Source organism: Benincasa hispida, chromosome 8 (genome assembly GCF_009727055.1).
Source record: "Benincasa hispida cultivar B227 chromosome 8, ASM972705v1, whole genome shotgun sequence".
NCBI lineage: Eukaryota > Viridiplantae > Streptophyta > Magnoliopsida > Cucurbitales > Cucurbitaceae > Benincasa > Benincasa hispida.
Genome location: NC_052356.1, coordinates 34,396,926 through 34,464,458, shown reverse-complemented (window position 1 = coordinate 34,464,458; position 67,533 = coordinate 34,396,926). Strand labels below are relative to the sequence as shown.

The following is a 67,533-nucleotide window of genomic DNA, read 5'->3' as shown; positions in this document are numbered from 1 at the left end:
TAATGAAGAAGTGTGCCGCATATTTCGACAAAGCTTTCAAGTTGGGCCCACGCCAGATTCTTACCATTGCCAGACCCCCAAATTGGCCCTGCATTTGGGATTATTGGTAGCATACCGGCTTTATTTTGAACCTTGCCATCTCCTCGAGTTAAGCCCCGAAAATCGCATGCGAAAAATCATACAGGTGGGCGCCGCATAATTTCCTCGGGGATGTTCGAATAGCCGCCAGGAAAACAGGATCCTGTGTTGGCCTAAATAGCCTCTTGATTACTGGGAACCGCATTGTCGTTATTATCTGCCATACTCGCTGCTTTCTTTCGCCTTATCTGATTCTGACGTGCTCGCGCGTGAAAGGTACGCTCGATCTCAGAGTCAACTTCGAATTCTGGTTCAGCACCAGTACTCATAAACCGTCAAGCTGCTCTCCACGTTGAACAGCCAGTACAACGAGATTTGTCCTGCAAATTCCACAAACACACTCAAACAATAAACCGTTAACCACTGCCCGGCAATGACGCCATAAACTTGTAAACGCAAAATGTAATCTTATGCGTCATAAACTTGTTGTGACATAGATTTCATGCGATGATAATATGTTATATTACTTCTAGATATACGTTATTGATAAATGTTCTTGTAGTATGTTGTGCGTTGTCACAAGTTTTCTTGCGTTGAAACCAAGTATAATTTCACCGCAAGTTTCTCGGTGTGATCCGAGGTTGAACATAGGGACTGTTTTAGGTCATTGCATTATGCTTATGATATATGCGACAAGGGGTTTTTCAATTTATAAAAGAATTTATGTACAAGTAATTAAACATGCGATAAAGTAAAGTAAAGTAGTAAAAATGCAATAATAACATAAATTGCGTTAAAGTAAATTACGATAAAGTAAATATAAGCTAAGATGATACAAGATACAAAATTCATGATACAAGATACTGAGGTCAAGGCTGACTGTGAAGATTATGCAAAGATCGTGTAATGCAGTGACAAGTCTTATGTACGAAGAAGAAACAGAAAAGATAACTAATATAAACAACGCAAGTTCTTTAATTGCGTTAAAGATATAAGTACTGTTCCGCTTTTCCCTTGGCGTACACCTCTAGGTGATCGGCCACGTTTCCACATCTCTGTGGTGAAATAGGAATGAACGTAATGAACGCAAGGTTGCTTCCATCTCTAGAAGTACTACTTGCTTTAGTTAACGCATTCTTCTAACCTTCTCTCGACAGATCGTAATGACATCTTTACTTTTGCTCTCACAGGTGAAGATGTCGTCTAGCATGCCTTAGCTAAATGCATTTATCTCTTTTGCACAGATTAAGTTACTCGTTTAATCCATATTAATTACCAAGGTATTAAGAAAACTTCATGGAGAAATCGATTAATAGAGGAACGAAAATAGACAGAAAAGTGGTAATGAAAGTGATCGAAACATTCAATAAAACTATTAAACGTCTGATACATGATTTGTGAATGAAGAGATTAAGAAGATGAAATACACTTGATGAAATAGAGTTAAAAACAAATACAAATAAGCGCCAACGTCTTAGTACCAATCTGGATGGAGATTTGCTTGTCGGCGTAGATGAAGTGAATAGAAGGATGAGCCTCCCTCTCAGGCTTGCTCAACCAATAGCAAGGAACTAAGCACAAAGCTTCACGGCGGGGATCTGGCAGATTTGCACTGAGACTCACCTCTCGGCCTTGTCTCTTCTCTTCCTAGATTTCTTCCGATCAGTACTCAGCTCAGCCTTTCTCTCAATAATCTAGCAGTAATTAGCCCTCATATCAATTATACCCATATCAAGTATCTCTTCTCTGAATTCTATAAGGGTATTTATAGGTGAAAAAGCTTCGACTTTTGGCTTGTGGACCCCACTTCTTGTTATGGAAATTCCTAAGATGGAGGAATAAATATTCCTTCTGTTATGCAATCAGACCGTCAAATCTGCACAACGGTTAGTTGTACACGTGTCACAATCCTCCACGTTTGCATTACTCAGCTGCATCTTTCGATCAATTGCTCGCATGCGGTGTGTTTTTATTACCGCGTGCGATTGAAATTTAGCTCTGGATCGACTGTTGTATTGTGTCGTCATTGCGTTAATCGTCGCCTCGTTGTTGATTGACGGACGCAATGTAACAGAGATGCATTGTTCAGTTTCTCGTTGAGCCTTGATCGCAAGCGGTGATTTGGTTTCCTGCAAAACAGAGTAAAAATATCTTCTTCTACCATCTTGACATGTTAATGGGTGTAATTTCGATAATTCATAATTATTATATTTCTGAGCTCATTTTCATACAATCGACGCATATTCCTTCACTTTTGGCCACAATATCTGAATAAGGCAGCATAAATAACTTGTATTTCTACAAGTTATCAGCTACCAACTTTGATTTGACCTCCACCGCCCATACGTCAATTGTATTTAATGCCTTGTCTCCACTTATCGCATTGAACTTATGTGATTCCATTTTGGGCCTCAATTGAACTAATGCGATTCCATTTTAGGCGTCAAGTTTTTCCATGTGCTCCGGCAGCAGCAGTTTCTTCATCGCTTTAAGTATATTTCTACGTTCAAAAAGCTCAAATTTTATAATTTGCAAGGATATGAATTTTTGTATGCTAGTGATTGTGTAATGTAATTAATTGCATGATTTTCTTGTTAAGCTAAAACATTTCCGATGATTTTTTTTAATTCTTATAGATAAGAGAAGTGAAATAACTTGTATTTCTATGAGTTATCAAGTTGCTTGGAAAATAAAGATTTGTTCTTAGGATGACGTACTTCATCTTCTTCATTTATTTTCATATCTTGATTTTTCCCTGCTTCTAGATTTACCTCCCCTGTTTTAACAACCTTTGGGGGTATACTAGTTTAAGGTGACTTGCTGGAACAAGGTTCTGTTTGATGTTGTTGATCAGGTTCGTTTTGTTTTCTTGGAGGGGATTGTGGATTTCTTGGGTTCTTCGAGAAACCCGAGAATCTTAACCAAGCACCACATTGGAAGGAGTATTTTTCATTGATATTCAGATTGTCCCCTGTACAGTTTTGGCAATGGGACCAATACAGCCACACATATAGCAAAACTCAAGTAGTCTTTCAAATTTTATTGGTAGCCATTTTTCCCTTCAGTTGAGTTACACTCATGTTGGCATTGTTCCTAATTTTTCTCAGGTAAATTTTGGAGATTTTTCAAATACAAGCTTAAAAGTTCACACTCGTAATTTAACCCATTACAAACCTAATTGAGTAGTAAATTGCTACATGCTAAAATATAGATGTACTAAATTTTTATCCATTTGAAAGTATGGAAACTTTATTATTTACAAACTAAATTTAATGATTGATTATCATTACCTCAACTGAATTTTGTAACCTCAAAAGTGTATTTTTAAAACCTTATTGTAAAATTATTTAATGGTTTCCAAGTGAATAACCAAAAGTGAGCATTTTTGTCTAAACTTGTTCAAAATTTTGAATGTAAAGACTAACTTGATTTGAAATTCCAAATCTCAAGAATTTAACTCAACTCTATTAATTACATATATGTGTTAAATTCAAGTCTTCTTAATTGATTCAAATAATTTATTCTTGTCTTGTATATTTATAATCATGTTTAGTGAACCAACATGAATATACATCAACCGTAATTGACAAATTTACTCCTTTACGTTCAAACTCTGATACCTCCTAAAAAAGTCCTAAATAATGTAGTAGAATGTTTGGGACTTAGTAATTACAATGAATATGTAAACATCTTGTTCACATTCTATGAATTTTCTTGGAGCAAATGTAAAAAAAAAAAAAANAGCCTTTCTCTCAATAATCTAGCAGTAATTAGCCCTCATATCAATTATACCCATATCAAGTATCTCTTCTCTGAATTCTATAAGGGTATTTATAGGTGAAAAAGCTTCGACTTTTGGCTTGTGGACCCCACTTCTTGTTATGGAAATTCCTAAGATGGAGGAATAAATATTCCTTCTGTTATGCAATCAGACCGTCAAATCTGCACAACGGTTAGTTGTACACGTGTCACAATCCTCCACGTTTGCATTACTCAGCTGCATCTTTCGATCAATTGCTCGCATGCGGTGTGTTTTTATTACCGCGTGCGATTGAAATTTAGCTCTGGATCGACTGTTGTATTGTGTCGTCATTGCGTTAATCGTCGCCTCGTTGTTGATTGACGGACGCAATGTAACAGAGATGCATTGTTCAGTTTCTCGTTGAGCCTTGATCGCAAGCGGTGATTTGGTTTCCTGCAAAACAGAGTAAAAATATCTTCTTCTACCATCTTGACATGTTAATGGGTGTAATTTCGATAATTCATAATTATTATATTTCTGAGCTCATTTTCATACAATCGACGCATATTCCTTCACTTTTGGCCACAATATCTGAATAAGGCAGCATAAATAACTTGTATTTCTACAAGTTATCAGCTACCAACTTTGATTTGACCTCCACCGCCCATACGTCAATTGTATTTAATGCCTTGTCTCCACTTATCGCATTGAACTTATGTGATTCCATTTTGGGCCTCAATTGAACTAATGCGATTCCATTTTAGGCGTCAAGTTTTTCCATGTGCTCCGGCAGCAGCAGTTTCTTCATCGCTTTAAGTATATTTCTACGTTCAAAAAGCTCAAATTTTATAATTTGCAAGGATATGAATTTTTGTATGCTAGTGATTGTGTAATGTAATTAATTGCATGATTTTCTTGTTAAGCTAAAACATTTCCGATGATTTTTTTTAATTCTTATAGATAAGAGAAGTGAAATAACTTGTATTTCTATGAGTTATCAAGTTGCTTGGAAAATAAAGATTTGTTCTTAGGATGACGTACTTCATCTTCTTCATTTATTTTCATATCTTGATTTTTCCCTGCTTCTAGATTTACCTCCCCTGTTTTAACAACCTTTGGGGGTATACTAGTTTAAGGTGACTTGCTGGAACAAGGTTCTGTTTGATGTTGTTGATCAGGTTCGTTTTGTTTTCTTGGAGGGGATTGTGGATTTCTTGGGTTCTTCGAGAAACCCGAGAATCTTAACCAAGCACCACATTGGAAGGAGTATTTTTCATTGATATTCAGATTGTCCCCTGTACAGTTTTGGCAATGGGACCAATACAGCCACACATATAGCAAAACTCAAGTAGTCTTTCAAATTTTATTGGTAGCCATTTTTCCCTTCAGTTGAGTTACACTCATGTTGGCATTGTTCCTAATTTTTCTCAGGTAAATTTTGGAGATTTTTCAAATACAAGCTTAAAAGTTCACACTCGTAATTTAACCCATTACAAACCTAATTGAGTAGTAAATTGCTACATGCTAAAATATAGATGTACTAAATTTTTATCCATTTGAAAGTATGGAAACTTTATTATTTACAAACTAAATTTAATGATTGATTATCATTACCTCAACTGAATTTTGTAACCTCAAAAGTGTATTTTTAAAACCTTATTGTAAAATTATTTAATGGTTTCCAAGTGAATAACCAAAAGTGAGCATTTTTGTCTAAACTTGTTCAAAATTTTGAATGTAAAGACTAACTTGATTTGAAATTCCAAATCTCAAGAATTTAACTCAACTCTATTAATTACATATATGTGTTAAATTCAAGTCTTCTTAATTGATTCAAATAATTTATTCTTGTCTTGTATATTTATAATCATGTTTAGTGAACCAACATGAATATACATCAACCGTAATTGACAAATTTACTCCTTTACGTTCAAACTCTGATACCTCCTAAAAAAGTCCTAAATAATGTAGTAGAATGTTTGGGACTTAGTAATTACAATGAATATGTAAACATCTTGTTCACATTCTATGAATTTTCTTGGAGCAAATGTAAAAAAAAAAAAAAATGTTAATAAATTAAAGCACACAAGATTCTTAATTAGAACATTACTGTTTTTTTTTTCTTTTTTTGACAATTCTTTGAACATTAATCAAACTCTTAAAAGAACACATTAGAGAATAAATGAGATGTACCCAAATTAACCTAACCTTGTGTTTTACTTAATTAATGAGGTGCGTAATAAAAAGAATAGAAATATGAATCATTTAAATGTATTTGTCATTGTTCTTAATTTGTGGGTCTCACACTACAAATTTAGGAATGAGATTCTTGAGTTTAATAATAGAAAATCAATTTATAATAATTTTTGGAAATTTATAGCCTCCATGATTCTCAAATAACCACCACATATATATGTGTAATAAAAAAATATATATTCTAAAATAATTTTAGCAACAAAACTTTAAAAATTTGATTATAATTCAATGACTTTTCATTTCTATTGACGTTTTACATTCATTGTTCTTTATTCTCATTCCAATGAAGTCAACATTTCTAATATAAATAGATTTTTTTTTTAAAAAAAAAAATGACATTTATCTTCTCTCACACACACATATATTAGAAAAATTATTTCAAATGGTAAAATTATTGAAAATATTTACAAGATATTCTAAAATTTTAGAACTATCAATGATAGACAGTGCCTATCAATGTCTATCATTGATAATTCTTATTTTTGTTCATTTTCTATATTTAAAAACAATCTTATATACTATGATACTTTACTTTTTTGAAAAACTACATTTTTGGTCTTTAAATTTTAGATTTAGTTTTTTCATTTGATCCTTAAATTTCAAATCTTATACATATAATTTTTAAGAAAATTTTACAATTTTATTTGGAGATTGAATTTTAATTCAATTTAGATCCTATTTCATGATTTACACTTGTATCCATGAATTTTTAAATTAAATACTCACTTTTAAAAAAAAAAATTACTATGAACTAAAATTGTAAATTTAATTTTAATAGTGATGAAAAATAATGAAACATAATCAATTATGTATGATTGTTTTAATTCTTTAAATTATTTAAATTAATTAACAGACGTGTGAGTATCTAGTGAAGATACATTCCCTCGCCTGAACCTTTATTTTAACGGACATTTAACAATTAAATTCATCTTTACTATCAATGAGTTAAATTAAGACTCCTCAACTTTAAGACATAATGACTCATCGTATGATGTTGACATTGACGTCGAGGAGAGGAATTAACTCTCTATACAGTTAAGCAACCTATTATATGTTCAACTTTACGTCTAAATATTAAAAGCATCGAAACATGTTTTAGAATGAATCAAAAGAGGACTCTACAACTTAATTGTAGATTCGATTTACTTATAACTTTGACGAGATCTCAACATCACAAGAAGTTCTAGTTATTAATCAATCAAATAAATAATCACGAAAAAAAAAAGCTCTAATATAAATATTTTGCAGTTTATCCAAGTAAAGTTCATAGACTGAGGAACATAAATTGGTACATGAACACCATGTTTTAGTTATGGTTTTGTCTCTGTTATCATATCAACTACTGCAAAAAAATAATAATAATAAAAACAATAAATAAATAAATAAAGGAATTAATATTATTAAGAAACAAAACGACAAAGACAATAAAATTTAAAAAGAGGAAACAAAATGGTGCTCATCACGACAACAGAGAAATATATATTTTAGAAAAAAAAATTACATTTGATACTATATAAAAGATCTCGACAATGAAAATATATATTTTTAAATTTTTTATTATAATCACTTTGTGTTTTTAAAATTAAGCTTATGGATATTACTTTCAATTTCAAATTAATTTTTTTATTATCTATTTTTTACCAATAATTTTAAAAATAAAATCAAATTTTGAGAACAAAATTTTTTTTTTTTTTTTTTTAAGGTGATAAGAAAAATAGATTTAATTTTTAAAATGAAAAAAAAAACGGGGTCTAATAAATGAAATATGATATTAAATTTTTATTTATACCTAATACGTTCAACCAGTTGATTTTGTAAGTCAAAGCATTCAGATTAAGGAAATTCGAAAGGTTTTTCTTAAAAAATAATAACAAACAAAGTAAATTTGAAGAATAAATGAGTAATCATAATTTTGCTTCCTTACATGTCAAATCCCAGTTTAATGTAATGCATAATTTTACTATTTTTAAAAGGAAAAGACAAATCAAAATTTAAATGGAATGTGTACAAATTTTCATTATTAGTAATCAAACCCATTAAATTAAACCTTGAAATAAGACAAGAGTTGCCATTTTTAACTCTCTCAATTTTGTTATTTTTCTCCACAAATCTTAACAAATAATAATATAATAATAATTAAATAAATAAATAAGAAGAATAAAAAATTAAATTCGACCAATGACAAATTTAAAGATTGAATAACTCTTCAAAAACTCAAAAATCTCGCCCAAAAAACTAGTTTTAATCCTTTGTTCCTTTAAATTCTCATTAATTTCTTATAAAATATTAAAAAAATACATCTTTCTGGTTGAATGTTAAAAAAATACATATTTTCCTTTTTTATTTTTGTTAATATTTTGTGAGAATCTTCGTTGTAAGAAACATATATATTTTTATAAACAATAAATATACAATAAGTGTCTACAAAAAGCAATAATAATGATATAAATTAATGTTGTGAATTAAGAAAAGAATAAAAAATAAATAAATAAATTCTGTGAGTGGGCTCCCATGTCAAGCGAAATAAAATATTTAAAAAAAATGGAAACTCAAATCTACGTCCACCGACTACAAATTTCAAAGAAAACCGCGTCGCGATATTTTTTACAAGTTAAATATCGCGAGATTTCAGTAAATCTCGTGATATCAAAGATTTCGCGTACTTATTTCACCACCTACCGAGGGTCACAGACAGTGAGCCCCAGGCGAGATCTCTCTTAAGCCTGATTTTCTATGAGACACGTGGAAGAATCTCAGTGGTAGAAGATAGACTAATCAGTCACAGTGGGGTCACCGTATCTGGGTCCGAGTTGGGTCGGTTTTATCTACACGTGAACCCGAGTCCGACCCGAATTCCGCAGATTTTAATTTAATTTAGAAAAAAAATACCGCTTTCATTTGATGTCTAAATTTCAATCTACATTTTATTCTTAATTTTTAAGTTTGATTTTCAATTTAATCCTTTAAATTTTGAGTTTGATTTCAATTTATTTCATAATATGTTATAATTATATGATTGAGATTTGAGTTTTATTTCAATTTGATCTATAAATTTTGATATTTATTAACCTCGATTTTTTTACTAAATACTTATTTCCGGTTCTTAATATTAATACTAGAAATTTTGGGATCAATTTGAAACAAAACTTAAATCTCATTATAGCAAATTGAAACAAATTTAACATATCGAAGAGAAATTCTCAGAAATAATCCTTAAATTATACTATTTCTTAGAACTAAGATTCTTTTAAAAAATTAGTTGAAAACGTCAGTCAAAGATCAATCACCAAGATTGGAATAAAAATTAACTTATATTTTTTCAAATTTTATATCAAATAGATTATGATTATATAGTGATTTTTAAATTTTAAAAAATATCAAATTTTGGAAAAAAAAAAAATCTTAATGTTAACTTTCTAAAAGGGTACTAGTATGGTAAAATTTGGAGGCTAATTTTGACAAATTTAGCAAATAGAAATTAGACCCAAAAATTCCTTTTAAAATAATATAATTATAATTTCTCCGATTCCTATATATTCTCAACAGCGTCATCGGTATTCGCGGCGAGGTTCCGGGCGAATGGTGATGCAAAAACGATCTTCTTCCGCCGAAAACTTCTGTTTGTAGAATCATCATCGTTTTCACAATTTTGAATGAATTGAGAATTTCAAGAATCTTTCAACGATATTGTTGTTGAAGTTCTTCGTTTCTTCGAGACGACTGATTTCAAGGGGACGCCGACGGGGATTTCGGTAATGTGCGTTGTAGAAAGAAAGAAAGAAAGTATTTTAGTGTTTGTTGATGCTGTTTTGAATTTGTTTCTATATATCGGTTTTTCTTCTCTGAGGTCCGGGATTCTTGTTTTAGTTTCTATCTTGTTTTGATCTGGTTTCTCAACCGTAATCTCCCCCCCTTACGAATCTTCAAGATTCGTAATAACTTATTCCCATATATATATACACACATAATTCCGTTTTGGCTGCATGTGTTCGTTTGTGCATTTCTGATTCGGCATTCATCGAATACAGAACAGATCGATTTCCGAGGGTTCTTTCTTGATTTCCTGAAATAATAATACATCAGAGGAGGTTTCTTCTTTGATTCTCACCTGAAAGAACGGGTGAGAAGAATAGAAATGTGCAAGATAGAGGGAAATCGGAGGAAGGTCAATGAACCAACGGTGATGGAATTGAAAACACTAGGAGAAAGCAAGGTTGATAAACTGAAGAGTTCGATGGTCTCGTCAGGGTCGAGAGTGCGGCCGTGGTTAATCCGTTTAACAACGACTGTTTTGCTCTGGACTTGCATTGTTCAATTGATTTCTTTAATGGAGTTTTGGGGGCCTGGGGTCTTGAAAGGATGGCCCTCTTGTTTTTCCCATCAATCTGTGGCTGCTGCTGTTTCTGGAGTTCAGGAAAATCCTCTTTCAGTTCCACCCAAGATTGTATTTCCTCCTAAACGTGAGTTTTGTTTGTTCTTTCCCTTAGTTTTGGTTTCAATTTTCGTTTGTGAAAGATTTGATTGAATTGGAAATCACTGAAAACGATCTTGACATCAGTTTTAATCCTCTTGTTTTTTTTGGTTGGGAATCAAGATTGATTTGTTACTTGGCATTTCTCTTTTTAATATTAATTTAGTTGGAGCAATCGTGTGGAATTGTTTCATTTCATTATTAGATTAGAGATACACAGAAGGGTTATTGTCGATTTTTATATAATTATTTACCTTTTTTAGTCTTTACTTATTTCCATGGGATGTTGAACTGTGATTCTTATATCTGAAATTTTAATTTCTCCCTCAGGATATTACAAGAACAATGGCTACTTGATGGTGTCCTGCAATGGAGGGCTTAACCAAATGAGAGCAGCGGTGAGTGATTTCAATAGTTCAGTGTGCATAATACTGTCTCTCTCAAAATCTGAAAAAAAGACTGAATTTTTAATTATGCTATACTTTAATAACTCTACCCATCCACTCCCCCTTTTCCTTTTCTGTATGTTGTGTAGATATGTGACATGGTTGCAATTGCAAAATATTTGAATGTAACTCTTATAGTACCTGAACTTGATAAGACCTCATTCTGGAATGATCCCAGGTGCGTGATTTTTCTTTCCAATTTCCTTCATCTTGGGTGAGAGAAAATTTCATATGATTAGTTAAAATGAACTTATATTGATGTTTCAGTGAATTTCAAGATATATTTGATGTGGAACATTTCATTGGATCATTGAGAGATCAAGTACGCATCATAAGAGAGTTGCCTGACGGGCTTAAGAAGAGAATGGAACAGCGAAAGGCTTACACAATGCCACCTATTAGTTGGTCTGACATTTCATACTATCATAATCAGGTTAGTTTTCTTTATGTTCTTCAGATGTTGATGCAATGGAATATAACATTTAGATACTCTTGTATCCTGACATATCAATGTTATTTCCAAACAGGTATTCTAAATAACTATTAGGACCTCCCTCTGGATTTTATGTAGTTTTGTTTATCTTTGTTACATAATTCTGAAAACTCTCTCCCCCTCTCTCCAATTCTAGATTCTTCCGCTGATTCAGAAGCATAAAGTTTTACATCTGAACAGAACTGATGCCCGACTTGCCAACAATGAGCAACCAATGGAGATACAGAAGCTGAGATGTCGAGTAAACTATAGTGCTCTGAGATTCACCTCAGCGATAGAGGAGTTGGGGAAAAGGGTTGTCAAGCTGCTTAGGAAAAATGGCCCTTTCCTAGTACTTCATCTTAGGTATGAGATGGATATGCTGGCTTTTTCTGGCTGTACTCAAGGTTGTAACAGTGAAGAAATAGAAGATTTGACAAGAATGAGGTGATGCTTATTTATTTATATTTCAATCATTTGGCATTAAGATTTTTGGAAAATTCTCTTCACACTTCATATATGCAGATATGCATATCCATGGTGGAAAGAGAAAGTAATAGACTCTGAACAGAAAAGGAAGGATGGATTGTGCCCCTTGACCCCAGAAGAAACTGCACTTACACTGAGGGCGCTGGACATTGATCCTAATTTTCAGATTTATATTGCAGCTGGTGAAATCTATGGAGGAAAAAGGAGGATGGAGAGTCTTGCAAAGGCTTATCCAAAACTGGTTTGTAGATTAGTTAATGCAACAGGTTCTGTATCCCCATTAACATTATGTCCTCCTGCCCTTACAAGCTGTCTTTGGTTTTGGTTACGTAGGTCAAGAAGGAGACATTGCTGAAACCTTCTGATCTCAGGTTCTTTCAGAATCACTCATCCCAGATGGCTGCTTTAGATTACCTTGTCTCGTTGGAAAGTGATATATTTGTTCCTACATATGATGGGAATATGGCTAAAGTTGTTGAAGGTCATCGCAGGTACCTAGTGATTTACATTCATTTGCTTATCTACTGCATATGGTTAAGTCATTTGCTTATCGAGCTGTTGTTTGATTGCTGATTCTCACTTTCCAAATGATGTTAACTGGTATGTAATTACTTATGTAGATACCTTGGATTTAAGAAGACCATATTGTTGGACAGAAGGATACTTTTCAATTTGATAGATCAATACAATAGTGAAAAGCTAAGCTGGGAGGAGTTCTCCTTGGCTGTAAAAGAAGCCCATGCAGACCGGATGGGGAAACCAACTAAACGAACTGTGATCCACGGAAAACCTAAAGAAGAGGATTATTTCTATGCGAACCCTGAAGAATGTTTGCCACCGTCGGAGGACGAAAAATGGGCTATTTCTTCTCCAATGCTAAAGAGAATAATTTGAGTTTTGAATGTTGAGACTGTGACACATTTCAGTACATGGAGAGGTTGAACTAATGGGATCGATCAAGAATTTCAAGGTCAACAGATTTGCATATAGAAAAGCCAGAGTATATAAAGAAGCCAATTGGAGGGACGCTTATTTTCTTTGGAACATGGTTGTATATACACAGCTGAGAGCAGCAGCACCATCAAACTGAGTAGGAGATGCACAGTTAATACACAGATGGATTTGGTATGAATTGTAGAATGGAATTTCTCCACAGTTCATTGCCTCACTCCCATTCATAGCCTCAGTCTTCATATTTTAGGAGGGGAGGAGCTTAGGGAGTGAAAGATTGTTTATTTTACTCCTTCTCCCAATAAAAGCAACAGTGTTAAGTTCATATTTTATGTATTTAGCAAAGTTCGTCTCACTTTCTTCCTTCTGATATGTTCTTTTTGCCTGTAAGACATAGCAGGCAATCATAATGGCAAATTTATTCATTGATTTTTATATCTATTCGCAATTGATGATCATTATTTTGTTCTAAGATCCCTTCTTCTTCTTCTTCTTCTTCTACTTCTTCTTGGTTAGGAACTTGTCCTGATTGCCATCTGTGTTCTGATCAAATCATGTGAAATTATTCATTGCAGCAATATCATATCTAAGCTTAACAAGAAAGCTAATGAATGGAATAATAGAATTAGATTAAAGGGTTTGCAGATTTGTTTGAGATTTTTGCAGCTTTGTGGATGGAACATAATAAGGGAGTGGAATAAGAGTGCACATGGACTTCAAAGCTGGCAAACTCTGTTAACATGGGAAACATAGGTTGAATTCTAATTGTCTCAAATATTATCATCAAGAGTAGAGGGGAAGTGGATGCTCATCATTTTTTTTAAGATATGCTTTTGGATTACGACTAAATAAATTAAATAACAAAGATGGGAGTATACCGTAGTTTGATGCTTCTTTAAGTTATAGCGGCGGAGAATTAATCTTTGCTAGAAGAAAGAAAATGTTTATAGAGAGCAACGTTGAGATCCATAAAATGAGGAAAAATAGAGTCGTGCCAGGAAAGTATACAAATTTTTAATAAATAACTTAAAATATAATTAATCCATGCTAATTGATTCAATATAATTATTAAAGTTGCGTAATGATTTCATTTAGCTTTGTAATTATCACACATTTCCGAATTTAGAATTTCTGGCGAAATTTTCTAATCTTCTTCGAGCTTATTGAAAATATGTTACACGATCACAAGGTTTCTAGAGTACTGTTAGCTAAATTATAAAAATACTACTCAACTTACCCTTTATTTCCTTGTACTTTTAAAAGTTGTAATGCCTAATGTTACCCAATCTTTCCTAGTGATGTTTCATAAATCTTTCAAAAAAGAATCTTTTAAATTTGGTGTAGTTGCAAGTCCAAAATTTTTGGAGATATAGCAATGCAAAAGAATTTGTAAATATTATTATATACTTAATTATTAGTCATAAAAGTGCTATCAATTATCCTTTAAAATTTTGACCTAGAATGGTGCGGTGCTCCAACTAGAATGATAGAACGATTCAAATTCTAGTGGGAGGTCAATGATAGTATTTCAACTTTTGGTTTTAACCAAAATTATAAAAGTAATGTAGCTAGTGTTTAGTTGAAGAGCAAACTATACATGTTTTGTTATTTTGATTCATTCCCAGAAATAAGCGCAGAGTTTATGACAAGAGTGGGCAATGAGACACACTTTACAAAAAGCCTTTACATCTAAAACTGCCTCTAAATATTAAGGAAAGCTTAACTTCTAAAGCATAGCTACATCTTCACCATATTAAAATGGGGAATGCCCAAAAAAATTAAATTAAAACTAGAAATTGAACTATCCTAATGTACAATCAATCTGGGTCAGATGCATTTCCCCAATAATTGGAAGGCCATAAACTAACCCCTCAGGGAAGAAATGGAACGTAAAAATGAAATGATAACAAATTGAATTGACAGGAGAAGAATACTTGTTATGTCATCTTTCTTTCATGTCTTTTGCTTCTTTCTGAATGCCTGCTCCATGTCCTCTCCAGCTACAACTCTCGAACCAACAATCCCTCTCTCACTTGGGCAAGCTGAATCATCCTATGAAATAACAAAGAAAACAATAAAAATTGGGGGAAATATTGGTACAACGAGGAAAAGGACATGCCAAAGTGAACATAGCTCAACTGGCGTATAGATGTGTAACACCCCAGACACAAGATTTGGTTCAGGGTTTGGAATTCGGATTCTTAGTACTTAATGGCCCCGACATTCCCCTCCATCCCTTGCAAACTAACAACATCATTCAAGACAAGCAAGGATGACATTACTAGGTCGTAAGGATGCAAAAGAATGTTGAGACTATTAGGTACCGAATCCAGATTCTGAATCTTAGGTACGTGGCGTTACAAGATGTAGTGACCAAAAGGTCTGTGATTTAAATCCCCATACCTCTATTGTACTAAAAAAAAATAAAATAAATAAACTAGAAAAATTGACATTTATTATGTAGTAGTATTAGCAGTTCTTGTTTACCACAATAGCAGGCCTCGGAACGGTTTCTCTGTAATTTGTCCTCTTTCCAAGTTCTATTTGCACAGCGACGCTGGCCTGTGACATATCAACTCCAGAACTCTGTAGCGCTTGTGTGAGAATTTTTAACAACCTGCTCATCAACAAACCAAATCTCAAATTGTTTACTATTTGCCTCTTCCAACAATTAACTTTGCTCCAATAAGAGCTACTTACTAATACTACAATGTCAATCTTGAAAAACGCTAAATTTATTGTTTGACTGAATGAAAACTGAAGATCGTTAATATTATAATTTACCATATCATACTCACCCTTGAGAATATGCTCCTGAGATGCTAATTCTGCCACCTTCAATGCTCTGCTCAGGTTCTTTCAGCTTGTTATCAACAGAAGCAATATTGGTAGTACATGATCTCGTCTCGCATGATAGTGGTTGCATTTCACATGGTTTATTGTCTGCTTTATATGCTACTTGAGAACGGAGTTTAGTTTTTGCACCTTCACTTATGACAGGCATGAAATGGTGTGGGTCCAAGATTGAATAAGATGTTCCTTTGTTGGTTGTTCCAGGATGTTGATCCGCTTCCCGGAAGGTGGTGGAAGTACTAACTTCAGATTCTAGTGGGTTGTGCGAACACCTAGGAAACGCAGGGGAGTGACATATATTTTTCTCGTCAGACCCAGCAAATATAAACACAGGGCCGCTCTTTGCTATTTGAGAACGATCGATGTAACATTGTGCTAGATCGCAATTGTTTCTCTGCACGACAGAGGATCAGAGGGTTTCCTGATTAGGTAGCTAATACAATTAACTTTAGTGGAACAAGAACAAAAGATCAAAATTTTTATAAGAGGAATATATGGAGAGAGAAAGTTTGTAATGAATATTTACACAGGGGATCAATTTCGCTGGTTCATGATACCATCCTTGCGGTGGTGAGCTTTCAAACTTGCCAACCTTTTCTTGTAAAAATTGAATGTACTCGATAACCTGGAAACATGTTCAGAAATCAATCTACTGCACATTATAAGCAAAAGAGAAGTGAAGTATCATCTAGTGACATGCAAATTTACCTCTAACAAGAATGATGCCTTGTCTCTCTTCTGATCACTACGGGGAATAAGTTCTCTCAGCTTCTGAAACCTGCATGCAACTTTTCAACTTCAAACTTCTAGAGTGATTGTTAAATGAATTGCTTTCTATAAGGAAAGATATACACGCTTTGAAGAAGGTACTGTCTGCCACTGAATTAACATATATTTATGGAATCTTGCCTATCATTAATTTTGCTCCTTCGACGCTGTTCTGTTGCAGAATGTTTGGACCTCGGCGTGTTAGCCTTCTGATCAGAGCATTTTCCACCGACATTTATCTTCAAGTCACCTGTAAATCCGAGGTTTTTAGAAAGATGAATACTTGAGAAGAGTTTTCTGGGGAAAATTCTTCAAAGTTATTAAAAAATGGGTAAAATTCAATTTTCCCCGCTAAACTTGTCACATTATATCAATTTTATCTATAAACTTATTTAGTTTAATATGATTCCATTTTCACTAACTTTAAAACAGACAGTAGTGTAAAAAACTCCATAAAGTCACTATTTTCAATAGTATCAAAATTTATTATAAAAAAAATTGAATTTGATAAGTCCACAAATTAACTACTGTGGTAACTTTGCCCAAGCTCACAAATTTCATTTTTCTTTAAAATCTTATCAATTTTATACCATATGTATTTTATACTTCATTAAAAGCATATCAAAATACATTTTTTCCAATGATTTTTCATACGAAAACTTAGAATAGAAATTGCAGTGCGATTGGATGAATTAATAGTTCAGGGTAAAAATGGATTGTTTTCCAAAAAAGAAACAAAAAAGCTCCAACGTTTCTGATCAACTTTCCTTAAATTTGGCCTATTGCTTCGCTATTTATAATAGTAGTCAAAAGAAATCTGCGGGTAATGGGTATAACGAACAGAAATCATGAAGGAAATGGACCTTTATAGGCAGTGGATGGCGATGATTCTTTCTTAATAACAAATGCTTTGCCATCGTCTAGTTCCTCTTCCATGGAGGAAACATTGGCTGTGGACTTTAATATCTCACTGAAGCTCCGGTTCTGCTGACCTGAAGGCCTGTACGTAAATTTTAAGGAAGTCCAGTCTCAATATTTATATACGGAAACCAAAACAATAATGTAAAAGTTTTGAAAAGTTAGAAACGAGAGAAGTGGCTGACTGAGAGGGGGAGAGAGAGCTGAAGTTGCTGCGATGGATGCTTGATGATGATTGTATTGGCTGCTCTGTTGAAACGGCCCATTGCTCAATCTTTGCCGGTGGTTCTGCTAGAAAGAACAGAAGATCCGTTCAGTGGGAAATTAACATAATCGAAAAGCTCAAATGATAAGGGAAAAATATGAACTAATACCAAAACTCTGTATTAGAATTCTTATGCATGCAAGCAAAACAAGCAAAAAAGTTGACAAGAGAAAGCACACAGATGCACGCGCAGATGGGTTCTTACTGACTGTTTTAACACCAAGAAAGAACCAATGTTAAGAAGTCAATAGGGACCCCAGCAACATTAGAAACTAGAAAGTCCACGAGGACTCTGTTGACTTATTTTTTAGTCAAATATTATTCCTCTGTGAACATGGCCTATGGTACGGTAGCAAATGTCGTGTGTGATCCAGCTGTATATTAGAACTGAGATTGTAACGATAAAAACTTTACCCCTTAAGCCAGGTTTGTCACCCAAATTCTCCTTCCTTGTCTTTCCCTTAACTGCAGATTCTTCCCACAATGTGAAACCATTTCCAGACAAAGAGCTACAACGGGAGTTGTCATCACTTTTGTCAGTATTGCTCGCCTGAGGGACTGGAAATACCGATCCTTCTGCCTTTGGAACCCTCTGGTTGAAATAAGAAATGTGGCTAATACTGTAAGTCCCAATTCCACCTGGTAATAGACGCTCGGCAGGAGAATTATGTGCTAGAGTTTCCAAGGCTGGCGCTGCTCGTTCTGCAGTGGACACATTGATTGTTTTCTCTTCCTTAGCACATGTCTTCCCAATCCGTTCCAACGGCCGGAGAAAATCATGCGTTTTAAGAAACCCTCCTGTTCTCATAGAAATAGAAAATATATTGTAATAAGCTAATCCAAATTCAGCCTCAAAATGGGATTAAAAAACTTCGAGACTAAATTCCCTGTTCATGTTTAACTATTCTCTTTTTTCCATTGGAGAGAGGTAACCCACTAATATGACAATCATTGCTTATAAAGAATTGGAAAAACAACTGTCCCAAAAAACAAGAACAAGCTGAATGCATAAATTTCAAAGTCCCCACATTAAAAGAGCACTTCATAATGACGATTCCGTAATCGATACGCATGGTAGGGGAGCAGTAAGTATCAACAGTATAAAGATATATCCACATGGCAAAGCTAGAGAGATTCGCTTTATTTATTATGGAATTTATTCAGAAGCATATGCACATCTCAAAAGGAAAAAGAAGGAAAAGAATTGCAATTTTTAAGGGGTACCGCAAGGGAGGCTGAATTTGCATCCCTTATCCTGAAATGTGCGATAGGTCAAGTCATTTGTCGACACATGAGCTGAAAAGCGGGTCCCCATCGATAAGAGCGCGCACCAATCTGGTGGCGCTAATTTGCTACCTGCCGACCCTTTCCTTTTCCTTTTTGGAATTCAGTGACCCTATTCTATCGCCTATTCTGTTCTAATTTAATTCAAGCCCTACTTTTACTTTACTTCCTGTTCCCAGATCAATGATTTAATTCAAGGTCACGTGCACGAACAACCATAATTTTTATTTCGTTTTCAAACAAAAACAATTTAATAAATAAATAAATACCTAAAACAGAAGACGTGGCTTTACTTTAGAATAGAAATTCTAAAGAACATAAAAGTCCCATTGATTTTGGATCTAAACTGTATATTACATCATTAATAATAGGAAGAAACATAGTTTATGGAAATCAAAATTTGAGTTGGATTTGCTAACTTTAATCTGCGAGGTTTACCTTGAAAGGACTGGGATGGATCTTGTTGATGAGCAGTTGAATGACTATAGAGTGACAGAAAGTCATGCGTTGGTTTCCGTCCTGTACACAAGAGCTTTCAGATTAAGATTAACATTAACATTGACATTAACATTCAATTTCTGTAAACTTAAGTTCAGAAATATTAAATTGGACAGAAATTGAAATTAATCGAAAAATAACCTTCAGTTCCTAGTGGACGGGGAGGTTGAGGAAGCTCCATCGCTAATTATAATCAATGCGAATTCCTCGAGTTCAAAAGCGTTCCCAAAAAAGTTCAATTCTCAGTGATTTACTCTAGAATTAAGTATGGAGATCGAAAAATTCTCCAGCAATGAATCGCTCAGAACCTGAATTCCTGCAAAAGCTTACGGATCGGGGAATTTACGCCTTGGTATGAAGATCTGAAAGGCTCATTCAGTTAACGTTTTCAGTAATCGGAGTGGAAGATTGTGATTGTTCCTTCAGAAAAAACATCTTTCTCATTCTGAAGAAAGCAATTGTTGAATTCTAGCTACAAGAACAGTAGAAGAACAAGATGAATTGTACAGTAGAACAAATTCAAGAAACAAAACCATACAGAGACAATAAGAAATGAAGAATTTGATGAATAAGCAGAGAGTAGAGAGCAGTACCAGCATGAATCGGATGAGAAAGTGATCGTTTCTTGTGAATTTAGAAGAATTTTGGGTGGAAACAGAGAAATTATGGGAACTGAAAAGCAGAAATGAAAATTTGAAAAATAAAATAGAAATGGAGAGAAAGAGTTGGGAAAATGGAGAAGAAGAAGAATCTGCTTCGAATTGCCGCTTACAAACAAAACATTGTGTTTTTTCTTTCTTTTCTTTGGGGTTCCAACTTCTCTTTTTTCAAAAACTGAAAATCCCAAAAATTAAATAATAATTGTAATTGAAAAAACAAGCGTTAGTGGTGGATTCAGCATCTTTATTTATACTCTCTCTTTTTCTCTTATTTATTTTTTTTCTAATTAAAGAAGAAAAATTTTAGCACAGAGAAATAATATAAAATTATTTATAGAAATAATAAAAGAATGATAGATACTGATAGACTTCAATCATATACTTCTACTAATTTCTATTATTGATAGACACTGATAGACTTTTATCCGCTTCTATAAAAGAATATTAAATTTTTGCTTATTCTGTGTTAATAGTTTCCTTTATGTTTCTATTCTTTGAAAGTTTTCTTTAAAAAAAACTTTCAAGTTTTTTTTATTTTATTTCTAACCTTTCAAGTTTTATGTGTAGTTTTCATTAGGTCTTAAATTTAAATATTTATACTTTTACCAACGGATTTTTGTTAAGGCTTATCTTAATTTCTGACATTAAGTTTTAGTTAATAAATTTACAATAATTAAGATGGTAACTTTTAAAATTAATTTTAGTAGTAAAAGAAAATGCCATGACTGAAAACTATATATTTAGTAAAAAGTTAAAGTTGAAAATATGAAATTTGACATCTGGAAATAAATGGAAACCAACTTAAAATTGTAATATTTTAAAATTTAAAGGGTAAATAAAAAAAAAAAACTAAAGGAATGATGAGGTAACATTTTTAAAATCTTGAAATTAAATAAAAACTAAATAAAAAAATTGTGGACCAAAAAGTTATTTTTTCCTGCTTTTTGGTTCTTTGGTTTTCGTCGTTTTCCGTTCGGTGAGACTACGCCGTTTAATTAACGGCGTCGCTGTCCACGAGCTTTAATTTAAATTCATTTATATATATATATAATGCCTCGGGGCGTCAATCCCGATTTATTTTTCAAATATTTTCGGCAATCCCAACTTGTCGAAATTCTTATTTGAAATTTGTTACAATAATAATAATGTTTTGTGGAGTCCAATTTTTTTATTGCCTCCAAGCTGTAAGCCACAATATTATAACTTTGAAACTAATTTTGAATTTTAGGTAAGTTTGTATTTTTTTTTTCGCGTGGACACAATTTACAATTTAAGAAGTATTTGATCTATCAACTTTACCAAATCGATATTAAATAATTCAATTTCATCCATTTTAATAATGTACAATATTAGAGTTTGTATATTAATCAAGAACTTCATATTTCCTTCTTTCTCTCCCTCCCTTCGTTTAATGTTTCTAATGATTTCATTTGTCAGTCACTGTCGACTACTAGTTCTAATGATAATCCTTGTTAGTGACATGTTTCAACGTCCAACTCCATGTAATTACCACAATCCATCAACCAATTTCGACAATCATTTTTGACAATTAACCATCTCTATCAATCATCTTCAACGCCTGACTCTAAGAACCTATAACCCAACTGATCATATTAACTCCAAATTTTGTAATTCGACTCAAAGCAAAACACCAAATAATCCGTGAAAGACATTTTAAACATTTTTTAAAAAAAATCAAAATCTATAAGACAATAGCATTTTTACTTTTAAATATTATCACACACAAATATCCAAGTTTGGAAATTAAACCTATTCAAATGAGTTGAAAATCATAGTTGTTCTTTGTTCTTTAGAATCTTTTCATATAAATATTGCTAACAATGTTTTATTTATCCTATTTATATGTCAATATAAGAATAGGTCAATTCACATAAGTACATATCTTCGATTTAGTAATAAAAAAATTTAAATTAAAAAAGTAACAATAATAAGTTACTATTTGTTATATTTGTCCTCCTATTATAAATACCATAGAAAATAGATGCCCATGCTTAGTGTTTATTGACCATGTGACGTCCCCATTTTTTCAAAGTGTTGTCTATATATTTTGTAAATACTCATTATTAGTGTCCATGTAATCTTTAAATTACCTATAAATAGTGAAATTTGGTGGGTTTTGAATGGCACACATTGGGCAAATTCCAAAAAGTTTGGAAAAAGTAGAGAAATCCATAATTTGTTATTTTATTTACTTTTATTGTTTATTTTATTTTATATATTATATATACTATGTTTAATTTATTTATTTCATATATTTATATTTTATTTATTTATTTTAATATTATATTTTATTGACATCTATGTTCCCGTTGTGCTCCTCGAATTCACAACCGTTATCAGCAACTTTTGTCGTTTTTTTCACTAAAGATAGGTTCTAAAGTTATGTCGGTTTTTCCGTCTTCATTATAATGAATTTAATGTTATTTTGCATATTTAACATCTATTAAATTTCTAACATAAACGCAATATATTATAATAGTGTTGCCATGAAAAATCTTACAAAATTAGAATTTGTCGCCCTTGATATTAATGGCAATAATTATTTTTCATGGGTGTTTGATGCTCAAATCCACCTGGATGCTATGAATCTTGAAGAGACTATTAAAGAAGAAAATACAACATCCAATCAGAACAAAGCAAAAGCTGTGGTTTTCCTTCGTCATCATCTCCACGAGGGATTGAAAATTGAGTATCTTACAATAAAAAATCCTCATATCTTGTGGAAAAACTTGAAAGAGATGTATGGTCATAAAAAAAACAATTATTCTTCCTAAAGCTCGTTATGAGTGGATGCACTTGAGGCTACAAGATTTCAAATCAATAAGTGATTACAACTCCGCATTATTTAAAATCAGTTCGAAATTATTATTATGCGGAGAGAAAATTACTAATGTTAATATGTTAGAGAAGACATTTTCTACATTTCATGTCTCGAATATGCTCCTGTAGTATCAATATCGAGAGAAAGGTGTTAAACAGTATTTTGAATTAATTTCATGTCTTCTCATTGTCGAACAAAATAATGAGTTATTGATGAAAATTCATGAATCTCGACCAATCAGAACGACATCATTCCCTGAAATGAATGCTGTAAATTTTAAATTATCGTGGTCGAGGTCGTAACTGTGATAGAGGAAGAAATAATTATTATTTTTGTGGTGGTTGTTCTAATCATTCAAATTTCAAAAGATTGACACAAAATGATGATCACAAAGGAAAAACCCCATAAAATAAGAGTCCAAAAAGTGTTGAAAATAAATGCTTTCAATGCGGAATGACTGGACATTGGTCATGTACCTGTCGTACGTCAATACATTTAGTTGATCTCTATCAAGCCTCCTTGAAGGAAAAATAGAAAAATGTGGAATCAAATTTTGCATACTAGTGATATATTTGACCCATCTCATATGAAAATTTTGGATAATGACATATTTGACCCATCCCATATGACTCATCCCAAAGTCAATACAATATCAGGTCTTCTAAACTTAATTGAAGGGTTTGGAAAAGCAGATATTATTTTGTCTAGAGGAACAAAATTTACAATTGACAATGCATTGTTCTCTAGTCAATCAAAAAGAAATCTACTTAGTTTTAAAGATATACGTTGCAATGGTTATCTTTTTGAGACTGATAGTAAGAATAATGTACAATATCTATATATCATATTTGTAGGATCTAAAGGCAACATTAGAGGGGTGAATAGGATTGACTACCAATTTTTAAAAAATAATTTTATCTTTAAACAATGCTCAATAAAGTTAACCCACTAATTTGATTAAAGAAAATTTATGCAAGACAAAACTTAAATCATGCAAGCTATGATAACTTCAAATTTAAAGACAATTTAATCAATGATAAATTTAAATAACACACTAGAAATTAAATATGTAATTAGGAAAGATTAAAAAAATAATCTAAGACAAGAAACAAAAAATTGAAAACAAGAAATAAAAGAGAGAAAGGAAGAGAAAACACCGGGAATTATAAGTGGTTCAGCAAATTGCCTACTCCACTTTCCAAGACTCCTTCTTGGGTATTTCACTAAGTGATCCTCTTGCGGGTGAGGACCAAACTGACACACAACCCTCTTTTCTAAAGAGAAACCCAAGATCTTTTTTACTGGTTCAGGATCAACCCAATTTCTTTTTCTCACAACCCAAGGTGTACCCACACCTTAATACAATTCCCAAAAATTAAAAGAAAACCTCACAATATTACCTCTTGAAGGCTAAATAAATAAGTTGAGCACTAAAAAAAACTCACAAAAATAACTCTAAGCCAATTTAGGAGCAAGGAGGACAAGAATTTGAGAGTATAGAGAATTGAGAGCTTAAGACTTGATAGCTTTTGGTGTGTGTATGAAGAGTAAAATCAAGTCGAATTTATAGGCGAGGGGGATAAATTTTGGCCATTGGATATGATTGCAAATGAAGGGTGGAGATTGAATAAAAATAGAAAAGGAAAGGATTTGTAATTAAGAGAGGAATTTTGTAAGATTAGAATTATTGAGATTTGGAGAATAAAAAGGATTTGAAGGATGACAATTTAGGAAGGAAATCAAATTTGAAAAGACTGAAATTTAGTGAGAATTTGGAGAAATTTGGATCAGGAAATTAAAGGAAAATAAGAATGAAAATAAAAAAAAAATAGCCGGATGAAATGAGCACCACGTGCATAGGGGAGAGGATTTAGCATCACGCGCCGCATTCTGTGAAGAAACCGCAGGCACGTGCGGTGCACGCGCGTGTCCGCATGTGAAGCTGGGTGACCGCCACTTGTCATTATCTCATTCGTCCACGGTGGTCACGTCACTGCCACATCAGCAAAAAGTGACCGGTTGGAGCGCCACGTCATCTGCCACGTTAGATTTCCTCTCCAATTTTCTTTTGCTTATAACTTTCTCGCTTAAACTCCGATTTGAGCAATTCAAATTGCGTTGGAATCGTCTTTCCGAGCTCTACAAGATAGTGACTCTGAAACACTGAAAATATTAGTACAAAAAATCTAAGTCTATTATCATTAAAATACTTAGTTTGATTGAAGCCCTAAAGCTAACAATATCTACTATCTCAAATGAAAAACGTATACTAGAAGAGTTGTCTGCTTTATCTTCTGGATTATATTATACTCATATACGAGTAATTGATACATATGCAACAGTCAACCTGAAGTTCATGAATCCAAACGTATTTACAATTTAATATGGCTGATTGGGTCATCTAGGATCTATAATGATGAAGTGAATTATTGAGAATTCAAATGGACATCCATTGAAGAGCCAGAAGATTCTTCAATCTAATGAATTATCATGTGATGCTTGCTCTCAAGGAAAATTGATAATTAGACCATCACCAGCTAAAGTGGGGATTTAATCACCTGCATTTTTAGAATGAATTCATGGTGATATATGTGGATTTATTAATCCACCAAATGGATCATTTAGATATTTTATGGTATTAATAGACGCATCTAGCAGATGGTCACATGTGTGCTTATTATCAAGTCGAAATCTTACAGTTACAAGATTACTTGCTCAAATAATTAAATCAAGAGCACAATTTCCTGATTATACAATTAAGACCATTCGTCTTGATAATGCTGGTGAATTTACATCCCAAACTTTTGATAATTATTATATGTCAATTGGGATAAGTGTTGAACATCTTGTAGCTTATGTACATACACAAAATAGTTTAGCAGAATCATTCATAAAACGTTTGCAGTTAATTGCTAGACTATTGATTATGAAAGCTACGCTTCCTACATCTATATAGGAACATGCTATTTTGCATACAACATCACTTGTACACATTAGGCCAGTAGCTTATCATAAGTACTTGCAATTATGATTAGCTTACGACCATGAGCTAAATATTTCCCATCTGAGAATTTTTGGACGTGTAATATATGTTCCAATTGCTCCACCACAACATACTAAGATGGGTCCTCAAAGGAGGTTAGGAATATATATTGGATATGATTCTCCATCAATTATCAAATATCTTGAACCCCTAACGGGTGAAGTATTTACTGCACAATTTGTTGATTTTCATTTTAATGAGATAAATTTTCCTATATTAGGGGGAGGAATTAAAAAGTTGGAAAATAAATTATATGGAATGCATCGTTATTGTCTCATTTAGATCCCCGTACAGATCAATGTAAACTTGAAATTCATAAGATAATTCATTTGCAAAATATAGCAAATCAGTTACCAGATGCATTTATAGATGCAAAGAAAGTAACTAAATCACATATACCAGCCAGAAATGTTCCTTTGAAAATTGATATCCCAACCAAACAAGTTGTTACTAATGAGTCTAGAACACGCCAGAAGCGTGGTAAACCAATGGGTTCCAAAGATAAAAATCCCTGAAAAAAAATAATTAATAGTCAAGAAGACTTGGTTGAGGATTTAAATACCCATAAAGAAATCCTTGACATGATTAGTGAGGAAGGTGGAATACCTAAAGTTAATAATGTGATTTAAAAAATAAACAGGAAAAAGATGGAGCCGAACTCATGTAGTTATCGACAATATTTTTGTGTATAATATTGCTCTTGATATTATATCTGAAAATGAGGATTCTGAATCAAAATCTGTTGAAGAATATCGACATAGAAAAGAATGGCTTCAGTAGAAAGAAGCAATCGAGGCAAATTAAACTCACTTTCAAAACGTCGTGTTTTTTTACCAGTAGTCTGAACACCAGAAGGTGTCAAACCTGTTGGATACAAATAGGTATTTATGAGAAAAAAATGAAAATAATATGGTCACAAGGTATAAAGAAAGACTAGTTGCACAAGGTTTTTCACAAAGATTTGGTATTGATTATGATGAGACTATTCTCTAATTGGTAGATGCAATTACATTAAGATATTTAATTGGCTTGACTTTGTATAAAAGTCTGGGCATGCATCTTATGAATGTAGTCACGACATATTTATATGGATCTCTTAATAATGATATTTATATGAGAATCCCAGAAGAATTTAAGGTACCTGAAACATATAAACCAAATTTCGAGGAATTGTATTTAATAAAGTTACAGAGATCGCTATATGAATTGAAACAATCAGAACGAATGTGGTACAATCGTCTGAGTGGATATTTGTTGAAAGAATAATATCAAAACAACCTAATATGTCCATGTGTTTTTATAAAGAAATCACAGACATAATTTGCTATTATAATTGTATATGTTGACGACTTAAATATAATTGGAACTTCTGGAAAGCTTTCAAAGGCAATAGAATATGTTAAGAAAGAATTTTAGATGAAAGATCTTGAAAAAACAAAATTTTGCCTTGGCTTGCAAATTGAGTATTTAGCATATGAGATATTTGTTCATCAGTCAACTTATACAGGAAATGTTTTGAAAATATTTTATATGGACAAAGCACATCAATTGAACATTCGAATGAAAGTTCGTTCATTGAATATGAGGAAAGATATACCTCAACCTTGAGATGATAATGAAGAACTTCTTGGTCCTGAAGTACCATATCTTAGTGCAATTGGTACACTTATGTATCTTGTTAATAATTCAATACCAAATATTGCATTTTCAGTAAGTTTATTAGCAAGATATATTTCTTCTCCAACTAAAAGACATTGGAACGAAATTAAGCATATACTCCGTTATCTCCGAGGAATGATTGATATGAGTTTGTTTTATTCAAATAAATCAATTTTGATCTGGTTGGTTATACAGATTCTGGATATTTATGTGATCCACACAAAGCTAGATCTCAAACTGGTTATCTATTCGCATGTGGAGGAACTGCTATATCATGCCGATCAGTGAAACAGACCGTAACAGCCACTTCCTCAAATCATGCTGGAATTATTGTAATTCACAAGGCTAGTCGAGAATGTATATGGCTAAGATAAATGACTCACACATTTGTGAAACATATGTTTGTTTTCTAGTAAAAATCTTCTAACAATATTATACGAAGACAACACAACATGCATATCTCAAATCAAAGGATGATATATTAAAGGAGATTGAACAAAACATATTTTACCAAAACTTTTCTACACTCATGATCTTGAAAAAACTGGTGACATCACTATACAATAAATTTATTCAAAGGATAAGTTGGTGGACTTAGTTACGAAATCATTACCTACAACAACCTTTGAAAAATTGGTGCACAACATTGGAATGCGACGACTCGAAGATCTCAAGTGATGTTTCCATGAGGGGGAGTAAATATATTGTATTCTTTTTAAGAGTATTAGGTTATATGAAATATATACTCTTTTTCCTTCACTAGGATTTTCTTCCCAATGGGTTTTTTCCTAGTAAGGTTTTAACGCATATTTCATATATATATAATGGGCACCTAAGGAGGAATATTATAAATATTATAGAAAATAGATCCCATTAGATGCCCATGCTTAATGTCCATTGACCATGTGTCATGTCCCCATTTTTCCAAAGTGTTAGTCTATGTGTCTTGTAAATACTTATTATTAGTATCCATGTAATCTACCTCCTACTTGTCAAATTGCTTATAAATAGTGTCATTTGGTGGTATTTGAATGACACACACATTGGACAAATTCTAAAAGGTTTGGAGAAAGTGGAGAAATCCATAATTTGATATTTTATTTACTTTTGTTATTTATTTTATTTTATATATTTATATATATTATATTTAATTTATTTTAATATTTATTTATTTCATATTATTTGTATTTATATCATATTTATTTATTTTAATATTATATTTTATTTGCGGTCATGCTTCTCAAATTCATATCACCTCCAATATTTTTGTTTAATTTTTGCGGAGGGAGAGGATGTTGGTGGGAGGGGTGGGATAATCACGTGACTGACAACCCCTTCCTTTCCTTTTTATGAGGGTGTTTTGTTTGTGTTTTTTAAAGTCCAAAGCTTGAAGCTTAAACAAAAGCCTCAAAAAAATAAGGCCACTTTTTTGGCATTTTCTCTTTCTTTGTTTTCTTTAATCTATATTTATTTATTTATTTTATCCACAATCACCCTCCCCCATGTGCACATCTTGAATTAAATAACACCCATCTAATAAATAATCAACTAAACTAGGCTTCTAAAATTTTTAAGATAATGTTTTCTATTTTTTCTTTCAAGCATGGATGAATATATAATATAATCATTCACTTTGGACTTGGTTTATATATCTTTAATCATTTAAAAAATCATATGTTTATCAATATCCTTCGCTGTTGAAAATAAATGATCTGTGTGATGGATACAGAGTCTTATCTAAAAAAAATATTTGAACGAAATCATAAAGATCTCTTTGAAAATTAATTGAAGAGAAAAAGATCCAAAGGAAACTAGATATTAAAATACTAAAGAATTACGATATCTGAAAAATTAATGATTATGTACGATACCTAAATACTCTACATTTATTTATTTTTTTTAATTCTATTAGAGAAGTGTACCTTAAAAAATTATTTGTGAAAAAGGGAAAAAATTGTGGTTATAGTTTTTAATATATATGATATTTTGATTCTAAAAAAATTGTAAAAAGTTATAGGCCAATTATGGGAAATTATATCAAGAAAAAATTGTAAGAGTAATGAAATGGTAGTAGGCACATTTTTTTTTTAAAAGTACAATTACTTAACTTAATTTTCTTTAAATCCAAGTAAACAATTGTTTTCTTTATAAAATAATCTAATTAGCTTTCCAACTTGCATATTAATTATTAATATAATTATGTTACCATTTGATATAACATGAAAGGTTTTAGGTTGTTGATTAGTTTTAGTCTTTTTGATTTAACGGGAGAACAACCTCCTAAATTTGTTTGAATTAATTTTCCTAATTAGAGTTTATCTCTATACTTATCTTCAACAACCTATTGATTACATAAATAATTTTTAATTAATATTCTACAAGTAAAATTTTTAATTTTCAAATAAACTAGGTTACTATACTTTTATTATAGTAAAATATGTAGAAGAAATAAAGATGATAACATTTATATATATTTTTTCAAATATTAACTATAGCAACTAGGATGAACTTAATTTAGTGATAATGGACATACATTCAATTGTTGGATGTAATCACTATTATTAAATTAAGAAAAAAATAATTAATAAAATTTATTTCCTTTGGAATTGTATATATCATTTAGATTTTACTATTTACAACTCTTCTGTCGAGTGTGCAGTCTATAGATTATGTGGAATTGGCAGGTCTTATTCAGTCTTAGTTGTTATTGTAGGCATTCAGTTTAGCTTTATATTGCAGCCTTGTAGGGCCACATCCACTTGTTGTGGAAACAGATTGTCTTCAAATTTATAAGCTGTTAACAATAGAGATTTCTCTAATATGTTCGACATTGGTGTAGTTGTCCAGTTATGCCGACAATGACTACTTCCTTCCTCTTAGGTGCATTTTAGGTTTATTCATCGTAAAGAAAATCGAGTTGCTCATCATCTTACAAATTTGACTTTAGAAACAAAAATTATTTGTAAGACGTGTTCTTTAATTTCCCCTCTCTCTAAAATCTCCTCTCCCACCCTCATTTAACCATGTGATGAACATGTTTGGTTAGTGTTTTTCAAAACAAAAGCCCAAAAGCATTATCAAATCATGGCCTAAAAATTCTTTAGTTAACTTTTATATACACACATATGGAAAAGAAGTTAAATTCCTTTAGTTTATTTATAGTAATTTAATTTGATTTTAATAAAAATAAATAAATAAATGCTAAGGAAATATGATTAATAAGTGGGTTCATTTAAGTTGATAATAATAAATGCAATAGTTAGTGACCCAATTCCATCTTCCCTGTCCTCTCCATCATTTCTTTCTTTTCATTCACACTTAAAGACAAGAATCTGTCATTATTATTGCTTCTATAACTTCTTATGGATTTTTTTGCTAAAAAGAAAAAAAAAAATTCAGTTTCATCATTACCATTTTAAAAATATTTTAAGTTTCACACTCTAATAAGTTTTCACTCTCTTATGTGATTAATGGATCGTGAAACATATATATAATAGAAAGTTCTTTACATTTTTTTAAGGTGTAAACTGTCTTTTTAGTCTCTGAATTTTGAAGGATAAATGTGTTTGGTCTTTGAATTTTAAAAACATACATTTTTTGTCTCTAAATTTTCAAAATGTAAGTTTTTAATATTAGAATATTTAAAAATAGGTTTAAAATGTCTTTTTAAATATTTTTATTTTTATTTTATATAATTATATGATATTTTGAATTAAAAAATATGTTTTTAAAAATAGAGAATTCTTACCAAATCAAATTTGAATTTAAAATAATAATTATTATTATTACACAAACCTTTTAAACTTATTTTTTAAAACTCATAGATTAAAAGAAGATAATTTTTTAAAACTTATGGAATTTGGGAACAAAAAGATAAAAAAAAATTTTAATAAAAATTACATGATTTATTTTTTAAAAAGAAAATTACATTATTTATTTAAGTTTAGGATGGAACTAATAGATAATTGAAAGATTAAAAAAAAAAGTGTGTGTGTGTTTTTTTTAATCAAATTTATTATTTTCTTATTGAAGGGTCATATAATAAATGAAATTAAAAAAATGTAAAAGATGGAAAGGGGTGGCATAAAACACGGACATTCTGAAGGGATCCGTTTAGGGATCAGTTAACAAATATTAAAATTTGAAAGGGTACCGGCGCAGAATCCGCGAGGTGCACGTGATTTTTTTCACACCCTCTGCCTCACGTGGCCAACTCACTACTTTTGGGACCCACTTTCTTTGTTTTTTTCCTTCTTTTTCTCTGCCCATACTTTCATTTCTTTTCTTTACTTTTCTTTCATTTTCCTTTAATATGGAAGCTTAAAAATTAGGTTTAAATATCATTTTAGACTAATATGATCTAAACTTGAGAAATACAATAGAAATACGGATATTAATGTAATATAATATAATAATAAAATAAATAAATAACAAAAGTAAATAAAATAAAAATTGTGGATTCCTTCACTTTCTCCAATCTTTTTGGATTTTTCCCTATGTGTATCTTACAAAACCAACCAAATGTTATTATTTATAGACAATTTGACAAATATGAAGGAGATTATATATACATTATTATGTTGGAACACATGGACAACTTTAGAAAATGGGAGCATGACATATGGTTAATAGACACTAAGCATGAAGAACTAAGTAGATTTTTTTTATTGACTAGAGAACAACGCATTGTCAATTGTAAAATTTGTTCCTATAAACAAAATAATATTTTCTTTTCCAAAACCTTCAATCAAGTTTGCAGAACCTGATATTAAATTGACTTTTGCTTCCAATATTGTCAGTTTGAAAATATATTTTCTAATTATAAATATTGTATGTATAGTTGCACTATCGGCCAGATATAGATCTTTTTTACTTATTTTTTAGTCCCCCAACATATGAAAATTATCCAAATTTCTTCATTAAAAGAAAATAATTACAATAAGAAAAACAACACTTGAAATATACAAAAAATAATATTAACCAATTAAATAAACATGAAAAAAAACGGATAACATTAATATTAAATATTCTCAAAATCAAAAGAAACCCCTGAGCCATCAATTGTGCCAATTTCCTCTTCAGGAGATATGAAAAAACGTGTCACATCCAAATATCTTATATTGGATGGGTAAAATATCTCATTATCGTAGTATGTAAAATCTGCTTCCACATATTTTCCTTTTTCCTTCCGGGAGGCTTGATAGAGATCAACTAAGTGCTTTGACGTATGACATGTACGTGACCACTACCCAGTCATTCTACCTTAAAAGCATTTATTTTCAACACTTTTTAAACTCTTATCTTGTGAGTTCGTCCTTTGTGATCATCATTTTGTGTGGTTCTTTTGAAATTTGAATGATTAGAACGACCACCATGAAAATAATAATTATTTCTTTATTTGCCACGGTCATGACCTCAATTTTGACCATGGCCTCAACCACGATTATTAACATTCACAACATTCACTTCAAGGAATGGTGTTGTTCTAGTTGGTTGAGATTCATGATTTTTCATCTGCGATTATTAAAATTCACGATATTCACTCCAGGGAATGTTGTTGCTTTAGTTGGCTGAGATTCATATATATTTTTTTAATCAATAACTCGTTATTTCATTAAGCCACGAGAATATATCAGATGAGTGCATGATACTTTTAAAATATTTTTCTCGATATTACTATTGCAGGAGCATATCCGAAATGTAGAAAAATGTCTTCTCTAACATATTGATTTAAATTTTTAGAGTCTCAAGTGCATCCCTTTACGACAAGCTTTAGGAAGAAAAAGCGTTTTCCAATTATCACATTTTTATGATGGCATCCAGGTGTGTTTTGACATCAAACACTAATGACAAATAATTATTACCATTAATATCAAATGCTACAAATTCTAATTTTATAATATTTTTAATAGTAAAACTATTACAAAATATTATATTTATACTATAAATCTAATATTTATCAAATATGTAAAAAAAACATTTAATTTATTAATTATAACGAATAGAGAAAAACCGACATACCTTTAGGACCTACATTTAGCAAGTTAAACGATAAGAGCTCATGTTGATAATGTGTTGTGAACTTGAGGAGCACAACAGGAACTTAGATACCAATAAAATATTATATTAAAATAAATAAATAACCAAAGTAAATAAAATAGATAACAAAAGTAAATAAAATAAAAAGGATGAATTTCTACACTTTCTCCAATTCGTACGCTTGATGTATAGAAGCGGGGCGTGTGGATATTCTTGAGTTTCGAGTCTTGGAGGAGTGCTTGTATCTTCAAAGGACTTTAGTCTTCAAGAGTGTTCAGAATGCTTGTATCTTCAATGGACTTTAGTCTTTAAGCATGGTCAGAATGTTGCGTGATCAGATTTAGGAGTCAAAGAGACTTTTGATTGTAGAAAATTCCTTCTAAATTCTTTGGAATATAGAATTGTTGACCCCCACAAATGAAGAAAGCTCCTCTATTTATAGGGCTCTCGAGTGAGCTTCTTGGGCTTGGGCTTGGTTGATCCATTGGCCTAGCCTTTGGGCCCAATTAGTTGGACTTGGGCTTGGTTGGTCCATGGGTCTAGCATTTGGGCCCAATTAATCGAATTTAGACGTGATTTGACATTTGGGTCAAACTAACCTATTTTTGGGCCTAGTTGGACTTTGACCTAAATAATAATATCAAATTGGGTTATATTAATCTTATATAATTCAATGGTCATGATAAAACCACGTGCATCATCGAAATTTATCTTCGACTTAAATTCGGTACATATGTCAACTCTTAATTGGGCCAAAATTTAATGATTTGAAATTTCGTCATTAATTTATAAATGATGTGCCAACTTATGATTGGTCCAAAATTTCTCATTCAACAACCTAATGTGTGCGTCTTCCAAAACCCACAAAATGACAAATCACACTATTTATAGACAATTTGACAAGTAGGAAATGAATTACATAAATACTAATAAATGTGTAATGTTGAGACACATGGACAATACTTTGGAAAAGGAGAACATGACATATGGTTAATGGACACTAAGCATGAACATCCAATGGACATTTATTATCATAATATTTATAATATAATATACTTAAAAAAATTTCAAATTTAATTCTTATATTTTCAATAAATCTTAATTTAATCCCATTATGATCGATGCTTTTAATTTTTTTTGTTATTTATAGTATTTTTATTATGAACTTTGGAAACATTCACATATATATATATTTTTGCATGAAAATTATTATTATTATTTAATAAATTTTTGGTAAAATTTAATTTTAAATGATTAAATTTAAGATTTATTGAAAATACAATGATTAAGATTGAATAATTGAAAATATAGAGATTAAAATAAAACAAATTTCATGGGACAAAATAATATTTTAACCTAAAAATTATTATAAGAAATAAAAAGCGATTTAGATGGATGTCATCCGAGAATGTTTGGTATAAATAATTAAATTAATTGTAAAAGTAAATTAAATAATTAATTAAGAAAAAATTTCACATATAGAAAAAATGTCAAATATTTACAAAAAAAATAAAAAACACTAATAAATATTGATAGACTTTTATTAGCATCTATCAGATACTATTAATAGACTTCTATCAATTTTTATCCATAATAGACAAAAAAAAAAAAAAAAGTTTAAATTTGGTTATTTCGTGTAATTAGTTTTGTATTTTTAAAGATCTCCCATTAATTAATATAGTAAAAAAGAGAGTTTTTTTTTTTTTTTTTCGGTTTGGTGGGGGAATAATTAATGGTTATAGAAAAGGAAAAAAAAAAAGAAAAAGAGGTGTGTTAGATGTGATAGGGCATTTAGGGCTGTGACAAATGATGAAGTGACAGCACCCAATACGGCAGTCTAGTTCAGTTTCAAGGCACGTGATAAGGCAGTTAGGTCACGTGTGCCCATCCTTGCCTGCTTTGCCCACTGCCGCCTCCTCCCCCACGTGCTGCCATTCGCAAACCCCCAAACACACCGTTTTCCTCTCCTGACACGCGTCACGTGTGGTGTGGGACTCGTCTATTAAAATAAAAACAATAAAGATTTCACGCTATAATATAGTAATGGTTTTGGTTGGATGTGGGGACATTTTACTTCACACATTTCACTTACCAAATGGTTAAAATGTCATTGGCCAAAAAAAAAAAAAAAAAAAAAAAACTGAGGTCTTAATTATATAAAAATATTGATAAAAAATATAGTGGATGGATTTATCTAAAAGAAATATAAAATATAATAATATTTTATGCTTTTTAAATAAATTAATATGTTCATTATTTATAATATGATGATTATATCAGTGACATTTTACAGCTTATTTTTCATATTTCATAGATTTTTTTTATAATATAAATTGATCCACCCTCTTGTCGACTTCAAATCTTCGTTGATAGCTACATGTAGATTAAAATTCAATACTATGGACTTTGTATCATTTTTTAAGACTAAATTATACGTCTAGCCTTGAACTTTTTCACGACATATTAGGCATTATTATTATTAGAAACAAAAAAAAAAAACTAAACACTCTAAAGTGTAGGCAGATGTTATATACAAAATAAAAAATTCAATAACCTATTTTACACATTTAAAGTTGGAAAAAATCTTTTAGACAATCAAATTTGAAAAATCCACTAGACATAGATTTGAAAATAATTTTTAGTTAAATTACAAGATCATATCTCTAAACTTCTCTAAACTTTTAAGATTATGTTGAGTCTCTAACCTTTTAATTTATTTGTCCCATAGATCCATCACCTTTCCAAATCTACACCCTTCTTGAACTTTCAATTTTGAAACATTTGTCTAAATCATGAATGCCAAAATTCTATTAAAATCAGAATTTAAATGACCTCTCATCTTTATTTAGTGATCAATGAGACACAATCTAATTGAAATACTAAACTAATAATGATAATAATAATTATTTACGAAGAAAAATTCAAAGTGTGAAGAGAAGAAATACAAGAGTACCAACAAAAAAACAATGGCCAAGTCCACTTCTGCTGACGTTCTTGAAAGTCACGTGATATTGTCGCAAAGCGCTTTTCTGAAGTGCTTTCACAGAGACTCCACAGCAAAGCACAAAGCATTTTCACATCAGCCCTTAGCCCCACCACATGTTCCAACAAATCCCTCACTCAACACCCCTTTCTCCTTTCTTTTTTCTTTTTTTCCAGGCGTGCTAGATTAACTTTCTAAGTATTTAAATAAGTGTTTCTAAGAACCAAAAACGTGTTTATAAACACTTGAAAAGTCAATCAAAATGGGCCTTCTTCTACCTCTAACCCGACTAATTTTCAACTCTCTGCTTTTATTCTGTCCTCTCCCGACTCTTCTGGTAAATAATACACATAATTTAGTTTCTTTACAGCTTAGGAAGAAGAACCCACCACTAGTTTTTCTAACATTATGGCATTAACAACATCCTTCACAAACGCCAGGAAGCATTCCCTGCAAGAATTTGGCATCAGAGTGGACCTGTGAAGCCGTTGGATTTCTTCTTGTGTATGTCTACAAACCGAGCACGATAAGAATCGCTTGCTCGGTCTTGGAGGGGGTTCTAAACCACATCCTGCCATGATTGTGTGTGTTGCAAGCCTTGCCACTTCCTTGTATCCTTCATATCCTGCATAAATGATAAATCTCAACTAATTATTACTCCACTCAACGTAATCCTATTACAAGATATAATTGCACATCAAACTAATGGTTATGGGTGCCATGTAGCAGGGAATATGAGGTAGTACCCAAATTTTTGCCTCGGCTTAGGAGTTTTAGATTGATCTTGACCAGTGTTCGTATCTCACTTTTGGAATCGTGATCATTGCCAGCCTCCTGAGTGGGATGGCGTTTTTCCGAGGCTTGTGTCATTGTGGAGGATGATGAAAGTTCATCCACCATTTTGTTTGATGGCTTTCTTCTGTTTTCATAGTTGAAATCATCTCGACAAGTGTGAACCATATTAACCAAGGAAGATTCTCCATAACTGGATGAATTTGTAGGAAAAAACTCATCAGAAGCTTTATACTTCTTACTTGCTACTGGATGACACATTAGCTTATCCAACTCGAGCAATCTTTGTTTTCCCATTTCCTTTTTATGCTTGGCTGGCTCATTTGGCTTCTTGATTTTGTACTGTTGACCTTTCGTTGTACGAGAATCTTCCGTTTTTGTGCTCATTTGTCTCTTAGCAGGATGTCTCAAGGTTTGATCTCCCGCACATATAGCCTCTGCCTTTGCACTTTCCATCATCCGCCATGCCTTCTCAACATCATAAGAGATTCCATTACACACAGGTCCAGAGGTCGCCTGCAAGCTAATGCCTGTGGAAAAGTGGGGTTGACCTGTTTGGTTGTTTAGTGCAGCACGAGTATTTTGTTTGGAAGTGTTGCTGTAATATGTCGATGAGCTGCTAGCAGGAAAGTTCAGTGACCCTCTTTGTAAAGCATCCCAATTATCACGTAATGCCCTTATATGGCTATGGATGTTCCGACAGCGACGTAATGTTCTTGCACTTGTCCCCGCAGCTTTACCACCACGACTAGGCAATGATTTATGGGCCACACTGCTTCTTGAACTGGGGACAGCAGAAGGTGGCTCACGATTTGAATGTAAAAGAGCACTTCTGCGAGTTATGGCAACTGTTTGAGCACTTGGTTCTTTTACTATAACGGAAATGGCAATGTGTGGTTCAACTGTTGCTGTTTGATTTTGATCGTTGAAACTAGTATCCAATTCAGGATCAGTATGTCGAGCCCTGGAGATAGTGCAATCATGGCAAAACCAATCACCTTCAGGTACATTAGCACCAAGACCAGCACAATAAGTATGAGCAGCTGAATCACAGAGATCACAGAGTAACATGAGACCTTCATCTTCCATACTCCTGCACACAGTACAACATGTTTCTGCATACGGATCCCTAATCGTAGTATTTCCAGAAGCAGAGTGATCCTGAAATCAGGAAAGGTACAAGGTTGTGAAACCATGCAGATTTCTACATCCAAGTTGGAACTATGTTTCAGGAGAAACACAAAACAAGCTCTAGAAAACACGAATATTAGAAATTTCAATATTTTTTAAAATTAAGCTTAAAACGAATATTACAAAATTAAGGTCATTTAATAACCATTTTGTTTTTGTTTTCTGTTTAAGAATTAAACTTATAAACATAGTTTTCTTGCTTTATCACCTACTATTTTTTAACATTTCAAAAAAGCAAGCCAAATTTTAAAAATTAGAAAAGAAAGTAGTTTTTGAAAACTTGAGTTTGTTGTTTATAAAGAAAGTGAAAAGCTTAGAAAAAACTTGCCATGACCAACTATAATAAACAGAAAACTACAAATGAGAGGGTTATCAAATGTTTTTCTTTTTCTTTTTTGCTATCCATGAATGCCTGGACCAACTTATGTGCACCTCGATAAATCTCACGAGTGACCCTACAACATTTGGGTGTCCAGGAAACCTGTAGGAAATCCTAAATAGGTAGCCACCATGGATTGAATCCATGACGGTTATCAAATGGGTCTTAGATGTTCATGTTTCAAAAATATGCTTTTGAGACTGTAGTGAAGGTGGTGATTACCTTTTCATATTTATGTTTCATTACCAAGATAATATCTTAAGCAATTTCACCTTATAAAAGGACAAAAATTCTCAATCTTTTAAAGACTTCTGCAATTGTTACTGGAACGAGTAGATAATAGAAGAAAGAGTCATAGATGCGGTAGAGATGCAAAAGTATATCTATTTCGACCATATCCTGAAAACGAAGCAAGTGCCCTCAAATTTTCTACATAGTTCAATACAATCAAACGCAATTATATGAAAAATTGTTCCTAGAACTACATGGTTCAACAGAAAGAGAAGAACTATACTTGCAGAGATTGCTACATTGCATTATTGAAACAAGAATCAGACTAATACTTGCAGTCAAGCATATTTGGCATCACTTCTAAGGTGAAAAATTCCTATATTCACAAAAGTTAAGCACACGATATTCAACCAACCAAAAAATCGCATCCCTAAAACCCTAGAAAAGCTAAACGTCAATCTTTATTAGAGTTTCTTCATGTAAAATGTCAATTACAGAGTTACCGACCTGATTCCGCATTGGAATATCAACAATTCGTTCACGGAGACGACAGCCATCCTTCGCAATTCTATGAATAACAGTGAACCTGCCCTTGCAAGCAGGGCATCTAGATTCAATCCTCGCCCACTCCATGATGCAGACGTAGCAAAAATAATGGTCACAGGAATCAAGCTTACCTCTCTCCGCTTTTCCATCATCGGAAAAGCAAATTACACAGATAGAAGAAGGGTTGTCGTCTTTCAGCGACTGATTTTCATCAAATCCACCTTCTACAGATTCGTTTTCGGCCCCGGATTTCGTACTCGCGGAAGGACAAGAAATGAGGGCTTTTATGCGATCTTCTGGGGAGACGAAAGAGTTAGTTGAGTCCTCCGCCATCGTCGATGAGTGGCAGAGTGGCCGGACCGCCTCGATTAATTCCGGCGAAAGAATTCAGATGGGATCGTCGTCGACGATCAGTACTTGGGCAAAGGGGCCGCCGTTCTCGTTCTTTGATATTTTATTATCCGTTTATCGAAGAGAATAAAACAGGAAAGAAAAAAAAAAAAAAATTGCGAGCGTGAGAACTGAGAAAACAATTCCAATTTATTATTTTGTTTTTTCTTTATGGAAATAACCTCCAATTTAAAATTAAAAATATCAAAATTTTAATTCAACTTGGAAAAGTGCCCTAAGCTTTCCTTTTTAATTTAGAGAAAAATATATTTTTGTCGCTAATTTTTTGTTAGTTGCTACTTTCTATTTTAATTTTAAATTTCAAAATTTTACTTTACAAATAGATGTTTGAAATAGTAATATTAATTATAGATTATAATTGGTATCCAAAATATGAAGTGAGTTTTTATAATCATTCACTGGGTTCACTCTCTTAATTTCTCAATTTCAGAAAATTACAATTCTATATTTGAGATTTGAGTTTTGTTTCAATATCACCCCTAATTTCAAATTTTACATTTTTAACCTTAATTTTTTATTAAATATTCGCTCCTAATTATTAGCCATTTCACCAAAAAAAAAAAAAAAAAACTATTTTTCCCATTATTTTATTTGTAGTTCAAAGTTAATCTTGTTAAATAGCACCTTAATTTTAGATAAATGTTATTTTTATTTAAAACTTTATAAGTGTTTACGTTTCAACTCCTTTATATTTCCATTCGAATAATCATTAAAAAAAACGTACAATAAGTCAATAAAATTTAAGGAACAACATTTAATCACTTAACACTTATGAGTTTTGTTAGAGTAATTTAGTGATCTACTTTATGTATTGATGGAATATAATTTTAGATTTGCCATAATTTCCATTGTAATTAGTATACTTTATATTTCTATATATACAAAATAGTAGGTGTATTAATAAAAATTAAATAGAAGATAAAAATGGTAATACTTAACTAAATTTAGCAACATGAGTATTATTGACCACGACATCTGGAGTTTGAATATTGAAACCCTATTGTATCTAAAAAAAAAAAAGAAGTAAGAAGTGGTACTAATGTAGAGCTATTAACACAAGGAGGTGCAATTAACTAGCAATATGACTTGTACCGAAATTTCTCACAAGTTTGATCTTAGTCATGTGCTTAAGCTAGTATTAAGTTCATATCAAGTTATTAACACCTCAATATGCTTTAGGTTGCACCCCCAACACGTGTCATCTGGTGATTGAGCCATGTTGCAAGTTTGAATTTTTCCACGATGTATTTTATTAGGTTAAAATGTCAAATTCATTTATACAATTTGGGTTTTGTTTCATTTTAGTGTCAATACTTACAATTGTCCATTCTTAGTCTTTGCACTTTCAATAATGTTTTTAAATTAATATATATACTTTCAAATTAATCTTAAATTTAGTCTTCAAAGTTAATTTATAGAAATTGGTTAAATAATACTAATAATTTTTACGTGCGAATAGACACTATGTAAATATATTTTCATTATCTATAAAGAGAAAGCTCAAAGTGACTATTTTTTTTTTTTAAAGAAAAATCAACAAGAAACTAACTATCAAAACTAATTTTAAGATTTATGAAAGTACATATACTAAAATTAAATATACATGGACTAAAATAGAATAAAACTTAAGTTAGAGGGATTAAAATGATATTTTATCTGTTATTATTAGGGAAAACTACAATTTTGATCCCTAAGTTTTGAAGGATAGGTATGTTTAGTCTTTGATGTTTGAAATTGGTCATTTTGGTCCCTGAATTTTCAAGAATATGTTTAAAAGGTCTTTCTCTAAAAAAAAAAAAAACTTTAGATTTAATATAAAGAAATTTATAGATGCATGTGGTAAGATGACATTGAAAAAAATTACTTTAATCTTTCATTTTCTTTCTCTCTCCTCTTCTCTCTCTTGTTCTCTCTCCTCCATCTCCATGTTTTGTGGTAAGATGATATGGAAAAAAAGAGAGAGAGAGGATGGACACTACAAGAAAATGACTTTTTGGCGACATGGTCAAAATATTTAATTAAATACTAATTTACGGCAATATGTTAAAAAAACATGTCGCAGAAAATAAATATTAGTGACAGATACTAAACCAACATCCCTAAAAGTTTTTGTGACAGATTAACCCGCGCCACAAGAAAATTAATAGTCTTTAATGATAAATTACTGTGCCACTAAAGTGTGTAATAAATATATTATATATTATATATATAATATATATTATTTATTTATTTAAAAAAAGAGAATGAAACGGGAAAAAATCAAAAGCCTTAATTTTTCATTTTCCTCCTCTGTAAATGTTGTCCTCCCTTCCTTTCCTCTCTAGATTCTTCCACCTTCAATTTCTCTTTCTGATCGACCAAATATATGAGCAACAAAATATTATGGATAAAAGCATACACTATCAATGAAGTAATAAACTCAGGGTATTCCAGGTGTCGAATCCCACAGAACCATAGTGATTTTTAATTTACCTATGACTATGAATATGAAATCGAGGTAACCAAATAAGAGATTGTATTGTGGTAGTGAAAGAAAAGTTTAAAAATAATGAACACTGTAACACCTCAAAATTTTGTTGTAGTGTAATTTCATTATTTTATATTAGTGGGGAAATTTTGGATATTTAAGAGTAATTACTGGAATTTGATTATTGAAGTTGGATATTTATGTTGGAAATTGATGGCAGGAATTAATTCCAAATTGGAAAATGAGGGAATTTAAGAAAATAATCGGGATTAGGAAAGAATTAAATATATATTTTTTATTTTTATTTTATTTAATCCTTCCCTTTTCTTTCTTTTTTTCCTCTCTCTTTTCTTTCTCTCCCCCTTTCTTTTAGCAGCCATCGAGACCCCTCCCCGACCTCCATCGCTTCACTGCCGCCTCAGTCACCCAACCTCGTCAGCCGCCAGATCTGAGTCGAAACTCTCCCAGCCACACCGTCGACCAGCCTCTGCACCGCTTGCCTCTCGCGCCGCTCGCCCTCCTTCGCACTGCTCGTCGCGCCGGCGCTTCCTCCCAGCCACTGAAGTCGACACGAGTCATAGATCTGAGATGCACGTCCTAGCTGTCTCAGTCCCAGATCCAGCCGCTTGCCTCTACCTTCGTGTCGACTCCGTCGGAAATCCAGATCTGAAGCGCCGCCTCGCCGTTCGCGACCCGCACCGCCCCTTTCTCAATCGGCCTGGATCCGACTCTCACCAGCGATGCACCGCTCAATGGTGAGCTTCAAACGCCCCCACCTTTCTCTCTCTCTGACCCACGAATCTGTAGCTTGTCGCCTCTGGTTGCGAGTCGTTGCTGCCTAGGTTGTGCGACTCCACTCCGACACCACGTCAAGCAGGATGTCATCGCCACTCGCTGGATCTACTAGTTTGGGTGAGTTTTGTTAGGAATTTGAGGATTTGTGGTTCAGTTTTGAATAACTAACCAATTATGGGCCTAATTACTGGATTAGTTGTGGATTTTGGATTTTAGATACAAAGTTTGGAGGCATTTTAAAGTCTTTTTGTGTGCTACCGACAAGATTTATGAGTTCATCAATTTTGGTAAAATTTGGGTGAGTAGTTGGTTTGGTTCCTTTTTGATTAAGGGTAATTGTTGAAAATTTAGTTATTATACTTTGGTTTTGATTTAGGTTCAGTTTGGACAAATAAATAGAACTTTGGAACTGGCCTCGAACCAAGCCACGACTTCGGCAAGTTAAATTTGTGGTCATTTGATTTAATTTGGTTAATTGGATTTAGACCCCAAAGATGAGTTTTAAACTTTGGATTTATTATTTTTGGACTAGGGGTACTAAATTAATATTTGTAATGTATGTTATAGGGTGGATTCAAAGTCTTCCAAGAGTTGTAAGAAGGTTTAATTACTTGGGTTAATTTGGGACCAAATTTGAGTAAGTAATCTTACCACTGGACTGCCACGGGTCAGGCTTTAGTTTATGCTAGCATGATAAGTGTATGTATTGGTAAATGTTAGCATGTTGATTGACAGTATGACCTGAATCAAAGTATGTTCTGGCATGAATTCTGATTTGTTTACATACACATCTAAGTACTTGATCGTTAGTATGTGATAGTATGCATTTTCATATGTCGATGTCTGATCTGCTGGTGTTGAGACATACTTGCATGTTGTGGATTTATGATGTAAGTTATACATGGATGATGTATAATATGTTATTAAGAATTATGTGTATGTGATGAAGCCATGGTATCAAGGATTTTTATGTATGTTTTAGAACTGTAAAATGTTGAATCTTAGCACGTTAAGACTGTGTGAATATCCTCATTGATTAATTAGATGCTTACCAGTTTGTGTTTCTTTCGGGATTCACCAGTTTGTGTTTCCTTTGGGATTCACCAGTTTGTATTTCCTTCGGGATTCACCAGTTTTGTGTTTCCTTCGGGTTTCACCAGTTTGTGTTCCCTTCGGGATTCATTAGTTTTGTGTTTCCTTCGGGATTCACTAGTTTTGTGGGCATATTTAACTACAATTGGATAGGACTCAGTCTCTTGTCTGTTACATGTATTTATGTGCCATATGCGGGTATCTAGAGGATATAGATGCCTAGCCTGACCCCAGTGGTGGGCCTACTTACTGAGTATTTCATACTCATTCTTTCTTATGTTGATGTTTCAGGTAAGGATAGAGATGCACCGGCGATTGCGCAGCGGAATTCATGATCGAGCCATTGGGACTAGTTTTTACACTTCCGCATCATGAAATTTAGAATCCTTATTTTACCCTCAATTTTTAGTTTTACTGTTTGAAACTTATTATGAAGGATTGTTACTTTTATATTTTAATAGTCTTTACGAATTATGGGTACCCAATTATTGTTTTAAAAATTGCGTTTAATAAATTTCTTTTGAACTTCTCTTGACTATTTAGCATTTATTTCAACATTACTGAGCGTCGTTTCAAATCCTATGCATGTATTTATTTTAGTAACTGCCCAACCTAAGTCCTAGGGGGTCATGTTGTTACAACAACGGTAATCGAATAGGGGCAAACAATGTTTCGACCTTTCGAGTGTTGTGCCTTAAACAATGCGGCTGCATCATATCTTAATAGTGAATTACACATGAATAGAAATCTACACCTATTCGATCTTGTGTCAAGTTTCTTTAGGAGGTCTAAGCAGCTAATGGTTAATGTTTCTATGGTTAGCTGGATTTTAGATTAATTCAAGTTAAGCTTCTTTATCATGTGGTGCCATTATTTCTAAGGTGATGTGACAATCCTATTTCTAGGCTCTAAGTCTCATATCTCATTGTGATATCTGCTTACACCCTAACCTTCTCAGCATTAGAGTTTCGCTAGATTGTTAAATTAAGTGGCTAGTTTAACTTACCGATTTTATCTTTAAACTCAACAAAGAGAATGTGTAAAACAAAGTGGTATGAGGTGCAACATAACTTAAGCCATAACAACCCTAGGTCATCTATATTGTTGGACCCCTAGGAAGATTTAGCCCATGATAAATGACAAAATAATGAACTTTATTAGATTATAAATCGTAGCTACAATGTAGAGTTCGATGTTTAAAGAAAATAAAAGAACTACAAGAAATAAATGAATAGAAATGCTGGAAAATACAACTCAAGGGATCTCGGGACAAGTCCTCAAATTCCTAGTCTTCCCCCTTTTCAAGGAAAAATCGTTCCTCACCACACACTTTCACGAGATGAAATGACCTATAACCACTATGCCTTAGAAGAACTTTCGCTCTCGAGGCTTTGCCTTGTGAAGTTGAGAAAATGTCCAAGAGGACTGATGGAAATGATAGAATCTGTGGGAAGCAAGTGATGAATTCGGAGGTGGAAAGTTGTGTGTTGAAATGGAGGACTTATCCTCTTTATATAGGCCCCAAATCGATTGAAAAGGGCCAAAATCCATGCCTTGAGGGATCACCAGTCGAAATGGGGGTTGCCCAACAGCTTGGAACGTGAAAATCACAACTACTCTTAACTGGGTTGAAATCTGAAAAATTAGAACTCAATGATGCAGTCACAATGGTGATGTGATTGTATCAGTCGAGAATTAGCAATATAGCCTCAGTCTCGTACCAAAATCCACAAAAATAACTCTAAATCAGTAAATAACATCTTTTAAGCTCAATCAAACCTTCATAAGTTCATTTTAACCAAATAAGACCGAGTTTAGAGGAAAACACATGCATAAGTTTATTTTTCTAAGTAAAAGTGCCCAAAAACATGCATTTCATGGCATGTATCACACCTCCAAACTTAAATCATTTCTTATCCTCAAGAAAGCATCATAAAAAACAGTTTTAATAGATCAAAACATGCATGCTTAGTTCAATAAGTGTGAAGATAGTAACTTTTAGAAACGGTCTTTAATCTAAGTACTTTGCGTATTTATGAACTTCTAAAGAATCCGCATAAGAGTATCACTTGACCAGAGGTTCAACATTCTTTAACCATTTATCTAAACATGCCAGACCAACCTAGCAACCAATCATTGAGCTTAGTGAGATCCCTAACACACTACAACTTAACCAATCACCAAGTCTAATATGAAGTACAAAAATTTTCGCACATCCCCAATCTTGAGCTTTTTCTAGGCCTTTGTTTCACTGCTATTTATTTTTCCTTTTTCTTTCCTAGGACAAACTCCTCGTGTCATCTCTACCTTCATTTTAGCTTGCCACACAGATGTCATGCAAAGCATCGACTACGAGTAATCCTCACACTTTAGGTTCCATTCACTTCCTGCACTAATCATTTTGCTACAAAAGAAAGCACGGGTGTCATGCTTGCCCCTGGCTACTTTAGTTAGTTTTGGAAGGAGGAGCGTCATCCTAACTTTATTTATTTTTTCTTTTCTTTATTTTCTTTCTCCTTTTTTTTGTTTTCTTTTTGACTTTTTTCTAGCACACATATATACATATTCCCATAATAGATATTTACACTGATACACAAAATGCAAAATTTCTCCTCCAAAACTAAAATAGGCAATGTCTCCTTGCTTGAGAAAGCGAAACTATAAAAGGGGGCAAAAGCAAGAGTATGACTTTTGGCTCGGTTGCAACATGTAAGGCTAGGTTCTCCGAGTGTACTAAACTAGTGTACATGTAGAAGACTAGCCTAAGGAGGTTTTGCACAAATAGACAAAAGTAAGAGTCTTGGTTTTGTATCATTTGGGGTTGAATGTAAGGTATGCAAAAGGAGATATGCCCTAGATATCATCATCAAGAGCTACTTTGCACAACAAATAAAACAACATGCATCAAACTATTTACAAATAATGCCAGCCATACAAACATAATTCCAGTAGAATGAATAATACTAACCTATCAAAAGCAAAAACTAACCTAACTACACATAAAAGAAACTAAAAGCAAAGTAAAAATAAAATGAGTTATGAGATTATCAAAGAAAGAACAAGAGAAGGAACATAATATTCCTCTAATAGATGAAGTATCATCATCAACTTCTAAATCTTGTTCTTCATTCATAGTGTCGTGAAGGATGCGACCCGGGAAAGAAGAAACAACAGGATAATATCTCAGTCTAGCAGAGATAAGGAATTTTTGGAAGGTCACGTTTCTCTCCTTAGCATATTTCCAGTAAGCACGAGATTACTCCATGAACTTCTCTAAACAACCAACCATATATCTCACCACAATAGTGGGATGAACAAATGGAGCATTGACACCATATGGCTGCTGATGAGGTGCTATGGCTTCATCACCAGCCACAGAGGCAGGAGTTACAGTAGGAGGAGAAGACACTTGACTTGTTGAGGCAAGTATGTAGAATGAATCTTGTTGATGATCTGACATTGAAGTCTCATGATCTCTTTCAAGAAAGGAGAAGGTGGTATCATTTAGGGTAGTATGCATTGAACTCCCCGACAGGGTTGTCTTGGAAGGGGGAGAAGTTGTAGATGGTGATTTTGTGGCCTTACCTTTCCTAACGGCCATATTTCCTTGTAATCTTCTGATTAGGCTAAGATCAATGTGTTAAACTGGTATGGCAACCCTAGAGGGGGGAGGGGGATGTGACTAGGGTTTAATTAAATTTTTTTCTTAAAGTTTACTCAATTTGATCTAATTAGATATTTTAAAACTAAATTAATAAAAACTCTAATTTATACTAAATAACAAGATTGATAAAAATTATGTAACAATATACTCAATCAATCTCAACCAATAAAATCATACAATTAAAATTAAATGCAAAATAATTAAAGAGTCAGAGGAGAAGACACTGATTTTTTATAGTGGCTCAGTCAAACTCGACATACATCCACTTTCCTAAGTGCCTCTTGGGATTTCGATTAAAAAATCTCCTTTGACTCTTTCCACGGATGAGAGTCAAACTGCTACCTTGCTCATTTTATGAGTTCAAGAGCAAACTCGATTAAAAAATATTATAATGGTTAGGATCCAACCATTATAATATTTTTTTAAGCTTTAAATCACACAATAAAACTCTCTAAAAAGAGTGGGTATATGAGTTTAAGCTCACACACTTTAATCCTCACAATATAATAGGATTTTTTCTCAAGAATAAGATGAAATGAAACAAAATTGGAAGCTTGTAGAAAGAGTGACAATGGTGACTTTTTTTTTTTTTTTTTTGCTAATTTTAAGGATTATAAAATGTGAAAAGTTGAAATAATTTTGGAGAAGATGAAGTATAAAAAAAAAAGTGGGAAGTAGGGCAAAAAGTGGATTTTATTTTGGACCATTGGATTGTTCAAAAAGTTAAAAATCGAATGGTGGAGATTTAAACTCTTAGACACAAACAAAAAAAAAATATAATAATATATGCCTTTTAAAATAATTTCTTCTAAAACCCAAAAATAATAATAAAAAAAAGAGCTCACCATTTGTAAAAACTAGTCATTAGACACATATAAAATAATATTAAATTCATTTTTTTATTTAACAAAATTGTTTTTTTTTTTTTACAAAATCAATTTCTTTTAATTCTCTTTTTTTTCAATAAAAACTAAAATCCACTGGTTGCAAATTTAAAAGCCCCATATGTCACTCACCTATAGCTTAAGTGACAATCTCTAATTGGTCTAATTTGATGATTAATTCGTCATGTCACTTCCTATTGCTATATCTTTTTTATCCGAAGTTCAATTTGAGTGATTCAAGATGGTGATAGAGAAATTTCAAGCAATATAAAATCTTCAAGAGAACAACAGTGGATTCCACCACAAGGCTCGTACAAAATCAATGTAGATGCATCTTGGTATTCTTCTTCCAGATCGATTGGGATTGGAATTGCCATTCGAGATGATAATGGCTCTATCTTTACCGTATCTGCTATTCATCTTCAAGTTTACTATGAAGCGTCCCTTGCCGAAGCCCTCGCCATCAAGAAAGGTTTAAACTTTGCAGCTTCCTTAAATTGCCAAAACATCCTTGTTGAATTAGACAATCTTCAAGTGATTAACCTAATCATGGGGAAATCTATTGTCGTTGCTAAAATCAGTTGCTGGATTGAGGAGATAAACGTTCTATCTGAGAAATTCGATTAATGTGTCTTCACCTTCATCCCTCAAACCTATAATTTGCTCGCCGATTATGTAAGTAATTGATATTGGAAAAAAAAAGAAACTATGTTAAGGTTGAATAATAAAATTTTGTGAATGTGAATTCATGAGGATAGTACCAAAATGAAGTGTAATTAATACAAATATTGGAACATGATTGAAAATACACTTCTACGAAAAGGATTATCATCACAAAACATTGATAATATATATATTGAGATTGGCTTGATGAATAAGTCAATTATTATCATTTTAAATGTCATGTTTTCATTTTTTTTTTATAATAAAAAACTATAGAGATAGATTGGTCAAACTTCTGACCTAAAAAGGGGAATAGTGCATATCAACTAGGTTCAAAGATCAATTCAATGTCTAACACTTTTGTAAGAACAAAATCAAGGGCTAATGAGAAGAATAACAGATTTTAACTTTTCATTTGTAAAAATAGTAAATCATCATTTCATTCATAAAAATTGTAAAACAAATTAAAAATAAAAAATAAACGAATTTATAAAAGTCTAAACTACTCCAACCATACAAATGAGATTGCATTTGACTTATTATGAAATATACGTAAATACATTGTAATTAAAACTAACATCTAGAGACTATCGGTTGGCTAGGCTCTAATCACTACACTGTCCTCTTTTCCAACCAAGTTGTTGCCATTTTCCTCTCCGAAGTTGGCTCCTTCGCCAACAATACTACGGTCGTGAATAGAATCACTATCTCTAAATCTATCATCTCAACCATAATTTCCTCCACTCTACTCAAAATTCTGAAAATCCAGATGTGGACATTTTAGGGTTAAGGAAAAATTAATTACACCATATTTCGGATGAGGGTTTTGTAGTCATCAAAGATCTTTTGAAAGTTTTTGGCGATACTTCCAATGAAATATATATTTATGTGACCTACAAATTCAGTGTAATTAGTTTCCAAACTATACCCAACAAATAGACTAAACTTAAAAACAAATACACTGCAATTAAAAATCACTCAACCAAAACATCTACATCGTTTTTGAACTTGCCCAAAATTCTGTAACAATACTTTTTCTTGGTTCTAGACCAAAATATTAGTTTAGTAGAGTGTGAAAATCCCAATTAAAAATCATCAATTGAAATTACTAACCAATTATGATGTGGTGTTGATGTTAGTCGTGGAGATCTGATGAATAGAAGAGAAACAAACAATATTCGAGGATGATACATCATTCCTTGATCAAATCAATCAAGATGGGTATAAGACCCCAAGGCAAGTAGGTTAATACCAACACCATCTGTATGCTTGGCCTATCTTTTCACAATGGCTCGATAGGAATCACTTTGGAAAAAGAGACTCTGCGATCTGAACTTTGGTCGTGGTCGATTAAGCCGAGTCTTTCATCCTGCAAAGTAGACTTGTCGTCAATTATCTTCCGCGATTCTAATCACATTAGGATTTCACATCTTTGTCTTCCACGATTCTTATCACATTAGATTGGATTAATATATTCAGAAGTTGGAAAAATCTTAGATTGGATTAGATCGACAAGATGTTTAAAAGATGTGTTTGAAGCAACGAAAACTTCAATAAATCAAAAGTCGTGGTAATAGTTATTTTCATCTCACTTACCATTGAACAAAACTCTTAATTGTTTAACAACCATAAGAAAGAAACGTCGAGAGGATGAAAAAAGCTAGGGCTACATATTCTAATATTTTATGTTTGAAACAAAAGGATAATAAATATCATATTCAAAAGTATTTTAAAACTGTGAATCTTGATTAAATTTAATAGAAAGTATAATAAAAATAATAAATTTCAGTTGGGATAATTAATATAATATGATAATTTAAATTTCAAACAAAGATTTTAAAATTAGTTGTGTAGAATATTTAAGCATTCAAATAAGTATTAAATTTGATACATAAATTCATAACAACTACTAAAATCGTGAGATTTAAGGATGATTATCCACTTGAAATAATCAAGCTAGTTGGCGTTGAAAGTCTGCTGGAATATATAGTTGAATTAATTACAGTCTCATTAATACAAATGTCGAATTAATTACACTGCAATTAAAAGAGATGATAAAGGCATTTTTGGATTTCCAAAAGTTCGATTCACGTGATCTCCATTCATTTTTCTATAATTCAAAACTACTCTATCTTTTGCTATTTTTCCAAATGATAGTATAATTACGACTATTTACCTGATTATTTCCAACATTATCAACGTGTTAAAAAAAACATTATCCAACTTGGTCCTCAAGCCCAATATTAGAAACTTGAAAGCCCATCTACTTGTAACTAAACCCAATTCATAACTTAACCCATTTTTTCAGTTATAAATATTTACAGATATATCACAATGCAAAAGAATTTGCAGATATAATAAAATTTAGATTATGTTTTCAAAATCTATGAGCATTATCATTAGTAGGGGTATATCAAGTGATAGACCATAGCGTTGATAGGAGTCTATCAATGATAAAGTCTATAACTGATAGATTTTACTATATTTACAATCCTTTTAAAATGTTACTATACACTTAATTATTAATATTAAAAGTGCTACCCAACATAATTACCTCTTTATTTATTTAACAAAAAAGAAAAATACATAAATATATATAGTATATACCACTACATTTATTTTTCTCCCATCAATTCAAAGAGCCTCAAAATAAACATATACTGTTTTTACCGCCTCCAAGATTTGATTTTTCATCCTAAAACTAAAATTAATTAAAAGGAAAAGAAAAATACATTACTCTATTACGTAAAATTGTGGTAAATCATTATCCAAATATAAATGCATATAAATATTAGACTTCCTAACCCTAATTTTATAGCCATAATTACACTGTATGTTAATTGTAGTATATATAACATTGGAAATATCCCATTTTAGGTGTTTTACTAAAAGAATTACACATAAGATATCAAAGTCTCAACAATTTCATACTAAGAATATCATTAATTGTTTCATTTCGGGTAATTCCTTTCTAATCACATGAATAATCAAATTTTAATAATCAAATATTGATTCATTTTTCACACGCAAGTTCAAATTTTAGCTATAAGTTTAATGTCATAATCTCTCCTTTATTGGGTCAATAGGATTTGACAATAGGTAGGTGAAGCATTTATATACACCAATAATGGCTGTTTATAGCATATCTTTAATTAATATCATTAAGCTTTTAATTTATTTTTTTCCTTTTTGGAATTCGCATATTATTTTACTAATTAAGATAAAGGGTATGTTTTAATTCGTTCATATTTTGTGTAATTTTGGTAGAAATCGAATTTTAAATTGCTTTAATAGACATATAGGGTGAGATTTTATCTTCCCCCAACCACACCCATTAAATATTTTCTTTAGTGGCAAAAGAATAATTTTTCTTAAACTTTTTGTTTCTTAATTTGTTAGGCTTGATTCCATTGGTTTAGCTTTTTTTATGTTTTATGAGAATATACTCAAAAATTCAGAAAATTAAATATTCTTCTTTCTTTCTTTAATTTCGTTTAAGAAGAAAAATAACTCTAAAATTAGTTGAGACGAATTTACTAAAAAATTCATTCATAATTTGTGTAAATCTTTGATGAGATTAGTTAAATAACATATATTGTTATTTAATATTTAATCAAATGGATTTAATTTAGGATATTTGTAACTATAGAGAAAAAATCTGTCAATCTTTGATTTTTTTTTTTTTTTTTAAATTTCTAATTTCATTCTCTCTTATCTTGTTGTACACATTTTTTTAGTTTTTTTAAAATTTCTTTCTCTTCTTCTATTTTTACATCTTCCCTCCATTTTTTTATTTTTTGATTTTTTTTCTTTCTCAATTTTTACTTCTTCCTTTTTATTTTATTTTATTCTTTTCTTTATCCGATTTTTACTTTTTTTCTTTATTTTTTATTTTCTTTCATTTCCTTCTTTTTCCCTTTCTTTCTCTTTCCTTTATTTTTTTTTTATTTTCTTTCATTTCCTTCTTTTTTTTATTTTCTTTTTTAAATTTTATTTTCTTTCTTCGGTTTTTGCTTATTCCTTTTTCTATTTTTTTTTTCTTTATTCGGTTCTTGCTTATTCTTTTTTTTTTGTTATTTTTATTTTCTTCCCTTATTTTTTTTATTATTTTATTTTATTTTCTTTCTCTGATTTTTTGCTTCATCTCTTTCTTTTTCTTTTCCCTTATTTTTAAAATTTTTCTTTCTTTTATTTGAAGTTTTTCTTCTTTTTTTTTTCACAAGAATTATGAGGTTGAGTTCCGTATCCAGGAAAATACTCAATTCATAAGTGACTTAACACCAACAAGCCAATCATCAAGTTTGATTATTATAATAAATAATAAATATAAATAGCAAATGAAAGTCTATCGGTGATAGTCACTAATATTTTCTATCATTGATAGCTTAATTTTTTTTATTATATTTTCATAGTTAATAGCCACTTATAGAAATCTATCATTATTAGCCAACTTAGTGAATTTAATCAATAAAGTTGAATCTTGAATTATGTAAGTGAAATGCCTAGAAGTTATCACTAATAGCATGTTTATCAGTGATAGAAGTTGTCATCGAAAGGAAAATGGACTTATAAATGTTTGGGAAGGACAAGAAAGGGGCAAAAAGGTGTTTAGTGGCTATGATTGATAGAAGCTACCACTGATAGCATGTTACCAGTGATAGAAGTTAATACTAATAGCATGTTATCAATGATAGAAGCTACCCGATAACACGTTATCTGTAATAGAAGCTACCATTGATAGCACGTTATCAGTGATAGAGAACTATCACTGATAACATGATATCAGTGAGATCATTGATAACATCTTATCAATGATGTTATCAGTGAACGAAGCTATCACTGATAACCAGAATATGAGTGATGTTAGTGATATCGGTGATAAAACTTGGGTGATATCTATATATCGAGTTTCTTTCAAAGGTGATAACCAGTTATAGAAGTCTATCATTGATAGCCTTAAGTGTTAATATTTCAAGGTTGATTCTCATTGACAAAAGTCGACTGATAGCTGTTATCAGTGATAGCCATGATAAAAGATTATTAGTGATAACTACTATGATATTCAAAGTTGTTGGTCTTCTTTCAAAACTGATCACTATTTATAAAACTATCATTTATATCCACTGATAGCCTTAAGTAGTAATATTTCAACTGATAGCCTCAAGTAGTAATATTTCAACGTTGATTCCAATTGATGAAAGTGAATCAATGATATCTACTGATAATTGATAGCAAATTAAAAGTTAATATTTTAAGATTGTATTAATTTTTCTCAAATTGAAAGCTAACGCTAATAGCAACTATCATTTATAACAATTGATAGAAGTTATCAACGATAGCAGATGATAGCAGTTATCAGTGGTTATCACTGATGGCTGCTATCAGTGGTTATCACTGATAGCTGCTATCAGTGATAGCTATCAATGATAGCTTTTAATTTGAGAAAATCAGGAAGAAGCTAACAAAATGGTGGTTAGGCATGAGTTTTTTAGTCTTTTACCATTTTTTGATCTATATATGCAATTATTTTATCCTTATACTACATATTCTATTATTTTAGGCTTGAATTCTATTTATGCAACTAGTCCTTTAATTTATTTAGTATAAGTTTTTCCCATCATGTCATGCTCTTATCTCAATGGTACACATACATCATTTTGATATTATATGGGAATCAAGTGACATTCTAAAAGAACAATAACTCAAACAAATTATTAACACTAATCTTTTTTTTTTTTTTCATTTAAAATAATATTCGACATAAAAATTTCAAACAATATATAGAAAATTGCTTACATTTGAACTTCCTTTTAATTAAAACAAATGAAATGAAGTTACGAAAAATCAAACCTATATTGATATATACGGTTTGACTTTTGGATCAACTACATAAAATCATCTACAAAATCTAAACATACAAATCAACTCACTTTTATACTACATATATACTAATTTTACAAATGTTGAACGACTTAATAATATATATATATATATACAAAACAAAGTCAAGTTTGGATAAATTTATTCCTTTCATAAAATTTCAACACAAATTACCAAAGAACACCCACTTGATGAGCTAAGTTTTACATTGATGTGATTTTTTAAAAGAAATATTATTGCTTGTTAAACCAAGTTTTTGCCATAACTTAACTACAAGGGCCCCTTCATTAGCTATATATAAAGTTATGGTTTATTTTTATAGAGACAGATTCTTTAAAGTAATAATAATATTAAATGGTGGGGGGCCATGTCATAATGGAAGCTAGCTTAGAATAAGCCTAAGGGCAAAATTTTTTAATTTGCAGACTTGGGTCTGAGTTGGAAGCAACCATAGATAATTAAAACCTTATGGACAAAACAGCAAATTTTCCCAATAAATTCATACTATACAAAAACTAAACTAACAATAGTAGTCAAATAATTAATATAATCAATCTCAATTCCCCCCACAAAAAAATGCTTACAAGAACTAAAATTGGATTTAATTAAAGCACTAACACTTTCTCCAATAACACATAATGATATTTAAAAAAAAGAAAAAAATTGCAAAATTTCCTTAAATGAATCCAAGATGTGGCATAGTGGGTGGGAGTTTGAAAAAGAAAAGTTTATAGCTTATGCTTATTTATTTAGAGATTTTATGGGAAAAAAAATAAATGAGAAGGAAACATTATCATTTAGGATTTGCATATGGTTTTGGTAGGAATATTGGCATATGTCAATATCAAATAAATATTTGTGGTTGATATAGACATGAGAGGTAGAAGATTTGTTCTAAGCAACCCCCCATTTTTTCTTTTTTTCTTTTCAAAAACATTTAGAATAAATTTCTGGCTAATTTACATTTTAGAAGTGAAGCCCATGCATTTATATATCGGCAAAAATTATTCCAAAATTTTGGTACATTACAAAAGGATATATCAAAAGGGCATATTATAAATAATAATAATAATAATAATAATCTGAAAATTTTGAAGGGAAGAAAATTGCCCATTATGAAATAACACTTTTTTATGAGTCTTTTAATTTTTTGACCTCTAAATGGGTACCCATCTACCTCTTTTAATTTTCCCTAATGGTCCTTTTTCTTCTCTCTTAAAGGAAATGAAGAAGGGCCTTCAAAATCAAAACAAAGCTTCTCATTTTATAACCATCCTTTTATTTATTTCTTTTTCTTCTTTTTAAATCTCTCTCTCTTTCTATAATGGAGTTGAATGAAGATTTGGGATTTGGTGAAAATCCATTTAATGGAAGCTTGAAAAGGCATTGTTCTTCACATTTGATCATGGAAACAAATAGGGTGATGAGAAGAGAAGGTGATGATCATGAAGATGAATCAAATGGTTCTTGTGGTTTCCATAGAGAAATATTGTTCCCTACTATGAACACTACTTGCCAACCCCCTACCAACAACAACAACTGTAATGTCTTCTCTCCCAATTCCACCTCTTACTATAGCAACGATAACGTTTTGGATGTCGTTGAAATTCTCGACGTTCATCGTCATCATCATCTGACTGTAATGGCCGAGAGGAAACTAAGAAGAATGATATCAAATCGAGAATCTGCAAGGAGGTCGCGAATGAGAAAAAAGAAGCAAATTGAAGAGTTGCAATACCAGGCAAGATTCTCAAAGACCTATATATATAATTTCTTGCTGTAAGATGTCGTAAATTCAAATATTGAAATGTTGATAGAAATTTAATATGTTCTAACTATCAGGTAGGACAATTGGAAGTTTCGAACCGACAATTATCGGAAAAACTAATACAGGTGGTAGAATGCAACCAACAAATCTTGCATGAGAATGCAGAACTGAAACGAAAAGTTTCTTCACTTCAAATTATTCTAACCGATTTCTTGACTCCATTGAGAAATTGTGAAGATGCTTTTGGGAACTCAATTATTAAAAATCGAAGAGATGAACCAAATTCCTCCTAGGTATATCTTTAATTTGCATGAACAAGAAGAAGAAGATCAGGAACTATCATATATATCAAATATATGTGTATTTTCATCATCACTAGCTACCTACTTTTTAAATCTAAATTATCCCATCAGGATAATTACTTAACTTTTCTTTTCATTGCTATTTCTTTTCAATGGGTTTCAGGTTCTTATCTTTTTGTTTTTCTGATCTTTAACAGTTGACTCGACAAAGGACAAGATGCTTTAATTCTCTCTATTTTATTCCTCCTTAAAACTTTCAAAAGGGAAAGATCATATTAATATATATATATTTAAAAAAACCTTAAATTTGTATATTATAGTTGTTGTTGTATGAATTTTCAAATATACTTACGGTCCATTAGAAAAATACATTTTTAGTATACAGTAATTAAGTCGAGATATGAAGATTGAGACCTTTTCAATCTTAAAGAAAGAGTATATATTAATTGCAGTCGAGTTATATTCACTTTAACATATTGTCTATTATTATGAAATTTAACGTAAAATTTTAAAGCTTTATTTCAATTTTCTCTAGGTTAATTTTAGTTTCTATGATTATATCATATTTCCACTTACTACTAAAGTCATGAGGAATACAAAGTTTCTTAAGATTAGAATGGAAAAGAAAGCTATCTAAAAAGTCAATTTGAGTGTAATTTAATGAAGAATACACCCATATTAACAATAGCTCATCAATTAGCTTAGTGTTTGTACAATCAATTTTGAAGTTAGAAGTTTGATCCTCCATCCAATAAAAAAAAATATATAAATTTAGACAATCAAAAAGTCAGCTTAGCTTAATCGGTTAATGGCTTGTATGCCAATCCTATTATATTTAAGTAAATTTAAATATAAGAGGAATAGTTTTAGGGTGTGTTTGGATTACATTTTCAAATGTTTAATTTAAAAAATAAGTCATTTTATAAGAAATTAGTGTTTGGCAACCATTCAAAATATCAATCAATTTTGGTCAAAAGTGTTTAAATAAAAATGAGTTTTTTGAAAAAAATATTTTTTTCTTAAGTCAATCTAAGCCGACCCTTAGCTTATGGTTATATAACTATTTTTTTTTTCTTTTAGTTAAAAAAATTAGTGATTTTTTTTTCAAAGGTATTAAGATTAAATATGCAGGGTAGGGGAATCTCTGATCTCGAAATTAATATACAAGCCTACGTCAGTTGAGTAATACTCATTTTGGCAAAATTAGTGAACTCTTAGGAGGCGTTTGAGACACTGAGTTAGTTATAGTATGTGTTTATTATACTTGGTGGATTATAATAGTTAGTGTTTAGGATGCTGACTATTTAGTTTAGATTATAATAGTTTGTGTTTGAGATGTAAACTATTTTTGTTTGGATAGGAAATAGTAAACACGGTAGTAAAGAAAATAAATAGAAGATAGTGACAAATAGTAAATATTATAGGAAAATAAATACTATTTTTAATTATAGGTTATAAATAGTTGTACACACCACAATCATACTTGGTGTCCCAAGTTTGGAGCGGGTTATAATAACTAACTCCACCAACTCCTAATTGGTTTGGCCCCTTAAAAGTAATATAAGTAGCTTAGTATTAAGTTATATTTACATTTTAACATAATTAATTAGATTAAATATCGAGAAAAATAATAATTTGTACATTTTCTCTTTAAAACCAACAAAAAAAATCATGTATTTATTTATTTACTAATATTTTCAAAAAAAATATTAATATGAGCATAAATACAGTGTTTTTTTTTTCTTTATAGAAAAAAAGATCCAACAAAGTATTAGACATAAAACCATTAATATTGTATTATCTTCAGAAACATAGAAGTTCCCCCCCCCCCCCCCCAAAAAAAAAAAAAAAAAAAAAAAAAAATCTGGAGAAACATAAGACCAAATTAATGGAAAGTAATAATGAAGAAATTATGGAAAACATTCTAAGAATGGAGAGTGCTCATTAATTTAAACTTCACCAATTTCTACAAAACTAGCTGGCTTTCATGCACCTTTAAATTTGAAGCAAACTCATATATAAGTTGAAATATAATAGTTTACTAAAAAAAAAAAAAAAAATTGTGTTGTTTAAATGATTTAGCATTTATTCCTACTAAAATTCTTACAATGAAAAAAAAATCTAGAAATCTATCATGTGAAACAATTTCCACTAAAATAAATAAAATAAATAGTTAGAGACATTTGCCTCCATTGTTCTTTGGAGGATGAGGTTTAGCAACAAAATAGTCAGCATTAAAAGCCATAAATCTAGAACCTTTCCTACCATGACTATTGTCACCTTTTCTAATCAATTTGTATTTTACATTCAAATTATTTTTGTTATTTCTTTGATAAAAATTATCAAAGGAGTTTGTTGTACTCGAAGAAAGAGAATAACGGCCGTCTTGCTCTTTCACCATTATTCTTTCCATCTTTCTCATTATTTTACTTTGTGCTTCTCTACTCGCCTGTGTTGAAAATGGATAGCTTCTTCCATCAGCAACTCTGCCTACACATAAATTTAAGTTTTTGAATTTAGTGATGATTTAACAGTATAGCAGAGTAGGATCTCATTTGTATTCACTTTTACTCATTGAATATTCTACAAATTTTTGAGTCGATAGACGAGTGAGGAAAAATGTTTAAGTATTGATATAATAACTAAATTTACCATAATCCTCAACTTGAGTTTTCGAGTTCAATAGTGATTCAACAAAAGTGATCAATATCAACAAAATTAAATAAAAGAGACGACATGTACATAAACTGACGCTATTAAACAAAATCTGATCTAAGTTGTTGATTGATTACCTTGATCGTTGAAGAAACATAGAGAAATCGAAACGAACAGAAAGATGACGAGCCTTCTAAAAGCCATGAGTAATGAAGAAAAAAGAGAGATGCGTGAAAGAAAGAGGAAGCATTTGAAATGAGAAGAGGAGGGTAATTTATAGAGACAAAAACTAAAAAAAAAATATATTTGGAAGTCAAATGTTAGGTTAAAACAAATATGTTTGTATTGTTTGGTTTTGCATTGAAAAAAATTAAAGAAGAGAATGTGGTTGGAGTTTGGTCGTTTATTGCATGTGTGTGGGGAAATTGTCAAAGGTATAGACTATGTATTAGTAGACAACAAACCCATGAAGCTTCAAAAACCTTTGAAATTTTAGCTTTGTAATTTGAAGCTAAGGGCTTTGTGTTTTGGGAGATGTGAAGGGGACACCCTCTTGAAATATGGAAAATAACTCCATTTTTTTAAGGAACCATACTTCCCAAATTCTTCTCATATAATAAAAGGTTAAATGGTAAAAAAAAAAAAAAAAAAATACAAATAAAAATTTGTAAAAATTGAAATCCTTCGACTTATACAAATATTAAAATTGGACCTTCAAACTTCTATATTGTAAAAATCGTAATAATTATATAAATTTGACGGTTCAATTTTTGTCATTGGGGTCCACTTTCTAATGTCAAAATATTATTTCGATGCAGTACTTTAGGATCTATTTAATTTTAGTTTATATCCTTTCAAATGTCTAGTTTTAGTCTTCGTAATTTTAATAAATCTTAAATCTAGTCATTATTTCTAGTTTATTATTGGATCTTTTTAAAAAATATATTATCTATTAACATTTTCATCATAAATTTTGAAAACATATTCACATATTATATTTTATGACATGAAACTATTATTATTATTTAACCATTTTCAATGAAGTTAACTTTGAGAGAATAATTAAAGATTTATTGAAAGTACAAGAACTAAAATTGAACATTTAAAAGTACATGGACTAAAATTGAACAAACTCCATAGTACAAAGACCAAAATGATATTTTAACTTGTAATATATACACAAAGTGTTATTAAACTCATACTTCTCAAATAGCTCCGTGGGAAATTGACATGTATTTCATCTTGAGGTTGAAGATTCAAATTTTCGTATTCAACTTGTTATACTAAAAAAATGTTATTAAATGGATAATAATAGCATCATAATAATATTTAATGTTAAAATTAATCATGATATTTAGAAAATGAGTTATTTTCAAATATATGAAAATAAACTAACTTATTTATAAATATAGCAATATACGTCATAGTCATTGATAGACAATGATACTTTACTATATTTGAAAATATTTTTAATACTTCGTGATTTAAAACAATCATAACCTTTTTTTTCCTTTGAAATTCTATCAACTTTCAAATCGTGCATTATGTAATTTATTGAATACGTGTGAAATTTTTTCAATTGTTTTTTAGTAATATAGAAAGGTAAAAATTTGCGAAATTGAAAGTTTTGATTAAAAATGAATTTTTTGCATAAATTTTAAAGCTAAAACAATATTAAAAAGTTTTTAAAGATCCAAATGAGAATATGATTATATTAATCAAAGACACAGTTGGTCGTAGATTACAATGTAATGGCGAATGTCGGAGAGACGGGGAAAAGTGAGAATTTGTTGTTTCAAAAAGAAAATAGAAAATTCTTCAAAAAATAAAATAATAATAATAATAATAATAATAATAAAATAAGAAATAGAGAAATTATTAATAATAGTAATAAATAAATAAATAAAACATTGGGTCAGCACGTTCTTTTATAGGAGTGTCGGTAGTTGTAAATTGTAATTGACCAATTTTCAATTTCAAAGGTTGTTATTTGCTTTTTACTTTTTCACCTTTCCATAACAAATTTGATTTGGTTTATGTCTACTTCCCACATACAAGTTTCATTTTTCTTTATCCTTTTATTTTTATATTTTTTTTTACTTGCGTTCGAAAAATTTTGAATACAATTTTTTTATACTACTTTCATCTATTAATTTTTTAAGTAACTCTCATCAACATATAAAAGTTATAAATTTAATTCACCTTCCGTATATATTATATTAAAAATAACGTGGGATCTAAGAAAGGTTAAAAAAAAAATATATATATTTTTAGTACCTAAACTTTCATAAAAGTAATAACTTAGTCCTTAAACTTTGATTAGTAACGATTTAGTCTTTATACTTTCAATGTTATAATAATTTAGTCAATGAATTTTACTATGTAACAATTTAGTCTTTGTAATTTAAAGTTTCTAACGATTTAATTTTTATTGTAGAAATTAGTGTTAAAATTTAATAAGATTTCTTGCATAAATAAATTGATGAACTAACTATAGACTAATTTTTTTTTTACAAAATACATAGTCCACATCATAAAGTAACAAAATTGACATCTAATTTTGATAATTTTTTTACGTTAGAGATTAAATTGATACAAATTTAAAAATACAAGAGCTAAATTGTTATATGCTAAATTGTAGTGACTAAATTATTATAAAATAAAAAATATAGGAATTAAATCGTTATAAAACAAAAGTTTAGGAATCAAATTATTATTTCTATGAAAGTATAGGGACAAAAAGTGTTATTTAACCTAAATTAAATTATGAAGATTTTTTCGTTTGTATGTTTAATTTAGAGTATTTTTAAATTTATAAAATCTTGATCTTTTAACTTTGGGATTTGTTCCATTTTTTTTTTAAACTACCGTTGTTTCTCCTTTAGCAAACACCTTCACATGGGCCTCATCCATTACCACAACGTAATTCTATTTTAATATTTTACATTTCCAATTTTATTTTTTTATTGGGCATTGTATGAATGTGTATGAATATGTGTACGAGGAAATAATAATAAAGAAAAAAATATTTTTTTTATCTTTTGAGTTTTGAAGGATATATACATTTAGTTTTTTGGTGTTTGAAATTGACCATTTGATCCCTGAATTTTTAAGAATAAGTTAAAACGTACCTCTCTAAAAAAATTTAATTTTAATGTAAAGAAATTTGTGGATGCTTATGTGGCAAGATTACATGGAAAAAGTATTTCTTTAATCTTCTATTTTCTTTCTCCCTCCTCTCCTCTCTCTTGTTATCTCTCTTCCATCTCACTACAAGAAAAACCACTTTTAGTGGTGCATAAAATGCATTGCTAAAGGTGAAAAAGTGTCACTAAAAGTATTAGCAATGCTGTAACCCGCGTCGCTACTCGATAAGAATGTCATTGTAGCCACGTAGCTAAAGGTTTTAGTGATCTATTCATTGTTGCCGCTAAAAGACAACTTTTATTAGCGCATACGCGTTATTAAAAATTCACTTTTAACAACACATTATTTGTCGATATTTGTCTTATATAGTGACGTTGCAAATTTGTCACTGAAAGTTAAGTTTTAGCAACGTATAAGACTGTTGCTAAAGGTGGATAAATGATCATTGCAATTGCAAGTATCTTTTGCAACATATGTAAACATCAGTAAAAGTATTTCATTAATTAAAAAAATAATATTCAATTTAGTACATAAAATTGTTATCACTAGTAAAAATATTGGGCTATAATGTCGATCAAAATTCGAATAATATAGAGATACTGACCAACATCAAAGAAGGCTAACTAAAAATATTTATATGGATATAATAAAAGTAATATGATATTTGTATAGACAACCTAACATTCAACAAACATAATAATCAACTAACTCACTTCAATGAACGTAATGTAATTATTCGTCCCTCCACAAGCTATATTCAACTTACAAAGATATACGAAATTGGTAACTATAATAAGTACAAAAAGACTCTAAAACCTTAAAATTACTTGTTGACCCTAAATAATTGTCTTTTTGAACTTAAATACTTCATGAAGTCCCATCGTCAGTTTCACTATACCTAGCTTTTTTCTAGTGAAGAGTTCGGTTTCACCACACCCAACTTGAACTCAAGCATCTTCCTACTTCCATCTTGAATGTTTTCAATATAACTTCATTTGACTCTTTATCTTCTTTAAGAATTAACAAGCATTTAAGATGAACACAATAATTTTAGAGAGATCATAGTTAGAAAATTTAAACTAATAATTAATTTTAGAAAGATGAACACAAACACACAAATACAAACTGATTTAGTCATTCACAGAAACACCTAAGATCAAACACCCATCTTAATTGAAATGAAACCAAATTGAAATCTATCAAACACCCACCTCTTCTTTCACATAAACCTTTCTCATTAACTAAATTCTTTCTAAGTACCGAGAGAAAATGACATTAAACACCAATTTTATGAACAACTAAACACAAACAATTCAACATATCAAAATAAATAAACTCAATAAGGTAATGAAACTCATGAACTAAAATGAATTATTCAATTAACGCCTTAAGCAACGCAATGAAAAACAACTCATCAAATACTAATAACAATCATTTTCATTTAGAAAGATACAGGAAAAAAAATTTACAAACAACCAAACACAATGAATTCAACTTAAAAACTCATCAGCTAAAACAAATTCAATAGAAAACTACTTATCAATCCAAGCAAGTAAGTCTATCAAACTGAAAGAAAAATTAAACAAAATCATACACCAAAAAGCTTAAAACACATATAATTCAATAGAAACCATAAACAAACTTATCCATACAAATAATTAAAGCTTATCAAAACTAAGAGAAAAGACCAGTAGAACTCGAATTCACTTGGCAAATGCATAAACATAAACAAAAATAACTTGTAACAACTAAACACAAAAAACTCAACTTATCACAATAAATAAACTCAACAAAGTAATGAAAGTCATGAACTAAGACGAACTCAATAGACAATATAAACAACTTAATGGACAGTTAATTATAAATTCAAACAAGCCTATCAAACTAAGAGAAAAGACTAATAGCAACATTTTTCATTTAGAAATATGCATAAATAAAAACAAAAATACTTACAAACTTATAAACATAAATGAACTCAATAAAAACTGACTTATCAAGCAACACAAGTTACAAGATTATCAAAACAAAGAGAAAAGACTAATAAAAACCAAATTCATTTGACAAAATGCATAATCAAAAAGTACTTATAAATAACTCATCTTATAAAAAGAAATAAACTCAACAAGAAGTTAATGAAATTCATGAATCAAAATAAACTCGATTAGAAATCATAACTCAATGGAAACATAAACAATAACTAAGTTATGACTACGTAACTGCAGGATAGTCAAAGCACTTCGACACATATTTTGATCCAACACTTTAGACAAATTAGATTTTAAGAAGAATGTTTAATAATATTACCTTTTAAATGGAACACATCTTGCTAGTTTGAACTCCACTTACTTATTGTACTCCCAAAAAAATTACAAGATTTTCTAGTCAATAAGAATATAGTTGAAGAGCTTAGTACCTAAATTGTAGAAGAGTTTAGTACCTAAATTGTACCAAAAAAAAAAAAAAAAAAGCTTCCTTATTCGCTGAAATGAATATGAAGGAAACCTGAACTAGTTCAAACCTACAATCAATAAGTTTCAAGTGTTGAAACATTTAAAAAATATGTTAATCTAGTTTATTCAAAGCGAGTGATATATTTACTAAACTAACCCAAATAGTCCCAAAACCTTGATTTGTGGTTTTAAACCAACTTACCATTTATTAAGGGTTCGAAAAAATCTAAATGAGACTTTACCACCTAAATCTTACTTTAAAAAAAAACACACTTGTTTGCTGAAACGAGTAGAAGGAGTCTAAAACTAGTTTGAACTCACAATCAATAATTCTTAAGTGTTAAAGACAATTAAAAGGACCTTTAATATTAATATTGTTGTTTTCAAAACTTATTAGAGAAATATTGTTGTTTTGAAACTTATTAGAGAAATATTGTTGTTTTGGGAGTTCGAGGCTAGAGGTCGAACGTTGAGAACTCGACTAATGTGGAGGTCGAATGTTGAGAACTCGACGAATAAAGAAAAATTTGGAAACAATACATAAGCCGAAACTTCAACCCTCGACAAGGAAAATCTCGCGAATCTCGCTTAGGTTGTCGAAGGTTGAAGTTCGACACACATCCACCCTCGAGATTGCAGGTTTATTACTTTTCTTTTTCCCTCATAGAGGAAATAAAGTAATGAGATGATATATTATATGTATCTGTGTACTCGAGTTGCTTCTAACAACCTATGCATTTTTTATAATTTCGAATTAGACGGAAGCTTGTGGGATTGACGTGAGGGGGTGGGGATGGCTATATTTCTTGGAGCGAACTCCAGGCGAATATGAAACATATGGATACAAGTTATGCCTTGGAATGAAAGACAATTCTGAATTACCTTTGTCTACGAAAAAATTTTGTATATTAGGTTGTCGAAGGTTACACACATGTCGAAACTTCAAAGCGATTAAGGAGATAAGTGGGCTTGCAGATTAAGGAGAGAGCAAGATTCAAAGTGAGATAGTAGGAGAGAGCGAGATGTTGAACGAGATTTTAAGAGAGAGTGAGATTCAAAGCGAGAATGTTGGAGAGAGCGAGATTTAGTTTATATTGACTCTTACTAACATCGAACTTGGTAAAATGAAATGGTTGAATAATTGAAAAATGAGATTATTCAGGAATACACATTGAATGCTAAGATTACACTGAGTTTCTGGTAGTAGATCCATAATAAAAAAAGTATTTGTGATTGCTCCAGAAGAAATGAAAGCTAGTAATCATTAATGGAAAAATAACAACAATAACAGAGAGAGCGAGATATTGAGAGAGAGCGAGAGTGAGAGAGGGAGATCTTAAGAGAGAGCGAGATCTTAGGAGAGAGCGAGAGTCTTCACTTTATTTGAACTTTCCATAGAAATATATATAAAAAAAAGAGAAAAAAGTGCTAAATACTATAATTGAATAATCATTAGACTATAATTGAATATATTAGATTATTATACTATAATTGAATAAT

At 31.1% G+C, this 67,533-nt stretch overlaps 4 protein-coding genes and 1 long non-coding RNA gene across 9 annotated transcripts; 3 read left to right on the top strand and 2 right to left on the bottom strand.

Annotated features, from left to right (window-relative positions):
- The first annotated feature begins 9,611 nt into the window (after positions 1-9,611).
- LOC120082944 (rhamnogalacturonan I rhamnosyltransferase 1-like) lies at positions 9,612-13,377 on the top strand. 4 transcript variants are annotated; one of them, XM_039038382.1, is made up of 9 exons: positions 9,612-9,828; positions 10,110-10,536; positions 10,878-10,945; positions 11,083-11,171; positions 11,261-11,426; positions 11,623-11,912; positions 11,991-12,195; positions 12,288-12,445; positions 12,575-13,377. In XM_039038382.1, exons 2-9 carry the CDS (start codon positions 10,212-10,214, stop codon positions 12,846-12,848), a joined length of 1,575 nt encoding a protein of 524 aa, XP_038894310.1. In that variant the 5' UTR covers positions 9,612-9,828; positions 10,110-10,211; the 3' UTR covers positions 12,849-13,377. The 4 variants fall into 4 exon arrangements, with proteins under 4 accessions (XP_038894310.1, XP_038894307.1, XP_038894308.1 ...); XM_039038379.1 differs by having other exon boundaries at positions 10,105-10,536; XM_039038380.1 differs by having other exon boundaries at positions 9,612-9,833.
- Positions 13,378-14,479: 1,102 nt separating this feature from the next.
- On the bottom strand, positions 14,480-20,360 carry LOC120082942 (transcription factor BIM1-like). 2 transcript variants are annotated; one of them, XM_039038376.1, is made up of 12 exons: positions 20,085-20,360; positions 19,633-19,963; positions 19,432-19,512; positions 18,124-18,507; positions 17,630-17,732; positions 17,390-17,526; positions 16,668-16,776; positions 16,467-16,536; positions 16,285-16,383; positions 15,704-16,152; positions 15,393-15,522; positions 14,480-14,957 (listed from the first exon to the last, which is right to left on the bottom strand). In XM_039038376.1, exons 2-12 carry the CDS (start codon positions 19,670-19,672, stop codon positions 14,859-14,861), a joined length of 1,701 nt encoding a protein of 566 aa, XP_038894304.1. In that variant the 5' UTR covers positions 19,673-19,963; positions 20,085-20,360; the 3' UTR covers positions 14,480-14,858. The 2 variants fall into 2 exon arrangements, with proteins under 2 accessions (XP_038894304.1, XP_038894305.1); XM_039038377.1 differs by having other exon boundaries at positions 19,633-19,959.
- A 16,244-nt stretch (positions 20,361-36,604) lies between these two features.
- Positions 36,605-40,371, bottom strand: LOC120083586. Its single transcript, XM_039039406.1, has 3 exons — positions 39,817-40,371; positions 37,463-38,669; positions 36,605-37,341 (listed from the first exon to the last, which is right to left on the bottom strand). Exons 1-3 carry the CDS (start codon positions 40,186-40,188, stop codon positions 37,088-37,090), a joined length of 1,833 nt encoding a protein of 610 aa, XP_038895334.1. The 5' UTR covers positions 40,189-40,371; the 3' UTR covers positions 36,605-37,087.
- Positions 40,372-43,039: 2,668 nt separating this feature from the next.
- On the top strand, positions 43,040-44,126 carry LOC120083203. Its single transcript, XR_005483383.1, has 3 exons — positions 43,040-43,645; positions 43,745-43,826; positions 43,905-44,126. It is a non-coding gene; the product is annotated as an uncharacterized LOC120083203 (long non-coding RNA).
- A 12,783-nt stretch (positions 44,127-56,909) lies between these two features.
- Positions 56,910-58,037, top strand: LOC120083621. Its single transcript, XM_039039455.1, has 2 exons — positions 56,910-57,452; positions 57,554-58,037. Exons 1-2 carry the CDS (start codon positions 57,036-57,038, stop codon positions 57,770-57,772), a joined length of 636 nt encoding a protein of 211 aa, XP_038895383.1. The 5' UTR covers positions 56,910-57,035; the 3' UTR covers positions 57,773-58,037.
- Positions 58,038-67,533: the final 9,496 nt, after the last annotated feature.

What these genes read in the sequence shown, in the direction of transcription:
- LOC120082944 (XM_039038382.1), top strand. Translation starts at nt 10,212, where the DNA reads ATGTGCAAGATAGAGGGAAATCGGAGGAAGGTCAATGAACCAACGGTG. An exon ending in TTAACCAAATGAGAGCAGCG is followed by an intron (nt 10,946 to 11,082) that starts GTGAGTGATTTC and finishes TATGTTGTGTAG; the next exon opens with ATATGTGACATGGTTGCAAT. An exon ending in TTTCATACTATCATAATCAG is followed by an intron (nt 11,427 to 11,622) that starts GTTAGTTTTCTT and finishes CTCCAATTCTAG; the next exon opens with ATTCTTCCGCTGATTCAGAA.
- LOC120082942 (XM_039038376.1), bottom strand. Translation starts at nt 19,672, where the DNA reads ATGGAGCTTCCTCAACCTCCCCGTCCACTAGGAACTGAAG. An exon ending in AGCTCTCTCTCCCCCTCTCA is followed by an intron (nt 17,527 to 17,629) that starts GTCAGCCACTTC and finishes ATTTACGTACAG; the next exon opens with GCCTTCAGGTCAGCAGAACC. An exon ending in CAGCGAAATTGATCCCCTGT is followed by an intron (nt 16,153 to 16,284) that starts GTAAATATTCAT and finishes TCTGTCGTGCAG; the next exon opens with AGAAACAATTGCGATCTAGC.
- LOC120083586 (XM_039039406.1), bottom strand. Translation starts at nt 40,188, where the DNA reads ATGGCGGAGGACTCAACTAACTCTTTCGTCTCCCCAGAAGATCGCATA. An exon ending in ATATTCCAATGCGGAATCAG is followed by an intron (nt 38,670 to 39,816) that starts GTCGGTAACTCT and finishes TCCTGATTTCAG; the next exon opens with GATCACTCTGCTTCTGGAAA. An exon ending in AAGCCGAGGCAAAAATTTGG is followed by an intron (nt 37,342 to 37,462) that starts GTACTACCTCAT and finishes TCATTTATGCAG; the next exon opens with GATATGAAGGATACAAGGAA.
- LOC120083621 (XM_039039455.1), top strand. Translation starts at nt 57,036, where the DNA reads ATGGAGTTGAATGAAGATTTGGGATTTGGTGAAAATCCATTTAATGGA. An exon ending in TTGAAGAGTTGCAATACCAG is followed by an intron (nt 57,453 to 57,553) that starts GCAAGATTCTCA and finishes TCTAACTATCAG; the next exon opens with GTAGGACAATTGGAAGTTTC.